The 61,092-nt window shown below is 35.0% G+C and overlaps 6 protein-coding genes, 1 long non-coding RNA gene and 1 pseudogene across 7 annotated transcripts; 5 read left to right on the top strand and 3 right to left on the bottom strand.

Moving 5' to 3' along the window:
• Window positions 1-2,287: 2,287 nt before the first annotated feature.
• On the top strand, window positions 2,288-7,596 carry LOC109156895 (mitogen-activated protein kinase homolog NTF4-like). Its single transcript, XM_019304779.1, has 6 exons — window positions 2,288-2,711; window positions 2,804-2,933; window positions 3,663-3,800; window positions 4,441-4,773; window positions 6,843-7,023; window positions 7,214-7,596. Exons 1-6 carry the CDS (start codon window positions 2,500-2,502, stop codon window positions 7,390-7,392), a joined length of 1,173 nt encoding a protein of 390 aa, XP_019160324.1. The 5' UTR covers window positions 2,288-2,499; the 3' UTR covers window positions 7,393-7,596.
• A 7,999-nt stretch (window positions 7,597-15,595) lies between these two features.
• On the top strand, window positions 15,596-18,296 carry LOC109156896 (probable cinnamyl alcohol dehydrogenase 6). Its single transcript, XM_019304780.1, has 6 exons — window positions 15,596-15,740; window positions 15,887-16,000; window positions 16,316-16,543; window positions 16,987-17,275; window positions 17,681-17,834; window positions 17,934-18,296. The coding sequence occupies exons 1-6, from the start codon at window positions 15,667-15,669 to the stop codon at window positions 18,137-18,139; spliced, it is 1,065 nt and encodes a 354-aa protein (XP_019160325.1). The 5' UTR covers window positions 15,596-15,666; the 3' UTR covers window positions 18,140-18,296.
• Window positions 18,297-22,984: 4,688 nt separating this feature from the next.
• Window positions 22,985-24,438, top strand: LOC109156772 (acylsugar acyltransferase 3-like). The gene has a single exon (XM_019304604.1). The coding sequence runs from the start codon at window positions 23,015-23,017 to the stop codon at window positions 24,293-24,295; it is 1,281 nt and encodes a 426-aa protein (XP_019160149.1). The 5' UTR covers window positions 22,985-23,014; the 3' UTR covers window positions 24,296-24,438.
• Window positions 24,439-27,833: 3,395 nt separating this feature from the next.
• Window positions 27,834-28,743, bottom strand: LOC109156758. The gene is made up of 3 exons (XR_002050107.1): window positions 28,729-28,743; window positions 28,025-28,255; window positions 27,834-27,917 (listed from the first exon to the last, which is right to left on the bottom strand). It is a non-coding gene; the product is annotated as an uncharacterized LOC109156758 (long non-coding RNA).
• A 3,754-nt stretch (window positions 28,744-32,497) lies between these two features.
• LOC109156770 (acylsugar acyltransferase 3-like) lies at window positions 32,498-34,028 on the top strand. The gene has a single exon (XM_019304601.1). The coding sequence runs from the start codon at window positions 32,502-32,504 to the stop codon at window positions 33,807-33,809; it is 1,308 nt and encodes a 435-aa protein (XP_019160146.1). The 5' UTR covers window positions 32,498-32,501; the 3' UTR covers window positions 33,810-34,028.
• Window positions 34,029-38,920: 4,892 nt separating this feature from the next.
• LOC109156763 (cytochrome P450 71A1-like) lies at window positions 38,921-42,364 on the bottom strand. Its single transcript, XM_019304594.1, has 2 exons — window positions 41,357-42,364; window positions 38,921-39,677 (listed from the first exon to the last, which is right to left on the bottom strand). The coding sequence occupies exons 1-2, from the start codon at window positions 42,248-42,250 to the stop codon at window positions 39,069-39,071; spliced, it is 1,503 nt and encodes a 500-aa protein (XP_019160139.1). The 5' UTR covers window positions 42,251-42,364; the 3' UTR covers window positions 38,921-39,068.
• Window positions 42,365-55,330: 12,966 nt separating this feature from the next.
• Window positions 55,331-56,200, bottom strand: LOC109156864 (annotated as a pseudogene).
• A 951-nt stretch (window positions 56,201-57,151) lies between these two features.
• On the top strand, window positions 57,152-60,586 carry LOC109156863 (UDP-glycosyltransferase 74F2-like). The gene is made up of 2 exons (XM_019304728.1): window positions 57,152-57,860; window positions 59,732-60,586. Exons 1-2 carry the CDS (start codon window positions 57,222-57,224, stop codon window positions 60,455-60,457), a joined length of 1,365 nt encoding a protein of 454 aa, XP_019160273.1. The 5' UTR covers window positions 57,152-57,221; the 3' UTR covers window positions 60,458-60,586.
• Window positions 60,587-61,092: the final 506 nt, after the last annotated feature.

Below are 61,092 nucleotides of genomic sequence, written 5' to 3'. Positions count from 1 at the left end.
TATACTTTCTAGTGATTATATTACAAAAATATCTAGAAAATTATATGAATAGTACTTTGGCATTAATGGGGGTGGGGGTGGGGGCAACTATTATTCAAATTTAATTATTTTTCTCAGATAAATAATCAATTTAAATGTCACGTAATAATGTAAAGAATTAATTGTTGAATTTGAACTATTTTTTAAATAGAAAAAATTTACAAAAAAAAAAAGAAAAAAGAAAAAGCAATTCGAATCGGTGGTTCAAATCGAAACTGGAACCTTTCTAAAAAATTTTGTTTTCGATTTGCCATTTTATGGAACTGTGAATCGCCGATTCGAAATATGAACTAAACTATGATCACGTCTACCATTATGGAATGTGATAAATGGGCACATGAGTGACCCTGCCTGGAGTTGTGTACAACACTCATTAGCATGCTTTTTGAAGAATTTTGACCACAACAAGAGTTTTCACACATTGCATATCATGTGACATAGCCCCAATCACACTATTCGCCCTTACTTATCACTTTACACCACTCATTGCATATCATATGACGTAGCTCCAATCACACTATTTGCCCTTACCACTTTACACCACTCATTGGCTTCATTGCATATCATGTGACGTAGCTCCAATCACACTATTCGCCCTTACTTACCACTTTACATCAATATAATCATTGCATATCACGTGACATAGCTCCAATCACACTATTCACCCTTACTACTTTACATCACTCATTGCATATCATGTGACATAGCTCCAATCACACTATTCGTCCCCTTACCACTTTACACATGCCATACTGCCATACACACACCATTTCTGTACTTATATTAAGCTTAATTGATATTTAATTTTTTATTTACATACATGTCTTGGCAGATATTAAACTTTGCTATGGAGATAAAAAGGAAAACTAGAAAATGTTTTAAAATTTTAAAGTAAAAAACTGTGCTAATAAACATGTTTTTTATTTTCTATTCTTCAATTAATTTTCAGATACTAATTAAACATATCCTTTCTTTTTGTCTTTGGGTGAATCCCTCCATATTCTTTTGATTATTTATCACTCTATCACTCTTAAATTTGAATAATACCACAATTGTCAACCTGAAATTTGTAAAAGTGAAACATTGGCACAATATAGATGAATATTTTTGTTTCCACATCATCATCTAACCTAAACCGTCAAACCTTCGTTTGGGCCATTGTGATGAGGTTTGTGTGCAAAGAGGTGACATGCTTACTAGCCTTGGTGGTGTTAGAGGAGTATATGAGAGTTGTCATGTCATCCCAATTGATCATTTTCAAATTGATTTTCAATATAGAACTACAATTTCTTCCAATGGGCATGCAAAAGAGATTTGAATTAGCTAATTTTAAAATGAAACAAAGATACTTTTGAAAAAAAAATGTTAAAATACAACTCTGGTGAATTTTTATCAGAATTATGATTGGAAGGACTAAAATTTAAAATAAAAACAATGGTCATAGAATGAAAATATGGGGCTAAAATCGTATATCAAAATGTGTAATTTCTCTTTCAACAAATTAATAAAAGTAGTCCATAATTTCTGGATTTTTTTTTTTGCTCAAAAGATTATTATTATTATTACTAGTATTTGCGTCCGTGCGATGCACAAAATGGATTTGTTGTAATATATTAAAAATATTTGGATCGATATATAATTATTTAAATTAGAACATCAAATATTATATAGTGCAAGTGAAGATACAGTTTGGATCATTTATGTGTTTTGATGTTATCATTGCTTGAATTTAAGCAAAATAATTGCTCAATTTAATAGCTAATGTGTATATATACATGCACGCGGTGCTGTAACTTTGGAGATTTTATTTATCATTATTTAGTATTTTTTTTTATTTATAAATTAGGCAAATATGCTCATTCTCTAGTAACTCAGTTATATGAACGGATTTCTATCTTAATTCATTTGTATAGAATATATATATATATATATATATATATATATATATATATATATATATATATATATATATATATAGTAATTTTGTCATTTAAAAAATATAATATCAGCGATTTTATTTACACATTATTAAAACATCTTTGTAAACAAAATCTTGTCCATCATCGTCTAGATCTAACACCTTTAATCGATATGATGATATTTCTCGAGTGAAAATATATAATGGTAGAATATTAGTCAATTAGCGATCCTTTTATATTTTAAGTGAATTAGTAATATCAGATTCATTTTCAGCTAATTTTTTTTTTATTATTATTAAAAAGAAGGAAAAATAAAAAACAGAATAAACAAATAAACTGGCGTTCCTCATTGACCAATTGAGATTTGAGAGATCCCTTCATCTCCGACTAGGGGACAAACCTTATAAACTGCTCAATAATTGTAGTCTTAAACGAAACTAAATTCAATCTAGGGTTTGTTCATAAGATAATATTTCCTGTAATCACTATTGCTGTTTCCAACAATCAAATTATCACCAATTGTGATTTGTTTCGGAGGAAAATGGACGGTGGTTCGGCTCAGCCGGCGGACACGGTGATGTCGGAGGCTGCGCCACCTCAGCCTCCGGTGCCCGGGATCGACAACATTCCGGCAACACTCAGTCACGGCGGCAGATTCATCCAATACAACATCTTCGGCAACGTCTTTGAGGTCACAGCCAAATACAAGCCTCCCATCATGCCTATCGGCAAAGGCGCATATGGAATCGTCTGGTATGTTACTCTCGACCTTATCTCCTTTTCTGTAACCTTGATTTATTTTTAATTTCTTTTGTTTTCATTTTCCTGGGCGACGTGATGTGAAGTTCTGCTTTGAATTCGGAAACGAATGAGCACGTAGCGATAAAGAAAATAGCGAATGCTTTTGATAACAAAATCGACGCCAAGAGGACTCTGCGTGAGATCAAGTTGCTTCGCCACATGGATCACGAAAATGTCAGTCACTCATACATATATGCATGCATGCTTTTATTATTTGCTATCTCTTTAATTTGGGGGATAGATAATTTAAATATTTAATGCAATGAAGCCTTTAGATTTATTGCAATGAAAGGAATGGAATCTTTAGTTTTAATGCAATTTAAGGAATGGAATCTTTAGTACCTATCTTCAATTAATTCACACTGCCTAAATGAATGTTAATAAATGCCCCAGTTACTAGTACTTGTGAACAAAAAGGAGTTAGATGTTTGAGCAAGGAAAAGATTACTTCTTTTTGTAAATACATGCTGAGTGTTGAATGACACAAGTTACTTCTGTTTGTAAGTACACAGTTACTGTTGATGCATTTCGTTTGAATATAGACATCATCTTCATATATTGAGAATGTTTCTATTGATGTAAGAAGCTCCTTTTAGGGTGTTAATTCATGTTTTAATGGGTAATTTGATAAAGTTTTGTTGGGTATGTGGGCACTTAAGGCAAGGGTGAATTGGCTTGAAAAATATAGTTCACTAAGGATTCTGACAAATGATTTATGACATTCCACTATTGATCTGTAAAGGACTAGAGGTTAAGAACGGATAGAAGGACTTGAAAGGTGACCAGTATCTTAAGAAATATGTGATCTTCAGAAATCAGATTATTATGGAGTCTACTCAAGGAAGAATACAATTGTAATGTGAGGTATCTTTGTTTTTAGCTTACAGTGCTTTTATCTTGCAGATTGTTGCAATTAGAGATATAATACCACCTCCTCAGAGAGCGTCATTCAATGACGTTTATATTGCATATGAGCTTATGGACACTGATCTTCATCAAATTATTCGCTCTAATCAGTCATTATCAGAGGAGCACTGTCAGGTTTATGTTTAAAGTTTAAACAGTTATATCATAAAAAATATTCAATTTTTGGCATTTGTTGTTTGAACTCAAGATTCCTTCATTTGCTTTTTACTTGAGATTGATGAATAGTTGCAAGATCATTTCTTTAGGCTGTGATATTTTCATGGGCACATTTTTTAAAAACTTTTTGAGCAGTTTTATTTAAATACTTATCATTGTTATGTAATCAGTTGTACAGGTTCTGGAAACAAATGCAACATACATATTTACTGGAAATGAAATGAATTAAGGAGGTGGAATGATGGTGAAGATTGAAAAAGAAAGAAAGATGAAAGGGAAATAGAGCTCTAAATATAAAATTTGAAATCGTCTCATCGTTAACGTCACAAAGTGAACCAACCTGTTTTTGTACATAGCTAATGTAAAGATAAAGTTTTCTGTGTTTAGCTTAATTGTGAAACAAATAGCATACATAAATTTGCAGTCTGAAGCTAAACATCACTGTGAGTGAATCCTAAAACCCATTAGATATTTTGTTAATTTGTCTGAATTGCTGGCTTTTTACCCTTTTCCACTTTCAAATGCTTGTTATGATGCATCAATGTTGAAATCTGTGCTGTAATTCATCAAGTCCTGATTTTTCCTGCTTTTTGTGCAGTATTTCTTGTATCAGATTCTCCGTGGGTTGAAATACATACATTCTGCAAATGTTTTGCACAGGGACTTGAAGCCCAGCAATCTACTATTGAATGCCAATTGTGATCTGAAAATATGTGATTTTGGATTAGCTCGTGTGACATCCGAAACAGATTTTATGACTGAATATGTTGTGACTAGATGGTACCGGCCACCTGAGCTATTATTGAACTCTTCTGACTACACTGCAGCCATTGATGTATGGTCAGTGGGTTGTATTTTCATGGAATTGATGGATCGGAAACCCCTATTCCCTGGTAGAGATCATGTCCACCAGCTACGTCTGCTTATGGAGGTATGGTTTCCTTGCTAGAATCTCTTTATTCTGTTAAATACCATTGCCACTTCAACCCAATCATCTATCTCAAGATTTTCTTGTTCCTTCTTTAACTGTTATATTGTCATAGCATAAGTGATAATTACCTATGCAGAGGGATGTGAAGCAATGTGTTTCAGTTGCTTATATATGACAATAGTCAATTGACATGCTATTTTATATCTGTTACTACAGGTTGCCTTAAAGTGTTAGCATCCACTTTGATTTCTTCTTTTCTGAAATTGTCCAAATAAGAATTTAAAGAATAGTTTAGGTTACTCATTAATTGGTTCATCTATTTCTTTTGACTCTGTTTTGCTACATTATTTATTTCATAAATTGGTCTCTGTAGCATCCCTTCAAGGAAGCTCACAGGAGATTTTTATTTTGTCATGGATTATTTCCTAAATGGCTAATCTCTATGCACCACAATGTTGTTAATATACCTTAAATCAATTGTTTGTGTTAAGCCATTAAAGCTTATGGCTTGAATTTGGTTTCTGTAATTGGTTTGCCTCATTCCATACAAGCATATAAACTTAAGAAGTAGGTTGTTCCGTTAAGGAGGTTACTGTACTTCATGATACCTTTCCAACACCCCAAAAAGTAAAGAAAGAGTCAATTTGGAATCATATCCTTCTTAGACACTAAAAGTTCATCATTTATTGGCAACTTTGAATGTATGCTACTAATGCGTTAGAATATGTTCTTTCTAAATACAGAAACCAAATCTTTACTGATGTACTTCATATCAGGAGTTTCCACATCCCTTTCTTTTTTTATGAAATCATATTGGATTAAGCTCCTAAGCTGTATGATTTATATTTAAGGAACAGGGGTTTGTAATCTATTCCGTGAAAGGTGCAACCCACAGACCATACAATATCTACCAGAGGGTTTATTTTTCAGTCTTGATATACTTCAATTAAAAGCTTGCAAATTAAATATGGTTTCTTTCTTTAACTGATGGATTGGAAGCCCCTACTCGGTAAGATTTACAAATATGGTGCAACTCTGTTTTGGGGACAGAGTGGGAAAAGTTATTGGTTGAGTTGCTAGTAGGAGCAAAACCTAAAGTCCTTTAGAAGAACTCTTAAGCTGAAAATGTCCTCTTTGCTTACTGGAATTCTAATCCCTCTCTCAATCCTACTTCTACTAGAAGTGTGAAAATGAAAAGTAAATAAAATCTGCAAACACTAGTAAACAAATGATGAAAATATAATTTTTATTCTCTCTTGAATAGTTACTCTTGTTTTTCTAGACTATTTTGTTTTTTCAACTTTCCTATGGACTTTGGCCAGTGACTATCCTTCATTGACATTACCTATCATTTCTATATATTTGTAGGTTCAGTTTAGATTACTTGTCGTTGACCTTATGAAGCCAAGTTAATTAGTACATAGCATGTTTCTTGATAGGGTTATTTCAACAATTGTGAAATAAAAATCAACAAAAAATGTAATCTGTTAGCTAGGATAAAGCAAACTATGTGATAAATGATTACTTCTAGAGTTTAATTTAATTAATAATAATGTCTTGAATTTGAAGCTTGTCATTTTTCATGAAATTTTGTAATCTGAAATTTGATGAAAGCAAGTTGTGGAAAATTTGAACTATTCTTTTTTTTTTTTTTTTTTTTTTTTTTTTTTTTAATGTTGAGTTTATTTGGGCAGGATTTATAAAATTCCTCACTTTTTCATTCATATTGTGTCATACATGCAAACAAACAAAGGCATCTGTGTGCAAGCTGTTTCTACTTTGTAGTAATCCTTGGAAACTGTAGACTGGGAAGTGTTTGCAAGTTTAGTTTCCATTATGAAATACAGAATGAAACATCAAATAAAGGGGTCTCATGGTTCATGTCACTAGTGTTCAGAATTTGCAACTGCAACGTGTCAAATCTTGCAGGGGACCTACTAATCCAACACGTTTTAGAGTCTTCAATACATTTTCATCTGCATAATAAGAGCTTAGTGGAACTCTCAAAATTGTTGTTAAGTTTGGGTAGGTATTCTAATGCCAGTTTTAATAAAATGCACATTATGCAGCTAATAGGTACACCTTCGGAGGCTGAAATGGAGTTTTTGAATGAGAATGCGAAAAAATATATCCGGCAGCTTCCATTATATCGTCGCCAGTCATTTACTGAAAGGTTTCCACATGCGCACCCTGGTGCTATTGATCTTGTTGAGAAAATGTTGACATTTGATCCCAGGCGAAGAATTACCGGTCAGTCTCTATTGAGAAGAGCTTTTGATTGAATTGATGTTCACAGTTCACACTATCACAATGGCAATTCTTCGATGAGATCTAAATGCAATCAATCCATAGATTTCTTGACAAAATTTCATTTTCTGTTGCCTTCATGGAGCAATTTGGTTTATGCACTAATTGTTGGTATATGTTGTCTTGGCTTCAGTTGAAGGTGCACTTGCGCATCCTTACCTAACATCACTCCACGATATCAGTGACGAGCCAAGTTGCACGACTCCCTTTAACTTTGATTTTGAGCAGCATGCATTGAGCGAGGAGCAGATGAAGGAGCTGATTTACCGAGAGGCCGTTGCTTTCAACCCCGAGTTTGAGCAGCAAATGTGATGAATGAGAGTTGTTGTTAGAGTTGTGGCCCTGTGAATTGTGATACTTATCGATTTCATGATTGCTTTATTCATCTGTTAAACCTGTCTGATATTTTCAACATTTGATTGTGGGACAATTCGGGTATTCAAAAATTGTTGTTGTATGAGTGAGGTAGTTACCACTTTGTGTTTAATGCATTGAAGTCCCTAGTAGTTTCAATCACAACCAAGGGATTACTCAATCCCTTCATGTCTTTTGGGCAAAAGGATTTTTATTATACTTTTGGGGTTGTTTGGTACACGAATCCTTAGTAAGTTTTTGGTTTATAGAATATTAGATTAATTTAGAGAATGTTAGATTAACTTAGAGAATGTTAGATTATTTTGTTTGGCTTAAAACTAAGGTATTTATTGTAAATATATATTTGGTTGAAGAGTTGAGCAAAAGGATTTTTGTTGTACTTTTAAGATCTATGGATATAGTAAAAGGTTAATCAAACTCAAATTCTCAATCTAGACGCATGAAAGAGAAGTAAAAAGATTTAACTCAGATTTTCTTGTGTTTGAGTATTAGGAAATAAAGTCAAAAGAAAATATCCATTCTGATTAACAGAACAATTTTTAATCGAAAGACGTTTTTTAGATTCTTTATTTTTTCTGTATTTATCTTCTCTCTCAACTTTTTTTTTTTTTTTTTCTAATTTTCAAATTATTATTTTTATTATAAGGAAGGGGATACCCTACATATACACACTATTGCCTCAATTGAGGTTCAAACCTTACACCTCCCACTTAGGGGAGCAATCTGATACCAGTGGACTACAAGCCACTTGGTACTAATTTTCAAATTATTATTACCACAAATACCATCACCACCAAACCACTCATTCTTAGACTCTCATCGCGATCGTCGTTTACTCATTTGTCTTCCTCACACCGTCCACCGCCCATAACATGCCACTATGACTCGATTTGGGTTTAATTACCTAATTAAGGCTTTAATTTAATTAGATAATTTCTTTCAATTTGGACATTTGACAGATTTTAGTATTTCGGAATTTTCTCACAGTTATTGCATGTTCTCTCTGGCTCTCTGCTTGTAACTTTGTATTGTTAATTGTTGAATTGCTACAAATATTGAGTAGGGACAATGAGGGAGAAGAATGTACAATTATGTATTGAATCTGGAATGTTGCCAAGTAGCTTGGCATCTAGGACTATTAATAAATCGAACATGAACGAGCAGAGATTGTTCGTGTTCGTTTGTTAAGATTTTTAAAGTGTTTGTGTTCGTGTTTGTTTATTAAGATTTTTGAAAATTCTGTTCGTGTTCGTTAACGTTTGTGAACACGTTCGTTACACATTTACGGACGCTAACACAATCAAACAAATACACATGTTTATGATCATAATTTGTTTGTGAACAAGGAATAGTCTATGTTCACAAACAATAATCAAACAAACAAACACTATCCTAAAATTTAAAATAAAATAAATTGCACTTAAATGAATCTATTTGCGAACAATCTTAAACAAACACTAAACTAGCGTGTTCATGTATACTATTAAATGAACACGTACTGAATGAGTCCGTTCATAAACATTATCAAACGAACACTAATAAACAATTTCACGAGCTCTTTGCAAATAAGCATACAAATATTCAGACTCTGGTAGTTTACCTTAATAAACTAACATAAATTTTGTCCACGAGTAGTTTACCGAAAACTCTGTTCGCTAACACCCCTAATGACACCTATATGACTCTCTTAAATGAGAGTTCACAGCGTCATAGCTGGTTTGAATCCCAGTGGAGCATTGACTCTTTATGTTTCAATAGGTTGAGAGAGTATGTATGAACATATACTGATATACTACATTGTAATAGAGTCACTAGTACTTAAATTTTTTTTCCATTATGCATTTTACTTTTATATTATATGTTTATAATTTAAAACTTGGATTGTGGATTTGTGAAGATTAGAATTTTGAAGTTTGAATTAATTGTTGCAGACTTGTATTATGTTTTTGAGTTATGTAAATGTGTTTGTTAAAATTGAAAATCTAGAATGTTAAATTTAAAATATTAAAATTTTTAATTAAGACCATCCCATAAATTTGATAGCTTGAGGTTTTAGGGTTATGGTGTATTTATTGACACACAACGAATCATACCGCGCATCTACTAGTCCGGAAGCCGGTTTCTATATATGGCTGTTCGTAAAGAATGGTTGTCTTTCCCCCCTTCTTTTATTTGTGGTATTTTGTATTCAGATTTGAATTAATAATATTGCTCTTTTCATTTTAAAAAAATATTGCTCTTTTCATTTAAAAAAAAAATGGCTAGGGCTAAAAAAGATTTAACCAAAAAAAAAAAAAAAAAAAAAAAATACAAACCTGACTTGAAATTGATAAACCTATGTACTTTCTTTAGGTGTAGTGGATTGGAGATCATTTGTTGATATGCCTTGTAAATTTAGGAGGCTACATAAACATACCTATGTACTTTCTTTAGGTGTAGTGGATTGGAGATCATTTGTTGATATGCCTTGTAAATTTAGGAGGCTACATAAACATATTTATATGTCTTGTTTTATTTCAATTTTCAAACATATTTAATATTCTCACCACAACACCAAATAGAACGTACCACAACACCTCTAAAATACTAGTTTGATTAAGTAGATAATCTTATTAATTTCAAAACCATTATTTTGACTAGTTACAAGAACAATAATCTAAACATAGAAATCAATTTTCTAGCGAGCCAAATGAAGTTACGAGTCTCACTAACCAATCAATAGAATAGCATTTTTTTAATGACCCAAACTGAGCTTAATAATTGGTAATTTTGTTTAATCAATAGTTTATTCATTTTTTATTTGAGGTTAATTTGAAATTTATTGAATTGTATAATCCTCAATTACTGACATTGGTAACTGATCCAAAGCAATTTGATTAAATTCAATTCATGCCGATCATAAGTAGAAAGTTCATATGTTTCCGTCATTGATAAATAGTTTGTTAGACAATATTCAACACAATTATTGTAAAATATACAAAGTTTAAAATCAATACTGTAATTAAGCAATCGTTTCTTGCGAATATCTGTTTCCAATTGCCAATTAACAACAAGTAAATCTATAGGGCATACACAAACACAAACTTCACAAGCAATGCATTTATCAAATTCAAAATGAATTCCACATCGAAAGTGTTTTGATGTGATTAATATTCATAGGGATATTGAATAGTTACAGGTAAACAATTTGCATGGGACAGGATAATCATGAATCCATGATCAAATATATCGTACACAACTCAATTATTATAATCATTCACAACTCACATGTTCTCAGCTTACTTTTTTTTCTTTTAAAAAAAATAGTATTGTTTTATTCTTTCCCATTGTGTTGTTTATATGTACTGTAGCTTCTACAATTTTACAGCTGTATTTTAAACTTTTTTTATTTTACTTGTTTCTGGCTCCAACCACCCATATATAAAATACTAATGCGGTATTCGTTGGATGTAGTTGGAATTTCTTTCTCACTTTATTTTATGAAAAAATAAATTACGGTGTTTAGTTAGAAGGAATTGTAATTCTCTCTTTTTGATGAATTGCAATTTATGGACATCCCCATGTTTACAATTCTGTAGTTGTGAGAAAGGATAAAAAGAAAGAAATAACAAAAGTACCATGTGTTGTTGTTGTTGTTGTTATTATTACTATTACTATTACTATTACTATTACTATTACTATTACTATTACTATTACTATTACTATTACTATTACTATTACTATTACTATTACTATTACTATTACTATTACTATTACTATTACTATTACTATTACTATTACTATGGACATTTTAGTCTTTATACCACTTCTTTCTTTCTCATAACCAATAATTCTGTTCCTCCCTACCAAATAATATAATTTGAATTCTAATTTATTCTCACCTTATTCGTTTCCCACCGAATTGCGATTTCTTTCATCTCTAAAAGTTGGAAGAGTTTTAAAAATTTATGCATTTCTATTTTTAGCAATGGGAAAATGATAACCAATAACTTTTTGTGTAAATACAGAAATAGTTCATTTTGAAAGTGTTTGCACAATTCAGAAGAGAGACTTGTGCTAAGAGCATCTGCATCAGTTGGGGATAATGTGGGGAGAATGTTTCTAGTGATTAGAAAAGAGAAGATGAGAGAGGAGAGAAAAAAAGCAAAAAAAAATTGAATTTTAAAATAAAAATAATAATATTTTAATTACTGTTAGGCGCGCCTAATGGGCGCGTGCAGTGCACGTGCCCGCTGGGCGCCCTTTTTGGCCCTCACGCACAACGTGCGGGAGTGGAGCAAATGAAGGCATGAGTCCATGCCACTTTCTGCTATTCTCCCCACTCTTGGAGGAAGGTCTCAAATTTCTCTCTCTTACCCTCTCTCTCTTCCAAGTCATCAAGTATGGTACTATTCTCCTCAAAATATGCTTTGATGGTAATGCTTTAAGAGCATCAATATCAATTGGGGATATTAAGGGGTTATTGTAAGAGCGATTAGGAAAGAGAATGTGGAAGGGGTGAGAGAAAAAAAAAGCAAAAATTGATTTCAAAATTAAAAAAATAATATAATAATCATGGTCAGGCGCGTTGACCGGCGCGCCCAGTGAGTGCACTCATGACAGCCACACAAGACTGTCACATTTGGTTGTTTTTCCAGCTGGGTCCCACTATCCTGCCATTAACCGGGTACTTGCAGTTGCTCCCCAATTCTTTTATTTATTTATTTTTTTTATTATTATTATTTTTTTATCTCATTCATGTAGGCATTAGATTCCTTGAAAGTAGTTTATTCTCCCCACATTCTCCTCTTATGTGCATGCTCTAAATGGTGCTCCCTGCCAAAAAAAAAAAAAAAAAAAAAAATCCTCTATGTCACAATTCAAGTACAAACAACAAAGGCATTGATACCCGTGAAGATATGTTTTTTTTTTTTTTTTTTTTTTTTTTTTTTTTTTAACAAAGAAATGTGGTTATTGTGAGACCGGAAGTTTAAAAAATGAGTTAATATCCCTTTCGCGCCGGGCTTCCGAGTATAGTGATTTGCTACGTTTAGTTTTAAATTTTAAAATTAGTCATGGTCCTTCAACTTTTAAATTGTTACCATCTGTGATCCAAGTTAACAACCCATGGTCCTTCAATTATAAAATTCTAATCACTCATGATACTTCCGGGAGGACCGTGGTTGGTTATAATAATAATAATAATAATAATAATAATAATAATAATAATAATAATAATAATAATAATAATAATAATAATAATAATAACAACAACAACAACAACAACAACAACAACAACAACAATAATAGTAGTAGTAGTAATAATAATAAAAGATAATATGCCAACTACAATGTAGTGTGATGATACATCTATTAGACTATTATCCTTTCAAATGGGTAGTCATAGGATAGAACATATACTCAATTAATTTTGGTTGATCAACCACTTTAGATTGTTGAAAAATAAGGGGAAAAGGAATATAGTCTATTTTATAAGAAAAATGTAATACTTTCAAAAAAATGTAACACTTTTACATTTTGATTTCTAAGTATTACATTTTTCTTCATAAATATTATATTTTCTCTTATAAGTAACAAACATTTGTCAACATTACTTGGGAACGTGTATTACTTTTGAAGAAAAATGTAATATTTTCACATTTTTCATCAAAAGTATTAAACTTTTCCTTATAAGTAACAAATTAACACTTTATTTTTTTATTAGTATTACATTTTTTTAGCATAAGTATTATATTTTCATATTGATCCGACCCGACCTGACCCGTCTCACACAAGTGTGACCAATTTTATAAATATTACAAACTTGAAAGTTTGTAATAATTATAAAATTGATCTTGTATTATTGATAAATCTGATGGACAGCTGTGATTAGTTCTCATTTTTTACAGGAGGATCATGTTCTCATTTAATTTTCAAAAATATGTCAGCAATTACCATATTATGCTTCTGCAGTTAACAGAATATGTGCCTGTAAATAAATTGAAGGCACAAAATATATTAACTACAGGATCATATTATGTGTGTAGTTAACAAATTATATGTCTTTAATTTATTTACAGACATATAATTTATTAATTGAAGATGCATACGTTTTTGAATTTGAATTTACAATTTATGGTAGATCCTGGTCTATGGTATAATAATTGAAGAAAAGTTGGAGTTAGTTTAATTGTGACTCATACATTGGACACACCGAAAAACTCCAATTTATACACCTTGGAATGTTGGCCTTTAATAAATGAGGTTAACATAAAGGAGATGAAAAAGGCATTAAAAAATAGTGAAAAAGATTTGGACTGGAAAAGGATGTTCAACAAAAATGGAAGAGTTCTTTTGTCTATTGTCAACTAATTCTGTCAGTTTTACAATAGAGTTAAATTTGCCTAGCAGGAATACCATTTTAGATGAAGATAATGGAGCCTTAACCAATTTAATTGACTAAGTAATCATATGATTTAAACTTTTATATGTTTAATTTTTCATTAAGAAAACAGATAGAAAATTATAATTTGTTGACTTATCATCGAGATTAAGTTTACAATTCAATTTCTCATTAAGTTTTGTATCAGGATACAAAATTTATATATTTAGAAACTAAATTAAAATTATTATTAAATATTAAAGTCTAAATTTAAAATTAATAAAAAATTACTGAAGAAAATAAATAAAGAAGAAAGTTGGTTTGGTTATTGAATAATGAAATGGATATGCAAAATGAGATAGAAGAAATATCATATAATTTAATTTAGAGGAATTTCAAAATATTGAATAATGAGAATATCGATTATTATAAATAGAAAGAATTTGTAATATAATAATCAATACCTTTATTATTTGATAGAATTTTTCATTTAATTTAATATTGTAATGTTTTGTTTTGTTTGTTTGTGTGTGTTTTATATTTATTTATTTATTTATTATTTGGTTCTCTAACTGTAAGGAAATGATAGAAAACTTTGCATGTGAAACCAATATTTGTGTCAAAAAAGCACTAAAAGAAATGATACTATTCAAAATAGTTCATCCACTATATTATAATTTTTAATTTGGTTATTGACTATTAATTTATTTAAAATGATTCATCAACTTTATAAAATTTATTCAATTTAATCCTTAATTGAGTATACTAGAGCACTAAGTTAAGTAAATTTGACATAATCGAAAAAATGTAGTTAATTTAATTCGCAGTTACTATCCGATAATGTACAAAGCATTTCAAATTTGTCAAAATGTTACATTTTTGTCACACATAGAGTATGTAGTTAGGTAAATCGTATGGTCCATGAAAACCATACTTTCCAATATTTTTCAAATTTTGAATTTAAAAGAAGTTTTTTTTTTCTTTGGAAAAAAAAAAAAAACATTTGTGCCAATGCAAAGTGCCAAACGTGTACCATTATTGAGATAAGATTAATCTAATAGAGTTTTGGTGGATCTCATTCAGAAGTAACTCTTTTAAGAATGTAACAAATTACGAGTAATTTAAAAAAAAAAATTGTATATACCTGTAGATCATCAACCATTGTAATTAATTACTCTGTAATTTATAAAAGCAACTTTTTTTTTTTTTTTGTTGGTTTTAACATGCATCTTTTAATTTGATGAACTAGTAGTGTTTCCATTAACGCATGTGTAACAAATGAATGTAAAAGTACGTTTTCATTTTCCTTTTATTTATTTATTTTGCATACAAGATAAATAAACTGAATCATAGACTACAAAAATATATATCTTCATTGTCTGATTATTACATCAAGAAATAAATATTATGAAATAATGTTTAAAATTATTATTTTCTAATTCAATTAAGTTATCAAGTGTGTAAAGGTTGCTTGAAATGATGACCCAATAACTTCACCTCAATGCCCCCAGGCTTAGATTGGATCCTAGTGGGCTTCGCCATTTACCTCTGCAGTGATTTTAAGAGCGGGGCCCTGTATACGTGAGTTTAAGATTAATCCAGTGAAGCTGGGATCACTTGAGTATTTAAAAAAAAATAAAAACAATAACATCAACACAAGTATTTTAATAGAGTAGGGGTTACCATTTAATAGTGTGAAGACAAAAAGGAATCAATTTAACCAATGAGCTTCACAGTTCACAACTCTCTATAAAAGCAGTCCACCATAGCCTTGAAGACCACCAAACAAAAACCTTAAGAAATTCATTTCATAACACTCAGCTCTTTCTATACATATATATCAGCTGAAAATGGCACAGAAAGTGCTTGGTTGGGCTGCTCATGATGATTCTGGGAAGCTTAGACCCTTCATATTCACTCGAAGGTATTACACTACATTATATACTATTCAAATCTTTGCATATTTAATTAAGTTTTCAAGAAGTGTGAAAATCTTTTCTTTTCAAGATTATTACTATGAAATGTTATTATTTCTTCATGTAATAAATATGATATGTTGAATGAATTTAGAGAAAATGGCATCAATGATGTTACCATCAAGATCATGTACTGTGGGATGTGCCGGACTGATGTTCATTTTGCTAGAAATGAATGGGGAAACACCACCTACCCTATTGTGCCCGGGTAATTATTATTATTATTATTTAAAAAGTTGCATTTAAAAGACGCATAAAGCTGTTTTTGTACTAGTGTTAATACCTACTAAGGAGCGGTCCCCAATTAAGCTGGTCGGACAGTTAACTTAATAATTACAATACTCCAAATCTGACTTCCCTTAAGAGTTACCTATTGATGATTTTAATTAATTTCTTAATTTGAGCCATCGGCTATGGATAACTTAGCTAGACTGGTTGCTAGTTATGGTCAATAGTGATGTGACTTTTAACTTGTAATTTTCTTATTATAAAATTTAATTATTGATCTGATGATTAATTTCAGGTATGAAATAGTGGGAATTATAACAAAGGTAGGGAGCAATGTGGGTGATTTTAAGATTGGGGATAGGGTTGGGGTAGGGTATGTGTCACATACATGCTTGAAGTGTGAGCTATGCAACAACTCAAAGGAGAATTACTGCGACCAAATGCGGCCTGTTTATAATGGCATTGCTTCTGATGGTTCTGTCACCTATGGAGGTTATTCCAAAATGATTGTAGCACATCACAGGCAAGACAAATACCATCAATTATATTTACTTTCACAACATATAACATACTCAAAATATACTTAAAACAATTATAATTTGTTATAATTATTATAAATTTTTAAGGCGTCAGTGTCTTTTGTACTGGATACAACCACACATGGTATGTTTGATAACATTGGGTATTGTGGGTGTTGACAATACTAGGCTAGATGGTACAACTCATACATACACGATTATGAGTCCATAATCAGGTGGAACCAACCTTAACCTGCGAACTGCGAACTTGTGAAAAATTGCACCGCGCTTACTATATGATTGCACTGCAAGGTCATCCAGGCATGTCTGGGAGCTGTACCAGTTCAATCATGTAGTAATTACAGTGCAACCCTTCACACGTTCGCAAGTTAAGGTTGGTTCTGAATTGATAGAACAATAATTGTAACAATAATTGTGATTTATGAAGGTACTGTGTGCACATACCAAAGAACCTGCCAATGGACAGAGCAGCACCCTTATTAGGTGCTGGGATCACAGTGTATTGTGCCATGAAAAACAGCAACATATTTGAGTGCCCTGGGAAGCAAATTGGAGTGATTGGTCTTGGAGGGCTTGGGCATATGGCTATCAAATTTGGCAAGGCATTTGGGCACCATGTCACTGTCATTAGCACCTCTCCTTCCAAAGAAAAACTGGCTAAAGACAAATTGGGTTCTGATGATTTTATTTTGAGCACCAACCCTACACAAATGCAGGTTAATTAATTTCCTTAATATCCCTACCTACTTTCATTCATCTACTTGATTGTTTATAAACATCATGAGCTATACAGTTGAAAATTAATAGATTCTATTTATGTATACACGATATATGGTCCATAATCAGGTGCAAACTGACCTTAATGTGCAAACCTGCGAACTTCTGAAGGATTGCACTATACTTACTAAATGGTTGCACCACACCCGGATACGAATATGTCTGGGAGCCATATATAGCAATACAATTATGTAGTAGTTGTTGTGCAATCCTTCAGAAGTTCGCAGGTTAAGGTTGATTCTCACCTGATTATGATTGTAGCTAGAGCAGAAAATTTATTTTTGAGAAGGGTAGAAAAGTCATTTTACACTCTAATGACATGTGATTTGTTTGAATATATACAGTGGAGTAGAAGAAGTCTAGACTTTATTTTGGACACAGTATCTGCAAACCACTCTCTTGGACCATACATTGAGCTATTGAAAGTGGATGGAACTTTGGCAATTGTGGGAGAACCACCTAAGCCAATTGATTTTCCTTCTACACCTTTGATATATGGTAAATAATTAATTTTTTTTCCCATCCAATTACTCTCATTTTTTATGAAATTTTGCAGCACCATATCAAGAAAAAAACTATATAAATATATTTTTGCAGGAAAGAAAACAATAAAGGGTAGCATCATTGGAAGCGTGGGAGAAATTCAAGAGATGATGGATTTGTGTGGGAAGTATGAGATCTTGCCGGATATAGAAGTTGTGACACCAAAGAGGATTAATGAAGCCTTTGATAGGCTCTTAAGGAATGATGTTAAGTTTAGATTTGTTCTTGACATTGCTGGTGACCAAGCATCAAGGCTCTAAGCATTTCAATCAAACTAAACTTTAAGTTGATTATATTTTGGGTTTGTATTATCTACTTTAATTTGTTTGGAATCTACCTATCATCTATGTATCCAAAGCTGCTTTGAAATGAATAAACATGTGAACCCATGACCTTTGGTGTGACTCTGATACTAAATTGAAGCATGTGTTCCATCTCAACTAAAAGTCTAAGCTGATAGTTGGATTGCACATTAATGGCTATATGCTCAACAGTTTTGAATGGAAAACCTAGTAATGGTATATATGAGCTACCTTTTATCAATTATCACCTCCACCAACAACTCCATGTTTGTTGAATTATCTCTTCTTACATTTTGGACCTTGATGGCATGAGTATGGGATTCTTCCAAAATTTTTTGGAACATACTAGGAACGGACTAATGTATAGAACCATACATGCATGCCAACAACCATGCATATCAATTTAAGACAGGCCATCCACTGTCCCATCATATCCCTATTTAATGATGAATATAATGAGGACATACTATACATTCTAGCACACATTACATTTATTTTCATGGACAGAGATAAGCATCTTATTCTGAATATTTGTCTCAGTACTCGTAACAATTGGGACAAGTGACAACCTGTATTGAGCTGAGGACGAAGAAAAGGACATGTTTACGGTGAATATATAGCTGCTATAAATTCATTATTAGTATAGAGATATATATTCAGCCAATTAAGTGACTAGATAGAGTGGACCTTTGTTTGGAATGTTAATTAATACCCCTCCTAAGGTTGACCAACATTTTTTTCTAGCAAGTTAGCACTAATTGCATGCATACCCACTGCAGATAAATTGCGGTCCTGATTGGTAATATAGTTAACTTATCAATTAATTTTGACTTATTTAACCACTATTAACTGTTTGTCTCAATTAAACAACCAATAGAAGGCCCTGTTTGGTAAAATATTAGCTTATCAGCCAATTTTGGCTTATTTGACCACTATTAATTGTTTGACTTGGTTAAAAATCAACTCCAAAATGCTAACAGCTAACATTTAATTTACCAAACATCTTCCTACAACCAGCTAATGTTATCAACTAGTTATACATTCTAATTAACTCAATCAGCTAACATCTATCAGCTACCGGCTATTTACCATACAGGGCTTAAGTGTTTTTGATTAATTAGCTTTTTGTAACAGCTTATTGGTCTAAAACGTTAACATTCAAAAAGCTATTCAATTAGCTTTTTGTAATAACTTATTGATCAGCTTTTTGAGAAAGTCATTTTGCATGTAATAAGCTATCAACTAACAATACAATTAATTTTTGAAAACATTTATCTACAATCAACTAGCCAAATCCAAACCAATCATATTCTCCATTGTGTTCTCAAGATTATGTAACCACCTATCACCTCTTCTTGGATTGTACGATATGATAGCTAGCTAGAAGTTGGTGGAATTGAAGTTGAATTGTTCGCTGGAGTTATAATAATTAGTCGGAATAAGGTTTAAATTGGCCACTGAACGTAACCTAAAAATGCAATTAGGTCACTGAACGAAAAAAAAGTGCAATTAAGCCACTGAACACTCCAAAAATGTACAATTTCACCTGATAGCAGGTTACCCTCAATTTTAGCAGGTTATCTGCTTACGTGTCAGCTGAGTTGGCATTTTTAATAAATTTTAAATTATTTTAATAATAAATTTTTATTTAAAAAAATTAAAAAAAATAAAAACGACTTTATTTTATTTTTTATTTAATTTTTTTTAAATTTTTTATAAAATTTATTATTAAAATTAATTATTAAAAATTATTAAAAATGCCAACTCAGCTGCCACGTAAGCAGGTAACCTGCTAAAATTGATGGTAACCTGCTATCCGGTGAAATTGCATACGTTTGGAGAGTTCAGTGGCCTAATTGCATGTTTTTGAAGTGTTCAATGGCCTAATTGCACTTTTTGTTCGTTCAGTGGCCTAATTGCATTTTCATGTTACGTTCAGTGGCCAATTTGAACCTTATTCCTAATTAATCATTACAGTATATTACTAGACCCAAAATCTTACCCATTAGAACAAAGCCATTTTAACTCATCACTCGATCACATATATATTATTCTAATTTATTGCTATCTTGTTCCAAGGTTTTGTCCTCTATATGCTTATACTTTGTCATCATTTTGCTTATCCTTAATTAATAATTATGACCAATCATACATTTTTTTTAACCCCATCAAGCGGAGAATACTTAGCTCGGCTGTGTGCTTTCGCACTAAATCCCAATGTGTTTGGGTTTATATTAAATATAACTTATCTACAATTGCTCCTATAAAATAAAATAAATAAAAAAAAAAACAGAAATTCTTCTTGCATCGACAGTTCAATTAATTCTTGGATAGTAGATTGTGAACAAAGACACAAAATTAAACCTTAACATTTGTAGTATGAGTTACACCTATTTGTACTATGGGAATTACACCGAATGTGATAGAATCTTTGTGAACACTGGAGTTGGGCCACACTTAGAATCACCTTGATTCACTCATCCTCTTCAAATCCCTGGTGTACGTGGAGCTCTGCGGTGAAGGAATTTCACCTTTGTGAACGAAAAAGAAAAATAGAAATTCACCTTTTTTGGTATGAGAAAATCCACAGCGATTATCCGAAGATGTGTACGGGTAAACCTCGTCGTGTGACTCTAACGGGCAAAAGATCACAGGTAAATCAATCTAAATTATCTATAACTGACTGGCGTGCTCAAACCAAAAAGATTGAGATTCAAATATGTGTCTTTGTAGTTACAAGTTTATATCATTAGCTATATATCTTGGTTGGGTTACCCATATTCCAGCATATATAATATATATAAACATAAATGTGCAATCCAACTACCAGTTTAGACTTTTAGTTGAGATGGAGCACATGCTTGATTTTAGTATCAGAGCCAGCCATGTCAAATGTCATGAGTTCAAATTAGACTTTTAGTTGAGATGCACATGCTTCAATTCCCACCTTTAGTTGAGATGCACCGCTCTGTCGGGCCGGGGTGTGGGGGGCCCTTAGGGTTGGAGTTCAACCTTTTGGAAGAATTTATTTGTCTCCTAATTGTCTACGTATCTTCATCAACTTCCAACGCGTGGAACTGGAAACAGCCGAACAGAAATTTAGTTACTGTACAGACAACCTAAACTTTTCTGTAACGATAAGTAGATTATGACAAAAGGATACAACGCAAGTCATATAACCTAACATCACACCGGAGTTCACAACATTCAAGAATCGATTAAGATTAAGACTTCGTATCAAAGGTGATTACATTTCAATTTCTTCCGTTAACAAAAATGTCCAAATTTCAATAAAAAAAAGTAACGCAAATTAAGCGCATTCCGGCTTGCATGTATCTTAGGATTCTGGGCGACTAACTTTATCCACTCGATTCCCTATTTTACTAAGAACCTTATGTCCTCATCATTTAGTCCAAAGGCAACGTTTGATTCCCGAGGACCGAGGTTGTTTAATTAATTTAGAAAATAATGTCATTTTTAATCCATACAAAATAATGGTAAGTTTTATATTGATTATCTAAATACTTGACTACTTAACTTTTTGAATTGAGCGAATGCAATTTAAAAATTTTCTCATTCTCATCAAACTTCACCGTTTTTATATGAGGACATTTACGATACCTTAAACTAAATTTGGTTATTAATTTGAAAAGATCAAGTTAATAGTGTTAGTTCAAAAGGGTAAAATGATGCTATAATCAAGGGACCAAAGTGTAATTAATTTTGTAATATTTATTTCCGTTGAGATTTATCATTTACTATATTTTTTAGTGACGAGGAGAACTCGCAGCCACTGCTTGAGAGTGTGCATGGGGTAAACCTCGTCTTGTAACCCTAGCTAGTAAAGGACCATAAAGAAGTAAACAAGCCGATGTTGTATATAGCTGACCGACTCAAACCAAGAATACCAATAGGTCACTCATGTTGTAAGTCAAACTTGTAACCTTGTGGTTATAAAGTTAACAACCAGATTAGCTTGGCTGAGATTGCCCTCCAAAAACAATACAAGAGAAGTAAATTAAACCGCACAATGCAAAGATGACCTTTTGCAATGGAGCTATAGCCAAGTGGGTTTTGACAAGAATCGAACTTATAACCTTCTTGTAACTTACACTATATTTTTAACAAAAGTACCCTCAACCTATCATTATAAACCATCTTTATATTACGGTACTATAATTACATATTAAATAAATTAATTAGTAATATACTTATGCTACGTTGGTGTTTATTAACTTGAAACCCCAACATAAACCAACATGTTATTAAAAGATTAAATTAATGATTCACATAATAACTAACGAAGACAAGACGAGAACTAGCTTAATTGGCACTCTTAATTAGTCACTTGGAGTGACTAGAGAAATGACAAACATCTAAAATATATTTATTTTTCAAAAGATTTTTTTAATCAATTCTCAAACAGATTATTGACCTGTTATAACATGTCACTAGAGTTTCAGAGATTTTTGACAATACTTCGACAACGAATATCGACAATCAACGAACGATCATCGGTCGCCTTTGAAGAATGCAAAATTCTAACGACATGCTACCACTGTGCCGGTCACTAATCGATTTTTAGATTTCAATGCACTAAAATGATATATTAACGTGCTTAATTGTAACTTTTAACAGTTTGAGAGACTAATTGATTTCTAGAAAGTTTCGGGGGTGTATATATATGACTATATATTGAGATGTACATATTTAAGGTGCACCTAGGCACATAATATAACTTTCGCCTGTCTATAAATTGAAGCTTGAGAACATACTCACAGATCAAGAACTGATTTGATTTCATCGTCATCAAGAAAATTACCAGAAACTAAAATGGCCATTATAGCATCTCCTCCATTATCAATATCCGAAAGGCTGATCATCAAGCCCACATCTCCGACTCCTTCTTCACTCCGCCTCCACAAGCTCTCTCTCCTCGATCAAGCCCTCACCAGCATGTACATACCTCTCGTTTTCTTCTACCCAAACAACAACCGCACCGATCCTTCTAAGGTTTCCGACATCCTTCAAACCTCGCTGTCAAGAACCCTAACCTCGTACTATCCGTACGCCGGGAGGCTACTCGACAACGCCACCGTCGACTGCAACGACGCGGGAGCGGAGTTTTTTAGAGTTCGAGTTAACTGTACGTTGCTGGATATTATTAATCACCCCGACGCCGACGCGCAGAATGTCGCGTTCCCGGCAGGGCTGCCGTGGGCGAATATTCATGACGGCGGGTTGGCGGTTTTTCAGTTGAGTGAGTTTGATTGCGGCGGGATTTCCGTTAGCGCCGCCATGTGTCACAAGGTTGGGGACGGGGGGACCGTTAGGAACTTCATGGGCCACTGGGTCGCCGCCACTCGTCATCCTAAACTCAAACTCTCGCCCAACTTTGTCAGCGATTCGGTTTTTCCCACGTTGCCTTCCGGACCGTTGGAGAATCCCATGATGCCGTCGAAGATCGAGGACGATTGTGTACAAAAACGGTTCGTTTTTTCCGCGGAAAAACTAGACCTCCTGAACGACGTCGTATCGGGGGAATCAGGTGTGAAAAACCCAACGAGAGCCGAGATTGTGAGCGCCTTTTTATATAAATGCTGCGCCAAGGCCGCCGCGTCCCGGCGGCCCTCCATCCTCGTACACTACGCTAACATGCGCCAACCCATCGGACTGCCGTGCAACTCCGCCGGAAACCTCCTCTCCACGTTCTCGACCTCGCCGGCCGCCGCAGGCGAGATGGATTTGGCGAGGTTGGTGGCGGAGCTGCGAGAGGGAAAGGAGCGGCTGCAAAGCCGAGACAACGAGATTGTTGAGGAGATTGTTACCTCGTTGCGGACCGGAGAAAAGCCGTACGAGAACCCGGATTTGGACATCTACTTCTGCAGCAGTCTGGGCAAATATCCGGCCTACACGGCGGATTTCGGGTGGGGGTGGCCGTGTAAAGTCAGCATGCCCAAAGGTCCGATGAAGAACATGTTTTTCTTGATCGACAACCTAGGTGGCGGCGGAGTTGAAGCGCTGGTGATGTTGAAGAAGACGGACATGTCTGTGTTTGAGCGGGACGAAGAGCTTCTCAGATTCGCTTCCCCACTCCCAATCTCAAACCCATGAATTTCATCTAATTTCTCACCGGCAAATGTAACAATAATTCTTCCTCCTAATCGAACGTTGGGTGAGCATGGAGAAGTGTGTGTTGTTGATTTTCGCAATTTCAATTCCATATTCTATCAATTTTCATTGTCATGTTGTAAAAATTATGTCATTGTATATATAAAAGAAGCTTGTAAGTTGTAACCATCACCCGAAAGTGTGCACCAACTAGATCATGTCTTGTATGTGGTGCTATATACCTTACTCAGGCCGGCCAACTTGGTTAGGGTACAGTTGACCTATGTGATCATTTCATATATGCTTGTAATGATTGTGTTTCGATCTAATCATGTCTTTGTGTTTAGATTGATTGATTAAATAATGTTACTTTATTTATTATTTTCAAAGTTGTTGGTCCCGATATCGAAGGATGAAAGTCTAGAGGGGGAGGGGTGAATAGACTCTATGCGATTTTTAAAGCTTTGCTTTGAAGAGTAATGCACAGCGAAAATTTAAAGAGAGAGAGATTTTTATAGTGGTTCAGCTGTTAACTAAGCTTACTTCACTCTTCTTTCACAACTCGTGAAAGGGTTTGCATATCACTCCTAGTACAAACTAAGCCAAGCTTGCTTCCTTGATCATTAAGCCGGATAGCAACTTGCTAGGTTTTTGAACTCCTCTAAGTTTACTCCGCCTCTATCAACTACTACAGAGTTTAGTGTTGGAAAGAATTGATGTTATCTCCAACTTGAAATCTTGACTTGATGATGGCTTGATCTTCCTATGAACTGCAAGATTTCCTTGATGTTGTGAAGACTTAGATAACTAGATAATCTTTTAGAAGAGTCTTCACAAACAGACGCTGGTTAGAAAGCTAGTAAATTGAGAGCTTTTGAAAGTTTTTCTGATAGCAATAAAGTGATAACAACTAGCACCTTCTTCAAGTGATGAAGAGGCACTAGTACAGAAATAGTCATTCGCGTCCAAAGTTAAGGCTAATTCGCGTCCAAAGTAGCTGGGACGCTGATTGTTAAATTTGGACGCGTATAGTATTTTTTTAAATAAATAAACACTATACGCGTCCAATCTTTATGAACTTTGGACGCGTATAGTGTTTATTTACTTAAAAATACTATATGCGTCCAAAGTTCTATACTTTGGACGCGGGATAGTAATTTTTTTTAAAAAAAAAAAATTTATAAAATTACCAATATTTTCCTGTACATTCCAGTGTAACTACCAAATAATATATTTCAACATTAATCAATCAATTTAAGATGTATACTACACACCAATTCTATCAACTAAAACACACTAATCTAAAATTTCAATTCTAATAAAATTTACTACAAATAAACTACAAATTCTAAATGTTAACAATTAAAATAAATTACTTAAGATGTAATATTGTGATAACCTTTATCAACCACAATGAAATTTTATAAAGAATCAACTACCTGATAGAAGGCCAAGCACTAAAGTACAAAATTTTCCATTGAATCTAATTCTAGATCCAAAGAACAAACGAATATTAAATCATGGGTACAGTGTTTGGTTTAGACATAGGAATTAAAGTTGCAATTAGATTCAAAAAATTAAGGAACCTAGAATGAGTCGTAAAAGTAGTCTATCTTTTTGGTAATAAACTACTTAGAATCTGCCTTTCAAAAAAAACTACTTAGAACCTGAATAGCAACTCTTCTCTCTGTTCATTCTTCCAAGAGACAACTTGTCCACCATACAAAAGAACCTGAAGCAAAGAAGTCATAAAATTTGGTGATACAAACAAACTTGTTAGATTTTTTAGACTATTTTTGTACTAACGAGAGTATATGCACTCCAACTCTAAACAAATCCAAAACAATTGATACTTATTATAAATAAACATAAAAAATATATATATAATAGGGAGTAGTTATTAAGCAAATCAATCTTGAGGGTATACGAATTACCCAAAAGGACTCAAATCCTAATTACATATAATTTTGATTTGAGCTTTCGAGGGTATACGAATTAACCAAAAAGACTCAATTGGTGAAGGTAATACCTACTGTATGTAAAACAATAAAGAACTCCTTTAAGACTAGACAATAACATAAACATCCCCTAGTAGCCTAAAACTGAACACTGTTTCTTCTTTTATCTACCATATGAATTATGAAGTGGCCAATATCACTTTCTTTATGATCATGCATCTCTAAAGCTATATACACATTTATGGCAAAAGCAGTGATATCTGACTAAAAGTAATCACATGGAAACAACTATCAAATCTATATGCCCTCTAATTGAAATGCCAGCCATCATTAAAAGAAATGGTGAGTATAGGGTGTTACCACAAGGAAAAAGCCAATAACCACATTCCAAGCAGCAATGGGAATTGAACTGATCTGTTGTCTGAATTTGGGAGGCTTGTTCCTTGTCTACATGACTAAATAGATTTTTTTTTCAACATGTTGCAAAATTGCACCACCTCAGAGTGCATTAGTATCTATTCTTTCTCACATCACATTTAGAATGCAGTAATTTGGTTAGATGGCAACATGGTATAAGTATTAATTACTACATTTCTATGTCAAATGCTCATCGAAACAAACCGAAATATACTTTTCACTCATCAGTTTGCAATGGATAATCTCAATGTATGATCCTCCTTGTGCCTCAAAAAACCACGACACCGAGGGATCATTATTTACAGTATTTGAATTATTTATATATAAAACCAGAAAATATGCAGCAATATATCAAAATAAAAATTGAGTAAATACCTTAGAATTTGTTCGAATTTATCTAGTACTTGAGGCAGCCTTAATGTCAAAATTATAGAAAGGGCTAAACTAATTGTCTTCTTCTGATGAGAAGTCACATTGTCAGCCTGTCACAGTTTCAGAAAGTAACAAGAAATAAAATATTTTAGAGCTTTGGGTATAGGCAGTAGTCTCAAATGCAAATGAAATACCTTACGAGAAGAAAGATTCACAGCCTTTAAATAGAATATGAAACTAAAAGAGCATCATCATCGTCAAACAAACAAAACAAGGTTGGTATCATGTTTGAATCACAGTACCTCTCACCAAGCAATTTGGTCCCAAGTTTTACTTAGTATGCAGCTTGGTCCCAGAGTTTTACATAAAGATGCGCACTCATGGGAAAGAAAGAAACATAAGCTTTTGAGATAAAGAAAACAAGTTTTTTCATTTTCTCCAGCTTTCTAAAATTTTCATTAGAAAACTAGAAAACATGTCCAAATTTAATTTATATATATGTATAGTTAATTTAAATACAATTTTTTTCTTCATAAAAAACATACCAGTGGATAGTGCTGAGTGGCAATGGTATTCACTAGTTTGTACAGATGTAGCAACAAACTTAATGGTACATATTAGTGTAACTAATTCGTTTCATAGAGCATATAGGAAGATGTTTATTTCCTTTGTAATATTTGGACTCATTTCAGCCCCCCCCCCCCCCCCCCCCCCCCAACCCAAGGCCCACCCACAGGAAAGAAACAGGATAGAGAAAGATGGCAAGCATTAATAAGCATATGGTGCAATACGAACCTTCCATGTTCAAGTGCACCACGCGAATTATTCCAGCCTCCTGAACCATCTTTATTTGTCGTGTCATTCACCGTGTCCTTAACCTGCAGATTGAAACCTCCTATTAAAGTCCTTGTAGGATAGTATACACTACTTAAAAAGATCGAAGCAGAGACAATTCCACAAAGCCAACTAAAAAGATGTGTTCTACCTGTTTTTTATGCAGCCATATATGAGGACCACCTGGCTTCGGCACAAGATCTGTTTGGACAGCAGATGATTTTCTCCATATTTCACTGAGGCTGCTTTCAGGCATTGAAGAGAAAGGATAATGCCTATGTGCTACACCCTTAGAGGCCAAACTGAAGAAGAGATTCTCCCTCAGCTTATCAGTAACTTGAAAAAGAGCGTCTTTTACATTTACATACTCCTCTCCAACAATCTGTAGGAAGTTAAAGTTATCTTTCAGCATCTGATAAACTGAAAACTTTCCAAGTCATAAGATGGAATACAACAGACTGCTAGCACCACACCATAAAATAGAACAACATTTTATACGTCAACAGAAAACTCCAAACTCATTAAAGATGTGCATCATCTTAAGTTTCTCATATCGTCATGATAATACGGAAATTCTAACCTACAAGCAAATCATTTCAAACTCACCCAAACAGACCAATTTCAAGTTACTTAAACTCCTAGCCAATATTTTCCACCACCAGAAAAGAAGAAAACTGCAAAAACAGAAGCAGCACCTCAACGAACAGTAAATAACTACATTCTTTTCAAACAACTAGAGGTGAACAAATGACTACTAACATATTTAACTCTGAAGTGTAAAGGCAGTTGCATTATAGAGGCCAGAGCGTTCAAATAATTGTAAAGATGGAGATTAAAGTTGTATCATACACACACCTCAACTACCCTATCATTCTCTGTAGATGGAGGTCCATTTGCAGTAGCTGTATTTCAACACCAGAGGTTGAAACTAAAATACCAGAACCAGTATTTCCTTCTTCATCAACAAGGCAACTGAGTTTATCCGACGCAACTAGAATCTTGGCAATTACAATTTCTCCCATGCCTAGACCTGGTATTAACCCTTGGTCAACACCAACCTCCATGCATCTCTCAAAAACTCGGACAGTGGCAATTTGTGCAGATGAGTACAATGGATCCTTGTTCTGCATAAGATTCCCAACACCCATGAGAAAAGACACATAAAAACATAAGGAGACTGGAGACACACGGTGTGAGAGGAGATATTATTTGATGGTCAACCATCTAACAGTGGCCAGGACAAAAAACGAAGTACCAAATGAATGGGTGACAAAAGCTCAACAAGATATCAATTTAACCTTTTGACCCAGGTACTGGAGGTGAAAACTTTATAGAGGCTCATGTTTCCTTCTCCAAAGCTTTGACAATAGTGGCACCACGTCCAATTACACACCCAGCTGAGCCATTAGAACAAAGTAACCTAAACACTACTTGTGAATGGCGAGGGGTGGAGGCGGCGGCGACTTGAACTACGACAGGCAGAGGGGAAGAGAATGGAGAGCGGCGAAGGGCGTGGCTCTGGGGGTGTTTGAGAGCGTAGGGTTTCCTGGAAGACGATGGGTTGGAGTGGTGAAGACGAATGGAGCGGCGGAGGCGAGGGTTTTCGAGATGGAAGTGGCGACCGAATTGGAGCTGAAGAAGGGGGTAATTTGAAACCCTAATAAATCGCGTCCAAAGTTACGTATTTTGGACGTGAATTAATTGGAAGGGTTAATAATAGGCGTCCAAAGTTCTATAATTTTGGACGCCTATTCTTTTTAATTTAAAAAAAATAAAAAAAAATTATAGAGTAGCATTTTAATTACAAAAATGCCACACACTACACTTTTGGCGTCCAAAGTTCAAACTTTGGACGCGAATAATTCCATTTTATTGATGTTTTTAGTACTAGTGAGGGATATTTATAGGAGTGAGAAATTCATCCGTTGGAGGGAGATGAAAATTCAAACCTATTAACCAGCATGTATTGACCGCCGAGTAAGGAGACTTAAATGCGGTTGTACTTTATAGCTATTGGCTTCAAAAAGTAACCAACCTTTTTGTCTTGTAGTGGAGACAAAAAGTACTGATCATGAAATGATCCTTGATATTTGAAATATCATTCCTAGGACACTATTTGTCTATGATGATTTTCACAGCTTTGAGACATAGACAAGTGTGATTCTGAAAGACATACAAAACTTGTCCAATCGGGTCAGATTTGACTCGTTGTCTCGGGTCATGATAATGAAAGATTGTCCTTATCATTCGTTGACTACTCAGATCAAATGATCATTCTTTATCATTTGACAGTTACACGAGAGATAGACCCTTCCAGGTTTTGGTCTTGGCGAATCTTTCGGCCTTCTCTTGATCTTCGTCTTCTCTTAAAGTTATCTTAACTAGATGTTCAATACTCAGATTCGTGTAAATACATATCTCAGCACGAATCCTGCTTTGAACAGAGATTACTTTCGTTCTGCACGAAAGATAAAACAACAAGAGTAAATGAGGGGTATAACTTTCTAGTGACTTTGGTATCATCAAAATCTAAGTACATATGTTCCTAACAAAAGTTCCATGTGTAATGCATATCTTTGAGTTCAAATAAAGAACACCTTTTTTTTTTTTTATAACAAATAAAGAATTGCAATTAATTAATATATCCTGAAGTAGTTTTGATAACCTGTGGATTCGATTGGCTTTGGATATGGAGCAGCCAGATTAGCACGGTGGAAACCTCTTATCCCCAGTCCCTACTGTCAAGAGCCATAGCCAAAAGGCTCAACACACTAAGTGGTAGGGGACTAGCCAAATAGTTGGCTATATTCACATTGGTGGGGATCAAACTTCCAACCTCATGTTTAAGAGATAAAATGTTGAACCACCATGCTAATCATGTTGGTTTATTATTTAATATTGATGGAGTATGGTTTTCTTGTCCTATTGTTTACTAGGTTATCAAGCCAACTTTATGCAAATAAAGAAAATAAAGAAATTAAGTATAAAGAAAAAATTTTACAAGGCTCAAGCATTTAACAAGGACCAAATCCCAATTATACAATAATATACTACTGTAGAGGTTATTATCCACACCTCATCAAGGCCTAATTAATTATATAGCCAAGTGATCTACAACTCTACATGACCATTGGAGGTTAGCCCAAGAAGATAAAGTCCACTCAAGCCTACTTGAATTGGAACCCAAGAAAGGGAATTACGTACCTATTTAGCTCTCTCTTCTTTCTACCCCACTCCATCTTATTCATAGCTTGGAGCTCCATTAAGGTTTAATTTCCAATAGAGCCAAATGATCGTTGTACATGTATTATGACATCAAATAGTAGAATCCCGCAAATTATGCCCTGGATTCATTGTAGACACGAGTCCAAAATGACGTCGTTTTCAGGGAAAACGCGTTATTCCAGTTTAAAAAAAAAATTTTTGATTTTGCCTCGCCATTAACGGCAGTATTCGTCTGTGCCATTATGAATGTACAGTTATGGGATTATGAATGTACAGTTATGGAATTATGAATGTGTAGTTATGGAATTATGAATGTAAGTTATAAAATTATGAACACAGAACTCTAACATTATGAACTTACAATTCTGAACATATAGTGATAAAATTATGAACATAGAGCTCTAAAATTGTGAACATGGAGCTTCGAAAATTTATGATTTTACAGTTGTTGAATTATGAATGTACAGTTATGGAATTATGAATGTACAATTATGCAATTATGAATGTATAGTTATGCAATTATGAATGTACAGTTATGGAATTATGAACATAGAGCTCTGACATTATGAACTTATAATATGAACATATAGTGATAAAATTATGAACATAGAGCTCTAAAATTGTGAACATAGAGTTTCGAAAATTATGAAGTTACAGTTATTGCATTATGAATGTACAGTTACGGAATTATGAATGTACAGTTATGGAAGTATGAATGTACAGTTATGAAATTATGAACATAGAGCTCTGACATTATGAACTTACAATTATGAACATATAGTAATAAAATTATGAACATATACTCCTATAACGAAGCGGTCTGAAATTTTTTTTAAAAAAAAGAAAAAAAAATAAAAGTGGAAGATAATAGTGCAACTAATGACACTGTTACCCGTGTCCAGCATGCATGTTGGACACGGGTCCATAGCATAACGATTGGTAGAATCCTTGCTAGGTTTAACCCAAAAAGACTAGTGGTTTTCTCTTTTGAATTTCCACATTAAAATACATGTCCCATTGCATTTATTTAAGTTATTTAGCAAGCATGCAGCACTAATTGTTTGTCGAATTGCCTCAGGGTAGGTTTACCAGGTAAGGCTTGTCTTCTGAAGTTACGTCTTTATGAATAATAACCTCTATTAGTGTGTAACCGGTCTCTTCCATCAAAATTAACTAAGAGTAATTAAATTCTCGTTAATTTTTTAGAATTATAATTTTAATTCTAATCTTAACTAAACTAAGAATTTAATTTATAATGATTATAACCATTGTAACCCCTTATTTTCATAACTAATGATCTGTTACAAGTATGTTACAAACTGATTTTAAATCAGATTTAATATAATTGCCACGTTAATGCTATTTCGACAACATTTTTCTATAAATACCATGGTGTTGAGTATATGTTTTTACACACACAAGAAACTAAAATGGCCATTATTGCATCTCCTCCCTTATCAATATCCGAAAGGCTGCTCATCAAGCCCAGTTCTCCAACTCCTCCTTCACTCCGCTTCCACAAGCTCTCTCTCCTCGATCAAGCCCTCACCAGCATGTACATACCTCTCGTCTTCTTCTACCCAAACAACAACCGCACCGATCCTACTAGGGTTTCCGACATCCTTCAAAACGCTCTGTCAAGAACCTTGACCTCGTTCTACCCGTACGCCGGGAGGCTTCTCGACAACGCCACCGTCGATTGCAACGATGCGGGAGCGGAGTTTTTTAGAGTTCGAGTTAACTGTACGTTGCTGGATATTATTAATCACCCCGACGCCGACGCGCAGAATGTCGCGTTCCCGGCAGGGCTGCCGTGGGCGAATATTCATGACGGCGGGTTGGCGGTTTTTCAGTTGAGTGAGTTTGATTGCGGCGGGATTGCCGTTAGCGCCGCCATGTGTCACAAGGTTGGGGACGGGGGGACCGTGAGGAACTTCATGGGCCACTGGGTCGCCGCCACTCGGCATCCGAAACTCAACCTCTCGCCCAACTTTGTCAGCGATTCGGTTTTTCCCACGTTGCCTTCCGGGCCGTTGGATAAACCCATGATTCCGTCGAAGATCGAGGACGATTGTGTGCAAAAACGGTTTGTGTTTTCCGGGGAGAAACTAGACCTCCTAAAAGACGTCGTATCCGAGGAATCAGGGGTGAAAAACCCAACTAGAGCTGAGATTGTGAGCGCGCTTCTATACAAATGCTGCGTCAAGGCCGCCGCGTCCCGGCGGCCCTCCATCCTCGTACACTACGCTGACATGCGCCCACCCCTCGGACTGCCGTGCAACTCCGCCGGAAACATCCTCTCCACGTTCTCCACCTCTCCGGCCGCCGCAGGAGAGATGGATTTGGCGAGATTGGTGGCGGAGCTTAGAGAGGGAAAAGAGCGGCTACAAAGCCGAGACAACGAACTTGTTCAGGAGATTGTTACCTCGTTGCGGACAGGAGAAAAGCCGTACGAGAACCCAGATTTGGACATCTACTTCTGCAGCAGTCTGGGCAAATATCCGGCCTACACGGCGGATTTCGGGTGGGGGTGGCCGTGTAAAGTGAGCATGCCCAAAGGTCCGATGAAGAACATGTTTTTCTTGATCGACAACCAAAGTGGCGGCGGGTTTGAAGCGCTGGTGATGTTGAAGAAGACGGACATGTCGGGGTTTGAGCGGGACGAGGAGCTTCTCAGATTCGCTTCCCCACTCCCAATCTTAAACCCATGAATTCCATCTAATTTCTCACCTGCAAATGTAACAATAATTGCATGCTCCTCATCCAATGCTGGATGAGCATGAAGTGTGTTGTTGATTTTCGCAATTTCAATTACATATTCTACCAATTTTCGTTGTCATGTTTTTAAAAATTAAGTATTTATATGGTGACAACAAGTTGTAGGTGGCCCGGAGAGAATTAAACTCAAGTTATCCTATAATTTTCCCTCACAAAGAGACTTCATTTGCTACTTGAGCTACCGTATTGAGTATGCTATATATTTTATGATTATTAAGTTAACTAGATGATGAACTTGGTTAAGGTTAGCCAATGTAATCAGATTTCATGCTTGTAATGATTGTGTTTCTAATCATGTTTTTTGTATTTAGATTGATTAAATAATGTTACTTTATTTATTATTTTCAAAATTCTATGTCTAATGCATATCTTAGGGTCTATTTGGAAATTCGGAAATGACTTTTGGAAAATGTTTTTAAAGTTTTCAGTGTTTGGATGTAATAGGAAAGTCCATTTTTCGTTGATCGGGGAAAATGAAGCCATTTTGGTGGAAAATAACTTCCGCCAAAATTTGGGGAAGTCATTTTCCGCAAAAATGTTTAAACATACAATTCTACTCATTTTTCCATAAAATAAGCTAAACACACCAAGTTTTCCAAAATGCAACCAACTGGAAAGGAAAATGTTTAAACATACAATTCTACTCATTTTCTAGAAGTCATTTTCCTGCTTTCCAAACGGACCCTTAAAAAATTGCAATTAGTTAGTATTTCATGAAGTAGCTTTGATATATACTATAATATGTAAATACAAATTTGACTTTAGATTGACATTATATACTAAAGAAACTTAAGTAGCTTTGATATATACTATAATATATAAAAGACATTAGCCCCTCCATTATTCTAAAAGTGGTGGTTTTCCCCTGATAAATTAAATTGACATTTCTACTCTTAAAGTAAATATTTTATTTATTTTTCTTCTCCAACAAATTATTGCTTATACGTAGGGATGACCACGGTTCGGTTCAAGCTGAACTGGACACTATAGCAATTGAATTGAAAGTTTTCAGTTATGATTCAGATCCAGAACCCAATATTTGGATTTCAGTTTATTAAAATTATGAATCGAAAAAATTAGATCCTGAACCGTGAATCGGCTGTTCCGGATCCGGTTCGCAATTTTGAATCGTCTTCATTTTAAATTTTTATTTTTATTTTAAAAATTATCTAAATTCAACAATAAATGTATTTTCTTTTTCAATTTGGAACATAAACCGGCTGTTCCGGTTTGCGATTTTAATAAACTCTAAATATCAGGTTTCGATTCTAAATTGTAATTGAAATATTTCGATTTGGTTGCTATAGTGTATGTCCGGTTTGAACCAAATCGTAGTCATAATTTGTTGGAGAAGAAAAATAAATAAAATATTTATTTTAAGGGTAAATATGTCTATTTAATATTTCAGGGAAAAAACAATCACTTGAATAGTTCAGGAAGAAAATGTTATGGAAAAAAGTGTTATTTTCCCTATTTAAGATCGATGGAGTATGGTTTTCTTGTCCTATTGTTTACTATGTTATCAAGCCAACTTTATGCAATTAGGCCCTTCAACTTTACAAAAGTACAATTAGACCCTTCAACTTGTTATTTTGAGTCAAATAAGCCCAATTACAGATTATTCACCTGCAATAACCGGTCAAAAATTTTCGATAAGAATTCCGGTGAAAAAATCCGGCCGGTGACAAAAAAATAAATAAATAAATAAAATTGATCGGGGCGCCTTCTCTGGTGGAGAAGGCAACCAACTGGAGAAGACGATCAGTCCGGTCGCCTTCTCCACTAGAGAAGGAGAAGGCGCCGGTCAATTTTATTTATATATTTATTTTTTGTTATCAGCGGTCGGATTTTTTTGCCGAAATTCTCACTGGAAATTTCGTCGAAAATTTTTGACTGGTTATTGCAGGTGAATAATATGTAATTTGACTCAAAATAACAAATTGAAGGGTCTAATTACATTTTTGTAAAGTTAAATGGCCTAATTGCACTTTTACCTATAGTTCAAGAGTCTATTTGACCCTTATCCCAAAAATAAATGCAAGGCTCAAGCATTTAACAAGGACCAAATCCCAATTCCCAATTATACAATAATATACTACTGTAGAGGTTATTATCCACAACGGCAAATTTTATCGTACGCCAGGGCGTACAATGCATTGTGTGTCTTGACCCAAAACGTTGTTGTTTTGTACCTTTTTAAAAAAAAATTCGTTTTTCGTGTCTGCTGTTAAATTCTTAAAAAAACAATTCTCATGTTTTAAATGTACATAATTGTATAACAGAATACACATACACTTTTTTGAAAGGATAATACACATAATCTAACATAATACATAATACACATAAACTCTTAACATAATACATATAAACTCTTAATTCTTAAAAAGAAATTTATGTTTTGAATGTACATAATTGTATAACAGAATACACATACACTTCGTCGCATCAACTTCCCACAAAATTTAATAAAACGACGTCGTTTTAGAAGGTGCGGCGTGCACGATATAACGATTGATCCATACCTCATCAAGGCCTAATTAATTATATAGCCAAGTGATCTACAACTCTACAAGACCAATGGAGGTTAGCCCAAGAAGATAAAGTCCACTCAAGCCTACTTGAATTGGACCCCAAGAAAGGGAATTACGTACCTATTTTGTTCCTCTAGGCACAACCTACACAATGGGGTAAAGACAAATAGCTAGGGACAGATCTTTTCTTCCACTTGCCCACCCTCCAAGAAAATAACTATACTTAGCTTCTTTCTACCCGACTCCATCTTCTTCATAGCTTGGAGCTCCATTAAGGTTTCCAAAAGAGCCAAATGATCGTTGTACATGTATTATGACATCAAATAGTAGAATCCTTGCTAGCTAGGTTTAGCCCAAAAAGATTAGTGGCTTTCTCTTTTGAATTTCCACATTAAAATACATTCCCATTCCATTTATTCGTTATTTAGTAGGTCTGCATCACTAATTGTATGTCAAATTGCCTCAAGGTAGCTAAGTTTACCAGCTAAGGCTTGTCTTGTGAAGTTGCGTCTTTCTAAATAATAACCTCTACTAGTGTGTAACCTCTTGCATCGAAATTACATGAGGGTAATTAAATTCTAGTTAGCTTTTTAGAATTATAATTTTAATTTCAATCTTAAACTAAGAATTTAATTTATAACCATTGTAACCTCAGCTGTAATTTCCATAACTAATGATTTGTTATGAGTAGGTTACAAACTGATTTATTGCCACGTTACATTAATGCTATTTCGACAACATTTTCCTATAAATACTGTGGTGTTGAATATATGTTTTTACACACACAAGAAAATATTGTTTTTCCTCTGAAACAATGTAGTCTCTTTACTCTCAAACTTCTACTATTATTCTCCTAAAAATTCAGTGTTCTACCTTGTTTTTGTTTGCCCGTGACAAATTAGTTTGAGTGTTAAACTAATTTGTTGTGAAATTCTTTTTATTTTAGGAAACCTAGGCTACAAAACTCTTAACTCCTTTGGGAGGTAACAAATAAGATTTTAAGAAAAATATGTACTACACATGACTCAGATTTTGATGTTTACCCAAACTACTATCTATTCGCTTATATATATATAGAGTTAATACCCAAAATCGTCCTCGACTATAATGGTTTTTCTCAATTTCGTCCTAAACGACTTTGGTGACCTAATATCGTACCAGACTTTTATGTTTCGCTCAATTTCGTCCCATACTTTTGTGTTTTTGCTCAATTTAGTCCCTCATTTGTTATTCTATCCATTTGGTGTTAAATAAATAGACAATTAAGTAATTTTAATATTGGCATCTCTTTACTCATAGACATGTGAACTGCGAAATCCCTTTTTTTTTTACGAATTAGTCCCAGAATTACTCCTAAAACTGCAAATATAAAATTTGATTTGCAGGTCCGGGAGTAATTCTGGGTGTAATTCGTACAAGAAAGAGGAATTTCACACTTCACAAGTTGAAAGTAAAGAGAGATCAATATTGACATTACTGAATTGTCCCTAAATTTAACACCAATTTGACGGAATAACAAATGGATGACTAAATTGAGCGAAACACAAAAGTCTGGGACGATATTAGGTCACCAAAGTCGTTTAGGACGAAATTGAGAAAAACCACTATAGTCGAGGACGATTTTGGGTATTAACTATATATATATATATATATATATATATATATATATATATATATATATATATATATATATATATATATATATATATATATATATATATATATATATATATATATATAAAGTTCAAATGCGGCGGGGTCTTCCCGTGCGGCGGAATTTCAGAATACACCAACAGTGTTAACAATATGCACCAACAGTGTTAGAAAAACACACCACAATGAAATGCAATAAAACATCACAGAATACACAACAGACTCAAAAAAATACACGATATAACTCACCACCCCCAATGGTGTATTTCTGAACAGTGTATGATGTTTTTACTCACCTAGTAGTGTGTGTTTGGTGATGCAAAGCTCTGTTAACTCTGTTTTTTGTGGTGTATTTTCCTAACGTTGATGGTGCATATTTGTTGAACTATTAGTGTTGCCGCACCGTAAGACACTGCCGCACCTGAACTCGCCTATATATATATATATATATATATATATATATATATATATATATATATATATATATATATATATACATGATCCTGTTCTCATTTAGTTCCCATGAGAGCAGAAGAAAAATATGATGACATTTGTGTAGTGCATTCGCGGATAAAACACAAAGAGAATGCCTCCGCTGGGGTTCGGACTTGTGACCTCCCAATTGAAAGAGTCACGGAGGTGTCATTAAGCTACAAGTTACTTGCTAGTTTTCATCTGTCATGTTAGATTTACTAGATGGACGGATCAGCTTTGTCCACACTTCATTCTCGCCTGGCAGGTTCAAACTAAGAAGACAAATAGGCTGCTCCCGTTAAGTGTAGAATTTATATATATTTATGGTCACAAATAGGCGAATCCCTAATTTTACTTGCTAATTAAATTGCTAAGAGACAGACAAATGTAACGAATTAGGAGCAGAATGAGTTTTTATTCTCATGTACTATTTAGTTTTTAGAACAAATGTGGATTATTCTTGGATTCACATATATCTTTGAGATTGGTGATTCAAACTCTTATTTACGTTTGGAATGTAATGTTCCTAGTAATTCAATTCGAGTTCTTCGCTAACAAGTAAAGAGGGATTTTCTTCTGCATGGTAATCCCAGGCAAGACTTCTGTGTCAATCTCTTCCCTCTTCACCCCAGGAGGCATTTCCCATTCAAAGGAGTAGAGAAGATTGGCAAGTATAACCTCAACTGATGCAATCCCCATGTTAAGCCCCGGACAGATTCTCCTCCCCGCTCCAAATGGAATCAGCTCGAAATCCTGTCCTTTATAGTCTATACCACTATTCAAGAATCTCTCGGGCCTAAACTCTTCTGAGTCCTCCCAGTACTCGGGGTCCCTCCCAATCGCCCAGGCGTTCACAATGACAAAGCTTTTTGCCTCGATTTCGTAGCCTTCTATGGTGCATTTCTCGGTGGTTTCTCGCGGTTGGAGAAGGGGCGTCGGAGGATACAACCTTAGTGTCTCCTTAACCACTGCCAGTAGAAATGGAATCCTTTGGATGGTGTCTTCGTCTACAAAATCTTTGTTGCCAACCAGCTGTTTGATCTCGGCTTGCACCTTCTCCATGGCGGAAGGCTTCATCATTAGGTTCGTCATAGCCCATACAACTGTTGTCGCAATTGTCTCTGTGCCTGCAACAAGTATATCCTGCATGTAAATGAAGATCAGACCAAAATTATATTATTATAAAATCACTTATAAATTACTAGGAGAAATGGTTACATAGATCTTTGAAAAACCATTAGAATAATTTTATCTACACAATATTCTCTTATTTCTAAAAGTGGGTCCTACTCCCACATCATTACATTTATTATTCTTTGACTATTTCTATACATTTTTACAGTATTCTCTCATTTTCAAAGAGTCACACTTTCACATCACATCAAAACAAAATAAATAAAAATAAAAAATGAAAATAAGTAAATAAATAAAAAGTAAAAAAGGTTGTTGCGGCAGCGGTTACAACAACCTTTTGTCAAGGTTGCAAACTTGCTGCAGTTGCAAGACGACCAATTCGGTTTCCTTTTCCACTGAAGAAGATGACTAGTTGTCGCCTTTGCAGGAGAAGACGGCTAGCTAGTTAGACGACCGTGGGTCAATTTTTTTTAGTAAATGGCGAAGGTTTTATTTTGAACGATTATGGTGAACGGTGGCTTGCATGTCACATCATTGTAACTTTACCGTAAATATGAATAAGTTGAGTGTTTAATTGTACTTTTTAAAAATTCAGTCACTTATTAATTGCTTTGTTGTATAAAGTTTAATGGCTTGTTTGACCATTTTTTCTTAAAATTATTATAACATAATTTTAGGAGTTAATTCCACTAGAGGTCCCTTATCTTTGGTGACAATTCCAAATTTAGTCCCAGACTATCGTTTTTGTCATTTGACGTCCCAGACTATTATTTTTTGAACACTTTTAGTCCTTCTCATGACTTTTCTTATTTTTAGTAAGGGCATTTTTGTCTCTTCATATTTTTCTTTTGTTATTTTTTTTCGATTTCAACCGGTTTAATTGGTTTAGTACTTTACTAAAAATCGGTTAAAAAATATGGTTACTAAAAATCAATGTTGCAAAAATCCCGCCTAGGCACCAATTAATCCCCGGCTAGGCGCTAGGCGCTCACCTGCCGCCTAGCATATCACCATAATCGGTGATCTAGGTGGTTCGCCGGCTAGGCGGCCGCCTAGGTCGCCTAGTCGGCCGATTAACTATTGTTTCATTCTTTTTTAAATGTGTTATTTCACTCAAAACGATGTGTCATTTTGAGCGAAATGACTCTCAATTGTTCAAACTCGATATTTTTTGGTTAATATTTAATATTTTAGTATTAAATATTAAAATATTAAATTGTTTATAATTATCAAGTCTTAAAAAGTTTTAAAATTTTAAATAATTTTTTTAAAAAATAAAAAATAAAATAAAAAAATACACGGGCGCCTAGGCGCCGATTAATCCCCGCTTGGGCGCCCCCGAGCGCCTGAGGAGCGCCTAGCGATTTTTTCAACTATGCTAAAAATTAAAAGTTACCTAAAGTTCTAAACCAATTAAAATAGTTAAAACTGGAAAAACAACAAAATACGGAGTAACAAAAGAAAAATATAAAAAAAAACAAGATTGTCCTTACTAAAAATAGAAAAAGTCTTAATAAAGATTAAAAGTGTCTAAAAAAATAATAGTTTAGGATATTAAATGGCAAAAACAATAGTGTGAGACTAAATTTAGAGTTCGGTGAAATTAACTCTAATTTTGGCATCTTCTACCGTAGCGGTTATAGTTGAAATTTTCGGAGAACATAATTTATACGGATTTGAATATTTACCAGGAGAACAGCTTTGATGTGATCGAATGTAAGATGCTGTGTGGATGACTGTTGTTTTTTGAGTTGAAGCAAAACATCAATTATATCTCCTTCCATGGATGCCGACCTGGAAGGACTCAAGTGCTCATCCACAAGCCTTTGGGCGAAACCGTCAGCCTCCCGGAAACTCTTTTCCAGCTTTTCAGCCATCCCGGAGAGCCTGTCGATCCATCCCAGCGCCGGGAAGAGATCCGCCACGAAAAAGTGAACCAGCAGCGCCTGCGCTTCGTGGAACTCCTCCTCGAACTTGATCCGCTCTTCCCCCTCGTATTTCCGCCCGAAAGCGCTCCGGCAGATGAAATCCACGGCCGTGGACATGGCGGCGTCGCTGAGATTGATGGGCTCGGAAGATCCAGCTTTCATGGAGATTTGTTTGAGCATGGCGGACACTTCTTGATGGCGAATGGGGCGGAAAGATTGGACGCGTTTGGGGCTAAAGAGGTGCATATTGCACGTCTTTCGCATCTCCTTCCAGTGATCGTTGTACTGGGAAAACACGATGTCTAGGCCGTTGTAGGAGAGTTTTTGCTGGCCGGTGACTTCCGGCCGGCCGGAGAAGATCCGGTCGTGGGTTTTCAGGGCCTGTTTCACGGCGCTCGCCGAGGAAATCACGGCGACCGGGATGGCGCCGAGCCTGAGGGAGACGACGGGGCCGTATTTCTTGGCGAGTTGTGTTAGGTAGAGGTGAGGGTTCCGGGCGTCGAACTGGTGTAAGTTTCCGATGAGCGGAAGCCCCGGCGGGCCTGGTGGAGGAGGAGGAACGCCGGCGGCTTTGGGAGATTTCTTGGGTTTCCGGACGATCACGGCGAAGATCATGATAAAGACAGCGGCTATCACCAATCGCAGTAATTCCATCTTGACGACTTCGATTCTTTTTTGCTGCTGTTGTCTCAGTGTTTCCTTCTTACTAAATATATGGTAGCAACCGTAGCATAGAGATTCCGGGGCAAATTATACCATGGAAAAGGGTTCATTTTACATTATTAATTATGAAATACATATAAAATTAAATATATAATTTATATATTATATTTATAATAAAATTTTGGTTAGTTTCGGTATGGATTAATTTTTAACACCTGATATCCAAACCAAATTTATATTCAGATATATCAAAATTTAATATACCCAAACCGGTAACTATTCGAGTTCACTCAAAATTTAAATTTTAGTTCGGATTTCGAGTGGTAGTTCGGATAATCAAAATTACGCTCAATCCTAGCCGCGAGGCAAAAAGTCAAACTAGCATCCTAGAGGCTTTGTACCATTTTACCCCACCCTATCCCGGAATAAGAAGGTGACCAGCCTGCCGACCAGCAGCAGTTGACCAATCCGTCGACCAGTACCCAGTAGGGAACGCTAAGTAGCCCGTCCAGTGCCGCCCGCTAGGCAGTCGGGCACGGGAGAACAGTAAGTAAAGAGACGGGCAGAATGCTGAGACTTGACACGCGATAGCCTGTCTTGGCGGCCAACCAACTTAGGCGACCAGTATTCAGCATGGGTGGAGACACAAGCATCAGGTAGCTCGATCAGTCAGTATCGCCCCGCTAGGCAGTCGGGCGTAGGTGGTCAGGAAGTAAGGAGATTGATTGGGCGTTGGACTCTGAAACGGGAAGAGCAGTATTGGAAGATTTTCCCATATTTGAGGCGAGATTTCCTTCTCTGTCTTTAGAAAAGTGATCTCATAACTTGGGAGACAAGGCTTAAATGAGTTTAGGCAACTTTCCAAAGCTCAAATATGTTAAGTCTTTTTCTTTCCTTTTCTCTACTACTTGAGTATGTGTAAATACCCCCATGGGTCACAATGTAAGGGATCCAACTCTCAAATTCTCTTAGCAATAACACTACTTTCTACTTGTTCTCTCATCTTTTTACTGTTTTAACTCTTCCTTCATTATTTTACGGTTATGTTGGTCCGCGGACTGGTTAAGTATATAATATGTTAGTTGTATTAGGTATATAATTTATTAAGTAAAAATACATAATATATTAACAATATATAATATATAATATGAATATCGTTTTAGATAAGGGTACACAATAAATCAATAATGAATCTTGGTGTATGGTATAATAATGGGAGATTCGGCGGCCAGACAATGGAATTTCTCTTAGGCGTCGCCGTGGCTGTGAATGTGATTCTCTTGTATATGCATTAAACAAATTGCTAATAAAGTTTTCATTTGTAGAAGATGTGGTTTTGCTTTATTATTATTTTTTATTTTAAGAAAAACGACATTTAATTTTAGGTATATCTTATCTCAATTGTTGTCTGTTGATGTTTCCATCTTTGACATTAAATAGTGCTTTTAGTCCATTTATTAAGAGAGGTACAGTAAAAAACACTTATTATATATGGAATCTCCTTGTTACAATTAATTTTATGAGGAAATGACATTTTTTTTTTTCAAATAGGTACAGTAGATTATAGCATCTCACAGGGCGTTTAGTTGGAGGGATTTTAGATTCCCTTCCCACTTAATTCCCACTTAATTCCAAAGGCCATTAAATTCCGTAGTTTAGTTGGAGGGAATTGCAATTCCATGGAATTGCAATTCCCCCATTTTCATGGAATTAAAATTCCATGTCCCCCTATGGTATTTTAATTCCTGGGAAAAAAAGATAGTGATGAGTCAAAATTACCCCTTCCTTTTTTAACCTAAAATAAATGTCTAATAACAATAATGAACATTTTTGACTTTATACTACTTATTCCCTTTCAATTCCCATGTATACCAAACATTGGAATTGAAATTCCCAGTAATTCTATTCCTGTCAACCAAACACTGGAATTTAAATTCCCACTTTATTCCCAGTAATTCAACTCCCATGGAATTACAATTCTTTTCCCACATAATTCCCCCCTCCAACCAAACGCCCTGTCAAGTGTTATTAGTATTTCTTCTTTTAATTTTTATGTTGACACAAAACTAGTGCTTTTAGATACATAAATAATATAATACGGAAAACGCTTTTTTTTTTTTTTTTTTCTCTCGCTATTTAATTTTTACTACATAGCATCCATCTTCTTCTATGTTACTAAGTTAAAGAGGTAGCCCACTAAATAAAGAAGATTTAATAGTTAAATAAAAATTTAAGATTGAAGGATTAATATTACTATATATTACATATATAATTTTTTTTAGATATACCCATGATTTCTACCGTCAAGCACAGTAACTAATTTCTTAGCTGAATTGTAACCACTTCTTTTGGGTGGAACAGCTGGCCTGGAGATGGTTACTCCATACCTAAAGTCAAGGATCAAACACTTGACCTAAGGATGGATGAGTCTCTTCCCCTCAACATCTCAACCACACCCCAGGTTATATTACATATATAATTGAAACACTACATATATAATTTTTTTTTTTTTTTTGGTTTGTTTGTCTGCAAGCTGGCGCATGTCACTGCTAGAAGTTATGAAATTTTCAACCACCTGAAACGGCGGCTGAAAGTGATCTTAAATCAAGTCGAAAGTCTTGTTCCGACCACTTTGGTATCCGGAAAAACCTTTGTTGTTATTTCCGACCACTTTTTGCTTTCGACTTGATTTAAGATCACTTTCAGGTGGTCGGAAATTCCATAATTTTCAGTAGTGTGTTCTTATTTTGGTTTCATTTGTTTGTTATTATTACTTTTTTTTTTCATCCAAATGTATTTAACTAAAAAATACGTGTTTAAAAATCATTTCTCTAAATACTATACAAATTTCAGCACTCCAATCTTCTGACTAGGTTGTCGTCTCCAGCTAAAACAAAACAATTAGACAAATGCTCTTTATCGTCTTCCAATGGTTGGAATCCTATGAATTCTCTATCCATGGAATATGTCGAAGTTAATTGGTTATTATATTGATTAGTAATTAGTAACTAGTATAGGCTGGCATTGATGTAAACATGAACAAACCATTAATTATCGGATGGCTTGTTAACATCAATTGTGTTATCTTATGACAAAAGGTGAAATTGCTCACCTCAAGTATTTTCACAGTTTATGAAAAGATAAATCATGGTGAATCAACTGATCTACTCTCCGGCTCAACAGGAGTCCAAATGAGAGGTTACTTCCACATTATCACTGATGGGACACGATCATTAGTTTTTTGTGTTAAATTTCACTGACTAATTGAGCTGCTAATTAGAATGTGTAAGCATAATTTTTACTTTTTATTTTATTATTGCTTTTTGAAACTTTTGTAGATTGCAATGTCTAGGTTCTGAACCTATTTATTCTATCTATGGATTATTCAATATAGAGAATAGAGGCATATCCGAAGTAGTAACTCTACATACGACTCTTACAATGAAGAATTGCTTTATGATTTTTATTTAATTTTTGTTTGGACCGGGGGGAAACTACATGCAATTCATGTTAGAGTGATAGTTAATTGAATATAATGTTTTAGGTATGTCCGAATGTTACTGTACTTTTTTTTAGGGGTCTGATTTTACTGTTCACTTTTTAATGTAACAATAATATTTTGTAGTTACCCGTAAAAGTAACATTTTTAATAATTAAAGATACATTATTTATATACTAAATATATATTATTTGATAGTATACAAAATAATGTACCTTTATTACTTATGTACCTTTAATACACAAATAATATGTCTTTAGAGGGCGTTTGGTAGTCAGAAAAGTTTGAACTTTCTTGAAAACTTAAAAAGTAAGAAAATTTTTCCTACGTTTGGTTCAATTTATAATTTAAGAAAGTTCAGATCAATGGAAATCACATACATTCCATGATAGCAATGAAAGGTTAATGGATCAAACCTTATTAACTACTATATACACTATTTATCGCAATCCCTAATACACTTTATATACATGTTAATTTTATCTTTCCTTAACCCACCTTAAATATATGCTTATATTTTAATTTTATCTTTCTCTAACACAGTTTGAGTATATAATTATATTTAATTTTATCTTCTCATTAGAATTAAAATTGTGATTTGTGATATTTATTAATAATTCTGGTTGTGTATTAATTGTGAAATTTATAATGTGTTACATGTGATAAAAAAATTATTAATAATTGATACGAAATATATTTTGTAATTCAATTATGAGAAATATTTTAAAATAAAATTTACTTTTTATGAAGTATATAGTCAATTTAGTCTACAAGTTTCAAATAAGTCAAAAACTTTATGGTTGAGCGGCATGATTGGAGCTCCCCTAAATGGGAAATCACAGGTTCAAACCTCAGTAGGACATTGACTCTTTGTACTTTAATAGTTTGAGAGATAGACAAATACTACATTGTAATAGAGTCAGTAGTAATCTCAGCCCGAATTGATAATCTAACCAAACGTCAGTGATGATAATTTTTCCTTAAACGTATGGTATAGTCCATTCAATCTCTTTCAAATTTTCACCACCTTTGATTTTGAAATTGACAGTAACATAATTTTGTACAATTGTGTCTTAAGATCCTAAGGGTGTGTTTGGAAACCCGGAAAATGACTTCTGGAAGTCATTTTCCGGGGTTTTGGTGTTTGGTTACATTGGAAAATGACTGGTCAAAGGAAAATGGGGTGGAAGTCAATGGAAAAGGAAGGCAATTTTATGGAAAATGACTTCCCCTTTTTTTTGGGGGAAGTCATTTTCCAACTTTTACACCAACATCATCAACACCATACCACCACCACCACCACTACCAACATACCACCGTCGCCGCCATCTCCACCATACCACCGCCACCACCACCACCATACCACCGTTGTCACACCACCACCATCACACCACCGCCGCCGCCACCACTACCACCATACCACCGCAACCACCGTCGCCACCACTACCGTCGCCGCCACTACCACCATACCACCGCAACCACCGTCGCCACCACTACCACCATACCACCGCAACCACCGTCGCCGCCATCACCACCATACCACCGCCCCCACCACCACCATACCATCGCACCCACCGCCGCCGCCACCACCACCATACCACCGCAACCACCGTCGCCGCCACCACTACCGTCATACCACCGCCGCCGCCACCACCACCATACCACCGCCGCCACCACCACACCACCGCCACCGCCACCACCACCACCACCACTACCATACCACCGCAACCACCGCCGCCGCCACCACCACCATACCACCGCAACCACCGTCGCCGCCACCACTACCGTCATACCACCGCCGCCGCCACCACCACCATACCACCGCCACCACTACCACACCACCGCCGCCACCGCCACCACCACCATACCACCGCCACCACCACCACACCACCGCCGCCACCGCCACCACCACCACCATACCACCGCAACCACCACCACCACTACCACCACCATACCACCGCAACCACCGTCGCCGCCACCACTACCACCATACCACCGCCGCCGCCGCCACCACCATACCACCGTCGCCGCCACCACCACCACCACCACACCATCGTCATACTACCACCACCATCACACCACCACCAATTATTATTATTATTATTATTATTATTATTATTATTATTATTATTATTATTATTATTATTATTATTATTATTATTATATAACGAATAACACCACTACCACTACACCACCACCACCACCATAATATTTTTGATATATTATTAGTTTTTTTTTTTTTTGTTAAAAAACTTAGCTATTTTTTATTATATTTAAAATTAATATTATATTATTATATATTATTATACATGTTGTAATATTCTAAATAAAATAATTAAAATGTTTAATTATACAATTCTACTCATTTTCCAGAAAATGAACCAAACACACAAAAACAGTTTTCCAGAATGCAACCAAACACCGGAAAGGAAAATGTTTTCCGGAAAATGACTCATTTTCCAGAAAACATTTTCCAGAAGTCATTTTCCTGGTTTCCAAACGGACCCTAATTTTACAAGATTATATTTATAAAATTTGATGTCCTTGGAAATCAAACGATTAAAAAAGGTTAACATTTTCAACTAATCAACATTCAACATAGCAAGCCATAGCAAGTCAAGGAGATATTTTGCAAGAAGAGTCTCACATTTGGATTAAAACACAGCATTATTAAAAGCTGACAATGAAGCAAATAAATATACTTATATACCTAACTGTCGAACATGGATTGAGACCCAAATAAACAAGTTGATAACTTGATATCAATAAAGGATTCAAATTTATATTCTTCTTCTTTTCCCAAAAAAATTGAATCTCCAACCCGACAAAGCATTTGAAAAGATGAACTCAGCAGACATGATAAAATGCCGGTACGCATAAGGAATCTGTTCACTTTGGGTATAATTCTCACAATGGCCCTGTTTGGTAAATGGTTGTTAGCTGTTAGCTGTTAGCTGATTGAGTTAATTAAATGATATAACTAGTTGATAACATTAACTGATTGTAGAAAGATGTTTGGTAATTGGCGGTTAGTTGATAACTGTTTGGTATAATTTCTTTTTTCTCAAAAAGCTAATTGAAAAAGTTGCTTCAAGTAGCTTTTTGAATTTTAGCATTTTGGAGTTATAAAAAGCTAATGAATCAAACATTTATACTGATTTTTTTAACCAAATCAAACAATTAATAATGGTCAAATAAGCCAAAATTGGCTGATAAGCTAACTATTTACCAAACAGGGCCAGTGTTTGATTAATTAGCTTTTTATACTCCAAAATGTTAAAATTCAAAAACTACTCAAAACAACTTTTTCAATTAATTTTTTAATAAAAAAATTATACCAAACAGCTATCAGCTAATTTACCAAATACATTTATACAATCCGCTAATGTTTTTAACTAGTTATATTCTTTAATTAACTCAATCAACTAATAATCATTTATCAAATAGGGTCAAAAGTATTTATTAAAAAGTAATCGGTGAATTAAGAACGACGAAGAGACCCAGTTAAAATTAAATTTTTTTTTTTAAAAAAAAAAAAAAAAGTGATTTCCATGGTCCTTTTCAATTCTTACGTAAGCCGTGACTCAAGTGGCATACTTATTGATTTTTAACATGATTAAATTTGTTTTGTTTGTAGTTTTTTTTTTTTTTTTTTTTTACTGATTCTATTACAATATAGTATATGTTTATACATATTTTTTCAATTTATTAAAGTACAAATGGTCAATGCTGCTACTTAAATTTGAACATGTGACCTCCTATTTGAGAAAACTACAAAGATGTCATTGAGCTACAAACTATTTGTCAATATTTAACAAATTGCATAATATTTTGTGGTTTTTGACATATCTCGCATGTTGGCAACAGATAAATTTTGTATACCTTGTGCAAGGGATACAACTAAAAACATGTAGATCATAATTAAACTCATCACTTTTAAGTAAAGAAATTATGTTCCACTCACTTAACGACTTCTTTTCAAGCAATTTTGAAATTTGAAATTTGAACTTTGGGATGTATTGTATCATTAGAGCAAGACAAATAGTAGTTTTTTATTGACTTTTTTCTGAACAAAATTTGATCGAATTGGAGAAAATTAAAGAGAGTAAGTGAGAAGAAGAAGAAAAAAAAAAAAAAAAAAAAGAAAGAAAAAAAAAGTTGGGTTTTTGTTGGGTCAAGATCAGAGTCGGATTTTGGGCTGTACAAGTTGGGCTACAACATATGACCTCAAATTTTAAAGGGCCTCCTATTTAATTTTTACCTAACTAATTTAGAAAATTAGAAATAAAAACTAAAAATTTTCAATTAAATTTTACGATTGTTTTGGGACTAAATTTAGAAATGTCACCAAAGACAAGAGACTTCCGTTGAAATTAACTTATTGAAAAAAAATGAAGAGACGAACATATCCTTTTCTAAAATAATGTTTTACGGAAAGATTCATCGAAAGGACCAAAAGTATCTAAAATATGATAATTTGGAGTGTTAACCGACAAAAACAATAATTTGGGACTAAATTTTAAAGGCGTCATCGAAGACAAAATTCCTCCGTTGGAATTAATCCTTGAAAAAAAAAAAAAAAAAAAAAAACAAGAATTGAAGGTTGATAACTGACTCATTTTGGAATTTAATGCCGCTGGTATGAGCAAAAGATTGAGAATATAATGAAATCTTCTAGTGAAGCAGCCTATATTTACTAACACAATTAATCTGCAGGTTCATAAGACACTCTGTCACTGACACAATAAATATATATCTCTAGCTTGTCTTTCTCTAACTTTCGTCCAAATCAATTAACTTACTTTTCTGATGAGTCGGGGATTTACTTCGGTGCGGTGGTCCGTGATCAACTTGGCCGTTTTGTAATGGCGCGGAACGGTAGACTTCATGGTCATCGTGATCCATATTTTACGAAAGTGTTGACTGTTAGAGAAGCGCTATCATGAATCGAAATTCTCGTAGTAAGGATTGTTTTAATTCTGCAATAGTTTTAATTCTCGTAGTAAGGATATGTTTTATGTTAGTTTACTTATTGAGCAATGTCGTGTCATTGCTAGAGGCATTTGGAACGTTTTAATTCGCCATGTCAAAAGGCCAGCGAATGGAGTGGCTCACGTGCTTGCACACAGGCTGCTGGTTCTTCTTCTGTCCTTGTGGGTGTGGACTTCCTATCCCCCCGATTGTATTTCATCTCTGATTTAATGAATTTGTTGTTTCGTTTCAAAAAAAATTAAGTTACTTTCCTCTTTTCTATGATAGAATTTAGGGTGTGTTTGGAAACCACGAAAATGATTCTTGGATTTTTGGTGTTTGGCTTAGTTGAAAAATGAAAAGTTAAAGGAAAATGAGGTATAGTCAATGAAAAATGAGCTCAACTTTATAGAAAATGACTTCCCCTTTTGGGGGAGAGAGGGGGGGGGGGGGGGGGGGGGACATTTTCCGGAAGGCTACTTTAGCCTACAACAACAACTACTGTCTTCTCTGGTTTCTGGCCAGACACCAAAGAGCAGTGCTCTCTCGTTTTCAGCCAGACACCAGACTCTGATTTCCAGTTGGAAACCAAAGAGCTTTTCTCTGATTTCCGGTCGCAGAAACCAGAGAGCTTCTCTCTGGCCTCCAGCCGCGGAAACCAGAGAGTAAGTACTGCTCTTTGGTTTCCGGTCGCCGGAATTTTCGTCATTTTTTTTTTTGTTGTTTTTTTTTTTAAAAATTAATAAATAATATTATTTGATTTTAAAAATAAATATTATTATTTATAATATTATTGTAAATTTTATATATTTTAACAAAATAATTAATTATATAAAATGTTTAATTATACAATTCTACATCATTTCCAGAAAATGAGCCAAACACACAAAGATAGTTTTCTGTTGTGCAGCCAAACACGAGAAAGGAAAATATTTTCCGGAAAAATGATTCATTTTCCTACTTTCCAAACGGACCTTGAATTAAAGAGCAAATACCAATTTCGGTCCCATGAGCATTAGCAAAATGACGATTTTGGTCCACATGTTTAATTCCTACCAATTTCCATCCACAACTATTGTTTTAGTACCAATTTTCATCCATGACTATTGTTTTAGTACCAATTTTCATCCACGACTATTATTTAGTACCAAAAATCATCATGCCGGTCACCCCTCCATTTAAGACATGCCGAAATCTAAATTGGGATCTTAATTTGAAAAGGACAAAAATACCATTAATAATTTCATTTTTCAGCATGCCTTAAACGAAGGGGTGACCAACGTGATGAATTTTGACACTAAAACAATAGTCGTGGATGAAAATTTGTACTAAAACAATAGCCGTTGATGAAAATTGGTAAAAATTAAACATGTAGTCAATTTCATCCTAAACAACTTTGCTTGGTGACCTAATGTAGTCTTAGACTTTTCTTTTTTTGCTCAATTTAGTCCATTTGGTGTTAAATAGAGTGTCAATTCAGTAATTTTTATATTGGCATCTCTTTACTCCTAGACCTGTGAAGTCTGAAATTCATCTTTCTTTTACAAATTACTCCCAAACTCGAAAATATAAAATTTGATCCATAGGTCTGGGAGTAATTCGTAAAAGAAAGAGTGGTTTAACACTTCGCAGGGCTGAGAGTAAATAGAGGTCAATATTGAGATTATTGAATTGTCCATTTATTTAACACCAATTTGATGGAATAACAAACGAATGACTAAATTGAGCAAAAATACAAAAGTATGGGACTACATTAGGTCACTAAAGTTGTTTAGGACGAAATTGAGAAAAATCACTATAGTCAAAGACCATTTTGGGTATTAACTCCCAACAAAATAATTGACAACTTTTATTTGATAAAAGAGTGACAAACAAGATTATTATTGTATATATTTTGTATTATGTGGAAACTTATAAAGTATCAATTGATGTCAATCGTTACATAACTAACTTATAATTAAAAATTATTATTGATAATACATAGTATAATTATGTATTGTATATATAATGATATCATGTGTAAACGGTATTGATATTGATTATTTGATGGATTTAATTACCCGGGGTGGACCCGAATTACTTAAACCCGGTAAAGAACGTGAATAATAAAAGGATAGAACGATGTCGTAAAGGTCGCGGAGACCGTATATTATATTGAAGTGCCATAAATAGGCTATTACAATGATTCGTTAGGACAAAGTAGCTAGAATAGATTGAACATGTCTTGTTAGGACAAGGTGGGAGGTTTTTATACTAGTTAAACCCCCAGCCGCACCCCCTAAACCGGGGGTGGTTAGAACTTCCGGTTTGACCGCGTCCCGAACCGGGACCGGGTCCAACGCGCGGATGAGCTCGACACGACCGAGCTCCTTATGGCCCGAGCTCAACCTGGACGAGCTCCATGGGCCGAAGTAACCAAGGCCCAAGTGCCTTGAGGGGAGGTGGCTTGGGCTGGGGTGTTCCAGGTCCAACTTCTCGGGTCGGTCCGCTTCGGTCATAATATATCCATCATGAGTCCCCCACTCTCTTCGTTGTGAGAAGTCGACAACGAATGAGAGTAAGACAATGCGCCATCCCGACCTCCTTGCGTGAGTACCCCGGGCTTCATGTGGACCAACCTCATCTCTGCAGAGTCCAAACGCGAATGAACTCCTCCGTCCGCGAAATTCTCACCAAATGAAATAGAATCCCTACAAAAGTGCACCACTTCCTTAGAGCATCTCCAGCAAGGGGATTTTGCAGAAGAATTAAGAAAAAAATGGGTATGTGGAGGAGAGAGGAGAGAGGGGTGAGTGCCTCCTGCAAGAATGGAAATTTTGTCATAAATGTGTGTCCCACCAAGAGAGATAATGAAGTTTGTGGGTAGAGTTTTTCAGCTTTGTTTTTTATTTTTTCTTTTCTTTTTTTTTTCACACATTTTTCTCTCTCCTCTCTCTTATTTGGCACCTAAAAACTCATCTATTGAGAGCATCCACACTAGTGGATAATATGGGGATAATGTCATAACAATTATGTTGGGTGGGGTTAATAGCAAATGTGGAGTGGAGTTATTTGAGGAGATATTTGTCCTGCAAAACACAAAATAATGTCAGAAAAAAAAAAAATGTTGTGCGCGTTTGCGCACAGTCATGTGCCACACGGGCGCGCTGACAGCGCTGTCAGCGTGCCTGACAAGGCTTTAATTTTTTTTTTTTTTTAAATCAGTTTTCTATTTTTTTTTCTTTTTTTCTCTCACCTCCCACATTCTCTTTCCTAATCACTTTTACATTATCCCCTCATTCTCCCCAATTGATGTGGATGCTCTCGATGGCCTTATAAAAGTCTTGGAAATCACCCACATCAAATCTCATCAAATTCCCCTCACATCACTATCAACTTTCTCTCTTTCCCATACCTCTTTTTGAATTTCATAAATTAGTAAATCCCTTTTTCCCCCTCTATTTTCCCCCACCTCCCAACACTCTATTTAATCCTCCCTCCCTTTCCATTTTCAGCCAACACACTCCATTTACCATCAAAATTTTATCTCAAGCTCTCTCCAAGTCACGAGTGCTCTCCCAGGTCTTCAAGTTATAAAATAAAATAAAAATAGATCTCGTTCACATCACTAATAGAACAATCTCCCCAACATAATTTGAAGCGAAGAAGAAATTTTCCTTATATAAGTCTTTTCTCGCAATCTCCTTCAATAATGGGGTGGGAAAGCGAATAATTACAAGATTTCAAATTTAACTCCAGAGTATAATGCTAGAACGTTTTCGCAGTTTCTATAAAGATTTGGTACCTTCCTCATGTTTGGACAATATGTTCTCCCCAGGGGAGTATACAAACATATGCTAGAAAAATAAAACCTTGGTACTCCTAAGGTCCGGTTCTGTATTAGACCATGATCACTTTTTAATTGTATATGTAAACCATGATAACCAATATTGAGATAACACTAAATTAAAATTCTAAATCATGAAATTATCTATCAACAAATTAATGGACAAAATATTAATCAAAATCACATCTCTTAATAGTTGAAGGGTGTCTTGGGGATACATTCAACTGCTTGTTTACTAAATAAAAATAAGTTTTTTTTTTTTTGAAAATAAAAATAAGTTAATAGTATTGTTTTATTAACTATGACAGATCAAAGTGTCGTATAAAAAAGGTGTATAAATATTTGGAACATAATTGTAATGTGTAAAATTTAATTCTTACAGAAGATTTGAAGTTAGTTGAGATATATTTTATAATTAATTTTCTCTATCAAGTTTTTAGATGGTTTAATTGAGTTTTTACCCATTTTGGTCTCTTGACTATGACTCATTCTTAATTTTACATTTTGACTTTCAATTGCACCTAATGTGGTCCCTGAACTTTTAAAAATTACCCCAAATTGGTCCTCGAATACATTTTGCGTCAAACAGCCGTTAAGTTGGAGGTATTTTGGTCCATTCCACCCAATTTGACCATTTTGTTCATCAAAGTCGTGAATCATGGAGCTGGTTGTCCTGGGAGCTTCGGTCACGCTGTCCAAGTTCACGCCGGAGAGAGGAAGAAGTCTGCCCAACCACCGCCATTGCAGGAGGCTCCTTTGCACTCGCCGGAGTTCTGCTACTGCCGGACGAGAACCAGCTGAGCTTACCGCCGACCACCCACACTTGCTTCTGCCGTCGATCTGCTCTGTTCTACTGTACATCGTCGCCTGTTGCCTAGTGGGAGAGGGAGAGAAAATCGAGGAAAAGGGATATGGAGGTGATGGAGGAGATCGCCGGAAGAAGACGACTGCACTCCGGTGCTGCCGATCTGCACAGCCATCGCCATGGAGGCGGCGAAGTAGCTGATCGAGGAAGAAGATGAGTTCAAGTCGGACAATAACTCCACTTCGAACGGCGGCGTGCAAGTACTGATCGATTTCCTTCCGGTCCCCTTCAAAGATTATCTTCTCTTCCTCAGCGAGTAGTAATCCTTAACGACAGCCTTTATTGCATCCTCAGCGAGCATGCTGCAGTGGAGTTTAACAGGAGGGAGAGAGAGATGTTTTGCAATTTTCGTATTCTTGATGGATAGCACTTCCTCCATTTGCTTTCCCTTCACCCACTTTGTTGCAACAGATCAGGACGCGATAGCGGAGCCACATCCGAAGGTCTTGAAACAAGCGTCAATGATCTTTCCAGTCTCATCATCGACCTTAATCTGGAGCTTCATCACATCGCCGCAGGTCGGGGCGCCGACCAACCCCGTGCCGACCGTCGGGTCATTCTTGTCGAAGGAGCCAACGTTGCGGGGGTTGTTGTACTAGTCTACCACGCTCTGCATCTCGTGGTAGAGCCGTGGAAAATCCACCGCCCTTTCCGCCGCAATTCGCCGGGAGCCCAGCCTTAGAACTCTGTTCGATAACGGCCTAAACATTGTTCTTCGATTTTTTTTCTTAATTCTTGATTGATAGCATTGAGTGTGTATCCTCATCGGACGGCATGGAAGACGATGAGATCGCATCGTCTATGGCGTCTCACCCCGGCGGCTTCATATTTTGTTGAATGGACCAAAATACCTCCAACTTAACGCCTAATTGATGGAAAATGTAACGAGGATTAAATTGAGGTAATTTTTTTTAAGTCAATGGACCACATTAAGTGCAATTAAAAATTGAAATGCAAAATTGAGAATGAGTCATAGTTAAAGAACCAAAATGGGTAAAAACTCTGGTTTAATCCTTTAAAAAAAAATTGAAGGTTGATAACCGACTCATTGTGGAATTTAATGACGCTCATATGAATAAAAGTATTGAGAATATAATGAAATCTTCTAGTGAAGCAGCCAATATTTACTAACACAATTAATTTGGTTCATAATATACGCTGTCACTAACACAATTAATAATTTAATATATATCTCTTGGCTTTCTCAAACTTTCTTGCAAATCAAGCTAAACTTCCCTCTTTTCTATGGTAGGATTATGTAAAAGAAGTCGTGACGGATTTTTCCTCAATTATTATATCAATATGAATATTTGACTTTCATTGCTACAAAAAATATTATCTAAAAGAAGTCTATTTTGCTTTAAAAGGCATAATTAATTGAATAAAGTCATAAAAACAAAATTTTCTTGCTCTCAGAGTCTCCGTATTCTGCATATGCTTAGCTCACTAGTTTAATAAGCAAATATATTTAAAAGAATAAGATCAAGATTCAAACTCAAAAGTAATAGAGTTGAAATTATGTTCAAAGTGAACAAACTTCTTATTAGCACCGACATTTGACCATATTTATATCCTCTCGCATGCTCTGTCAAATTTACAGTGACTAGATAATCTAGTTGCTCTTACCACATTAGATATAACTTTCACTACAGTTGCCAGATTCGAGCTTGTATCCAATATCCACAATTGGAATTGGATTATTGTATCTAAAGATAGTGCTTCTTTCTACACCTATAAATTGGAGATTAACATTAAAGTATCTATCTACTATCTAGTAGTAAGTTAGAGAAAGAGCAAGAAAATGGAGAGAGAAAAGAGAGCACATATTGTAGCTATTCCTTATCCAAGCCAAGGCCACATTAATCCCATGCTTCAATTCTGCAAACGCCTTGTCTCCAAAGGTCTCAAAACCACTCTCGCCATCACCACCTTCATTTCCAACTCCATGAAACCCGTCTCCGACGCCGTCGGGATCGACATCATCTCCGACGGCTGCGACGACGCCGGTTTCCTCCAGGCCGACAGCGTCCCCGACTACCTAAACCGCTTCCAAGTCGCCGGCTCCAAGACCCTCGCCGACCTCATCGAAAGGTACAAAAACTCCGATTCTCCGGTCGATTGCGTTATATACGACTCGTTCATGCCTTGGGCTCTGGACGTGGCCAAGAGCCATGGCCTCTTCGCCGGCTGCTTTTTCACCCAAGCTTGCGCCGTGAACTACGTGTATTACTGCGCGCACCATGGGATACTGCAGCTGCCGGTGACTTCGCCGCCGGTGAGGATTCCCGGGCTGCCGGCGCTGGAGCTCCGCGACATGCCGTCGTTCATCTACGTCCATGGATCTTATCCGGCGTATTTTGAGTTGGTGCTTCACCAGTTCTTGAATGTGGAGAAAGCCGATTGCGTTTTCGTTAACTCATTCTACAAGCTGGAGGCTCAGGTCTGTCTTAGCTTCGTTTCTACTCTCTCCTTTGTTTTAAAGATTATAAGAATATACTAATAGAAATAAGCAAAGAAACCCGCATGGGTAGCTCAACTGATTACAGAGGTGAAACTTTAGAAGAATGATCGGGGATCGAGTCTCACCAGTCACAGTGTAGGAGCACCCTCTCAAAGTGAGGGGTTCCTTGTGCGCAGTGAGCACGGTCTAGCCTCTGTGATTCATGTTCAGTTGAGTTACCATGATACCTCTCAAAGTGAGGGGTTCCTTGTGCGTAACTCTCAAAGTGAGGGGTTCCTTGTGCGCAGTGAGCACGGTCTAGCCTCTGTGATTCATGTTCAGTTGAGTTACCATGATTTACATCCTTCCAAATGCTCTGTCGTGTCGGGGTGTGAGGACCCTTAATGTAAAAAAAGAGTTGATTTTGATTGACGAACAGTAAATAGAACAAATAAAATGAGAGAGAGAGTATTTTAAATTGAATCTTTAATTTTGCACTTACTAATATTTTTATTTATTTTTAAATATATAATTTTTCATTAGCCAATGACCTTGTACTGTAGTGACACGAAGTGACTAACTCTTCTAAAATCAGGAGTCATGGATTCGATCCCTAAAATATAAATTTTCATTAGTAAAAATTAAATAATGTGAGTTAAATTAATTGAACGAGACATATCAAATGGAGCATTTAATTCGTTGGTTTATGTTTTGTACCTTTTTGTCTACTATTTGTTGGAAAAAAATTGGTTGAAAATAGCGTTTAATATAATGTAGTCATTTTTAGTGGAGTTTCCTTTTAGTTTGGAACATGTAAAAGTGAATTTGGATTTTCGAGGGTGAGATATTAAATTTTGTTATATTATACATTCAAAATGAATAATAGGCAATTAATGAAAATTTTATTCTTAAAATCTAATCTATCAATTTTCCCAATATAATATTTTGTATTTAATAAAACATTTCCTATATAATACTTGTTAAATACGAGGTATATAAACTTTGCTCCATATTTCTTAATAATAAATTAAATATTACAAAAGATAAAATTATATAAAGTTTGTATTAAAAGAAAATTATATAAAATTTAAGTCGTCGAACAATAATCAAACAAGATATACAATAACAGGTTGAATGAGTACAAAATTGGAGAAATATTAAGGCCCTGTTTGGTAAAATGACTGTTAGCTGATAGTTGTTAGTTGTTAGCTGATTGTGTTAATTAGAGGGTATAAATAGTTGATAACATTAGCTGATTGTAGAAAAGTGTTTGGTAAATTAGCTGTTAGCTGATAGCTGTTTAATATAATTTCTTTTCTCAAAAAGTTAATTGAAAAAGTTACTTGGAGTAGCTTTTTTAATTTTAGCCTTTTGGAATTGCAAAAAGCTAATTAACTAAACATTTATATTGATATTTTAACTAAATCAAACAATTAATAGTGGTCAAATAAGCTAAAATTGGCCTATAGACTAATTTTTTACCAAACAGGACCTAAATGAAAACAACAACTACAAGGACTGTCTTTATTGTTGTGCAATTGACACCACTCAAAATTTGACTAAAAGAACTACTTTTATATTTGTTATTACTTTTTATTGGAGTATTGTTTGACTTTAATTTTCTAATAATGTTTGATATTTTGTATTAATCTATATGAAAACTTCCAATGTCTTCTATTCTGGTGTTTCTTTATTCAAATAAAAAAGACTAGAATATATATTTAACCCCAACTAAAATCTCAACTACAACGAGATAAATCAGCATAAGTTGCCTATAACGGATCGGTTTAAATCTAGAAATTAGGTTAGCTAATAGATCGCTTTTTGATCTCTCGTTAAAAATCAAACTTGTAATTTTGTGGTATGGACAGGTAGTGGATACGATGTCGAAAATGAGTCCAGTAATTCCAATTGGACCGACAGTCCCATCGTTATACTTAGACAACCGAGTCAAAAACGACAGCGAATATGGCATTAACCTCTACCACATGGACCCAACAAAAAGCATTGATTGGCTAAACACAAAACCTGAAGGCTCAGTCATCTACGTGGCATTTGGGAGCATGGCATCCGTTGACCAAAAACAAATGGAAGAGCTTGCATGGGGCTTCAAGAACACCAACACTTACTTCCTATGGGTAGTTAGGGACTCCGAGCTACCAAAGTTGCCGGAGAATTTCCTCGGCGACGATGATAAGGCCTTGATCGTGAACTGGAGCCCTCAGCTTAAAGTGCTGGCCAGCAAGGCCGTGGGGTGTTTCTTTACTCACGGCGGGTGGAACTCGACGATCGAGGCGCTCAGCCTCGGGGTGCCCATGGTGGCGATGCCGCAGTGGACCGACCAGACGATGAATGCGAAATTGATTGTGGATGTGTGGAAGGTTGGGAAGAGGGTTAGGGTTGGTGAGGATGGGGTTGTGAGTAGGGGAGAAATAGAGGGGTGTGTTAGGGAGGTTTTGGAAGGGAAAGAAATGAAGGAAAATGCAATGAAATGGAGTCATTTGGCTAAGGAGGCAGTGAGTGAAGGTGGGACTTCTGACAAAGTTATTGATGAATTTGTGTCCACATTGACTACATCATCATTATCCCATGTTTGATCATTATGGTTTTTGTCACACTATTAGGATACAATTAAACTCATGTATGTTGTAAACAGGCATATATGCTTTCTAGTTGTGTAACCAAATGGTATGAATAAAATGTCTTATTGCCATAAGTTCAAAACACCCACCAAAATTGAATCGAAACGACGAGGTACAAAATTCATACTGCAAGGTACAGAATTTCATAACACAACACACACAAAAAATTATAACACAATACACATGCATATGTTATATATTTACTTATTTTACAAATTTGATTTAGATACATAATGTGTGTTCGTAGGCACAAAATTACACAATACAAGATCACAAAAATTCATAACATAAAACAATTACTAATTTGTTTCATGTAAAGAATTCATACACTGCACTTAAAGTACAGAAGTTCATAACACAAACACAAAAACCAACAATATAACACATACGCATGCACCATTGTGAACATTGGTTCATGGTATAAGGATTGTTTTTATTCACTTTTCTATAATTAATAATTTCAATTTTAAATAAAAATAAATTTAAATAATGAAAAAAAAGTCTTTAAATTATAAAATATTAAATTTATAAACTAATCAAAATATAATTTAATAAATTAAAATTTGTATTTAAATTCGCCTACGGAACAA

Source organism: Ipomoea nil, unplaced genomic scaffold (genome assembly GCF_001879475.1).
Source record: "Ipomoea nil cultivar Tokyo-kokei standard unplaced genomic scaffold, Asagao_1.1 scaffold2759, whole genome shotgun sequence".
NCBI classification, from domain to species: Eukaryota; Viridiplantae; Streptophyta; class Magnoliopsida; order Solanales; family Convolvulaceae; genus Ipomoea; species Ipomoea nil.
This window is presented reverse-complemented; position numbering and strand designations above follow the sequence as displayed.

What these genes read in the sequence shown, in the direction of transcription:
- LOC109156895 (XM_019304779.1), top strand. Translation starts at nt 2,500, where the DNA reads ATGGACGGTGGTTCGGCTCAGCCGGCGGACACGGTGATGTCGGAGGCT. An exon ending in AGCTACGTCTGCTTATGGAG is followed by an intron (nt 4,774 to 6,842) that starts GTATGGTTTCCT and finishes CACATTATGCAG; the next exon opens with CTAATAGGTACACCTTCGGA. An exon ending in TCCCAGGCGAAGAATTACCG is followed by an intron (nt 7,024 to 7,213) that starts GTCAGTCTCTAT and finishes TCTTGGCTTCAG; the next exon opens with TTGAAGGTGCACTTGCGCAT.
- LOC109156896 (XM_019304780.1), top strand. Translation starts at nt 15,667, where the DNA reads ATGGCACAGAAAGTGCTTGGTTGGGCTGCTCATGATGATTCTGGGAAG. An exon ending in ATGATTGTAGCACATCACAG is followed by an intron (nt 16,544 to 16,986) that starts GCAAGACAAATA and finishes TGATTTATGAAG; the next exon opens with GTACTGTGTGCACATACCAA. An exon ending in TTCTACACCTTTGATATATG is followed by an intron (nt 17,835 to 17,933) that starts GTAAATAATTAA and finishes ATATTTTTGCAG; the next exon opens with GAAAGAAAACAATAAAGGGT.
- LOC109156772 (XM_019304604.1), top strand. Translation starts at nt 23,015, where the DNA reads ATGGCCATTATAGCATCTCCTCCATTATCAATATCCGAAAGGCTGATC.
- LOC109156770 (XM_019304601.1), top strand. Translation starts at nt 32,502, where the DNA reads ATGTTTTTACACACACAAGAAACTAAAATGGCCATTATTGCATCTCCT.
- LOC109156763 (XM_019304594.1), bottom strand. Translation starts at nt 42,250, where the DNA reads ATGGAATTACTGCGATTGGTGATAGCCGCTGTCTTTATCATGATCTTC. An exon ending in ACATCAAAGCTGTTCTCCTG is followed by an intron (nt 39,678 to 41,356) that starts GTAAATATTCAA and finishes ATTTACATGCAG; the next exon opens with GATATACTTGTTGCAGGCAC.
- LOC109156863 (XM_019304728.1), top strand. Translation starts at nt 57,222, where the DNA reads ATGGAGAGAGAAAAGAGAGCACATATTGTAGCTATTCCTTATCCAAGC. An exon ending in TCTACAAGCTGGAGGCTCAG is followed by an intron (nt 57,861 to 59,731) that starts GTCTGTCTTAGC and finishes TGGTATGGACAG; the next exon opens with GTAGTGGATACGATGTCGAA.